Here is a 70,354-nt window from a genome sequence, read left to right on the forward strand (position 1 = left end):
TACAGTTAATGGCCAGAGCAATCCTAGGACAAACTACTACAAGAAGTCTTTTGACTGTACTTGTTACTTTCCCTGTCATCTTGCATAATATACAGAACAAACCTCAGAGAACCAGAAAAAGAAAAAAGCAGAGTGGAACTTGGTAGAAAGAGCTATGAAAAAAAATGAAGCCAAAATTATGGTACCATTCTGTACCACTGATGCTCAGAAATTAATCATTTCCCTCCCAGTTGCTTCAGATAACTGGTTCTCTGTTGCAAAATTATTTTCCTGTACCTAGGTGGTGGTGTTTTTTGAGGCCATGGATTAAAAAAATCTGTTGGTAATTATCAGTTTACAGCTTGCTCCCTCTCTTTCTCTTTTTCTTTTCTTTCTCATTCTGTCTCCTTCCCTCCCTTCCTTCCTTTTTCCCTCCTCCTTTCCCTCCCTTTTTTCCTCCCACCCTCTCTGTTACTCTTGTCTGCACATTGATTCCTCTTTGTATATGGTGCCTGAATGGAGAATTCAGTGTTGGAGCAGTGTCTCATTATGGAAGATGCTGTGTAATTGGACTTGCTGTAGAAGCAAGCCTTTACTCATTTATTATTCTTTTTTTGGTGTGTGGTGGGGGCATTCCTGGGCCTTGAACTCAGGGCCTGAGCAGTCCCTGGCCTCTTTTTTTGTTGTTTTGCTCAAGGCTACCACTCTGCCACTAGAGCCACAGCGCCACTTCTAGCCGTTTTCTATATATGTGGTGCTGAGGAATCAAACCCAGGGCTTTCATGTATACGAGGCAAGCACTCTTACCACTAGTCATTTATTGTTCTTTATTAATTTTTTTCTTCATGGTTGTTTCTCAAGAACTATTTGGGAGAGTGCTAAGCATTTCTGGGCAGTGGGTCCAAAACGCTTATTTTATTTATTTTTTTTTTTAGTGGTTTGAACTCACACAGTTTGTTTGGTAGGCTATTGCTCTACCACTTGAGCCATGCCTCCAGCCTTTCTCTGGGACATTGCTTTTCTAGTTTATTACTGAAAATGGATCACAGTTCTTCGATCCTCTTGCTGCTACTTGACAGTAGTAGGCTAGAAGAACCAATTGTTCAGTCTTTCCACACTGGAGGGTATGGGAAAACAAGTTTAACCCCTTGCTTTAGAACTGCTGTCTTTATAACATTCAGTCTTGCTGCCATTAGCTGTCACAGATTTGCTCTTTTTTTTGGTCGGTTGTGGGGTTTGAACTCAGGATCTGGGCATGCTGTCCCTGAGCTTTTTCCCTTAAGGCTAACACACTACTGCTGAGCCACAGTGCCACTTCCTGTTTTCCGATGGTTATTTGGAGATAAAAGTCTCACAGACTTTCTTGCCCAAGCTGGCTTTCAAACTGGGATCCTTGGATCTCAGCCTCCTGAGTAACTAGAATTACAGGTGTGAGCCACCAGTGCCTGCCTAGATTTTTTCATTTCTGAGCTTGACTATTGGCTGAAGAAAGCCTTAGCAAAATAGACCAATGGATAATAATCACTGTTACACATGCATTACTATCTCCTAATAAAATCATCTTATTCTCATAATATCCCAGTTACATATTTAAGGGGAAAAGAATAAAGTTACTAAGTAACCTGCTTTAATTTGTATAGCTGTGTGGTTTCAGTTATGGAATCAAAATGGAAACCAGAGCGAAGCAATGGGACACACACACACACACACACACACACACACAATTTTGGTCTATCATGGGGTTTGAACTCTGAGCCTAGGTCCTGTCCCTGAACCCTTGCTCAAAGCTCCCACTTTGGCCATGACTCCCCTTCCATTTTTCTGGTGGTTAATTGAAGATAAGAATTTCACAAACTTTCCTGCCCTGGCTGGCTTTTAACCTCAATCTTTAGATGTCAGCCTCCTGAGTAGCTGGGATTACAGATGTGAATCACCAGCGCTTGGCCACATTTGTAATCTTAACTCCTCAGGAAGCTGAGATTTGGAGGATCAAGATTGGAAGCTATTCCAGGCAGAAAAGTCAATGAGACTGTGTCCAAAATAATAAGCAAAACTCCTGGCTGGAAGTGTGACTCAAGTGATAAGTAAGCAAGCCAATCAAGCATAGGCCCTGATTCAGACCCCAGCATCTGGTGGAAAAAATAAAACCAGGACTCTTATCTTCTAAACAAATGCCCTCTTTGCAAACTCCAAAAAAGCGTTCTGTTTTAAAGTAAAATTTTCTATACTTGCATTTGTATAGACATTATATGGCTTTGAAAATCTAGTAGCCAGACAGGGTAATAGTTTGGGGGAGGGGGCTTTGTTTTTAGCAGTGCTGGTGTTTGAACTCAGGGCCCCACACTTGCTAGATAGGCATTCTACCATATGAGCCACATCTCCAGGCAGAAAAGAAATAAGATCATTTTTTAATTTATGGTTATTTTTAAATTTTATCATCCTTAAGTAGTTCCACAGCTGTGAACTATCAGTCTTTTCTTTCTGTCTTTTCATGTTTTTTTGAGACAGGTTCTTGATAGGTATTCCAAACTGGCCTTGAACTCTTGAGCTTCCTGTCTCAAGCCTCCTACCTCCTGCCTGGGGAGCTGGGATCATAAGTGTATACCAACACAACCAACTAAAATAGTGTGTCATCCCCTCCCAGAGATGAAAAACATGAGGCTTAAAAAGATGATGACCCAGTATTTTGTTAAGTGTAAGTGAGAGCTGTGAGTGACACTTAACCCTTCTTTGGTGTTTTCCTTCGAAACTAGGCTGTCAACAGTGTCTTTAGACACCAGGAAATGTACATTGAATAGGACTCCATCTCTTCCTGAGTTTCCAACCCTGTTATCAATAAGAATAAACTTTAGGTGACTTTCTTTCCACATCCAGATTATAGACCCATCCAAGTTACACTTGTCCCTTTTGTTGTGTGTGGGATTGGGACTAAATACTAAGTCCAGAAAAGATGACTGACCCAGTACAAGCATTTTGGACTGACCACATACCACAAGTTGGACCAAAGCATGAGGTCCATCTGCACATGAAGAAAGTCTCTTATCTCCAATTAACCACCAGAAAACCAGAAATGGAGCTGTGGCTCAAAGTAGTAGGGTACTAGCCTTGAGCACAAAAGCTCAGGCCCCGAGTTCAAGCCTAGAACTTGCAAGCATGCACGCATGCGCGTGCACACACACACACACACGCACAACTTGGTTCTTTATATCAAGTGAAGAAATGACATTGCATCTACACTGAAGGAGGGCAAGGAGTGGCAACCATTCTCAGACTTGACAAGTCAGAATCACCTGGAGAGCTTTTTAAGTAAACATTATGAGGCCTAGTGCTAGGGTTTCAGTGGTGGAGCTGGGGGCCAAGACTTGGCATATTTAACATATTTCAAAATTGGTATTGATGGTCCTGAGATCCCATTTTGAGAACCACAGCCGAGAGGAAGAGGATGAAGAGCTGTTTAGTTCTTCCTAATTGAGAATTTAGTCATTTGTTTAGCTCTGCTCTTAAATCCACTGAAACACAGTATCTTCTTCCTCATTTTCCCCTCAACAACACCCTGATAAAAACCTGCTGAAGTAGTTATTTCTTGAATGACAATTCTTTGTTGTAAGTCAAAGAATAATGTTGGATATACTATTCTGAGTGGGATTGTACTTATTGTAGTGGGCATGTTAAATTCCATGGCCAGCTATTAAGTATTTATTACTCTCCTGGTAGAATTGGAGATTACAAAATATAGATTAGAGCTGGGCACAGATGGTACTCAGGAGGCTTAGATCTGAGGATCATAGTTCAAAGCCAGCCTGGGCAGCAAAGCCTATGAGACTCTTCTCTCTAACTACCAAAAAGCCAGAAGTGGAGCTGTAGTTGTGGCTAAGTGGTAGAACACTAGCCTTGAGCAAAAAAGCTCGGAGACAGCAACCAGGCTCTGAATTCAAGGCCCAAGATAAGCCTGTGCACACACCCACACACCAAATATAGGGCTATAGATCTAGCTCTGCAGTAGAACACCTGTGTAGAATATGCAAAGTCCTGGGTTCAGTCCTTAGCATTGAAATTTTTTTATTAATTTCATAGTAATTATTATACAATAAAGTGTTGAGATACTTTTCCTCATAAAGAACAAAGTGAATGAGAGTTTTACTTTCAGATTAATATATCACAGAAAAATTGAGGGTATATTTATGTATTGCTTGTCCTGGGGCTTGGACTCAGGGCCTGAGCACTGTCCCTGGCTTCTTTTTGCTCAAGGCTAACACTCCGCCTGAGCCACAGTGCCACTTTTCTGTTTATGTGGTGCTGAGGAATCAAACCCAGGGCTTCATGCTTGCTAGGCAAGCACTCTGCCACTTGAGCCACAGCACCCCTTCTGGCTGTTTTCTATATATGTGGTGCTGGGGAATCGAACCCAGGGCTTCATGTATACGAGGCAAACACTCTTGCCACTAGTCCATATCCCCAGCACCCCAGGTTTCTTTTTTACTTACTTTTTGTACTATTTCTGGGGCTTGAACTCAGAGCTTGACCATTGTCCCTGAACTTCTTTTGCTCAAGGAATAGTATTGTACTACTTGAGTCATAGCTCCACTTTTGGCTTTTTCTGAGTAGTTTATTGGAGATAAAAGTCTCCTGGACTTTCCTGTGTGGGCTGGCTTTGAACTGTGATCTTCAGATCTCAGCCTCCTGAGTAGCTAGGATGACAAGTATGAGCCACTGGCACCCAGCAGTTTTTGTTTTCAGAGACAGGTCTTTCTTGGTTTCTTAGACTAGTTCACTCAGTCCTACCTCCATCTCATAAGTGATGGGATTACACAAGTGTATGCCACTACACCCAACTTCCAAGTGACTTTTTTTGTAAATGTTACTGATTTGTTAGCTTGTTTTTATCAACAAATCCAGGCAGATCTGGAATTTGCTGTATTGTTCAGGTTGGTCTCAAATCTCAGTCCTCCTGTCTGAGCCTCCAGAGTACTGGAGGTTGCCAGCACTCTGAACTGGTCCTGCCTCCTACAAACTGGTTATTTGATCCTGTTTTAAAAACAAATAAGGTGAATAAAATGGTGAGCCTCATAATAGTTGGTGCTAAGGCATAACTAAATTCTTGAAAACGTAACCATAAGACTTATTTCAACTGTACAGTTTTCTTTGCTAATGTTTTTGAAAGCTCAGCTTGTTTTCAATGGAGCTTAGTGAAGTTCTTTTGTGTTATTTGATAGAGTCACAGAATTATTTTCTAAGAAAGCAGCGATTCAAGCAGTTGACGGCATTTGGGAAAAATCTGCTATTTGTGAAAATCATCTTTGATCTTGGAATAAAAGGTAAAGCTGGAAAAGGATTTACAAACAAGAAAAAGACAACGTTTGGAATTGGACTCGCAGGATCTGGGCTTGGAAATGCCTCAGGTAAATCATGAGGAGTTGGACAGACTTTTCTATTTTCCATTATAGGAAGCAGATATTGTTGGCTTTGTATGTTTCTGAAACTATTTTTTTGGTACCAGTCTTGGAACTTGAACTCAGGGCCTGGGCACTGTTCCTGAGCTTTTTTTACCTCCATTTCTTCCTTTTGGTGATTAATGGAGATAAGAGTCTCATGGACTTCCTGCCTGAGCTGGCATTAAACCATGATCCTCAGATCTCAGCTTCCTGAGTAGCTAAGGATGACAGTCCTGAGCCACCAGCACCCAGCTGACACATTTCCTTTTTAAAGTCAGCTTATTTCTGATCTCACTCACCTAGTTTGAAGTACATATCCTATCTTCCACTGCCCTCTGTTTCTTCCTTTGCTGCAGCTTTGAAGTATTTTCAGTGAACTTGACCTAGGGAGCCTGGTGGATAAGTAGGTGAGGAGGTGAGAGATTTGCTAGCTTTATTGGGATCCATCTGACAACTCTGAAAATCAGTCTGCCACCAGAGTTCCATTCCATCCTCTGTGACATCCTGCTTCCATTTCTGACAGTTCTAGAAGAATGATTGTTATAACAACTGCTTTTAACTGATCCATGTTGGTACAAGGCAATCATTGACACAACTGGTGAAGCCGTTCTGCTATCCCATCTCCCTCCCTCCCCCCTCCATGGTTAGCATTTGCCTCTCCCTTGTTTGTTCCAGTGTTGGAGAGAAACCTGGAAATAATGAGCGAGCAGGGACTCTTAGTCGGCTTTTTGTGGGCCATACAGAGCTTCTGTGAGCTAGCTGGGACCATCTAGTGAGACAGGGAGGAAAAAAGCAGAAAAGAAGTGGATTAACTAGCTAATGCTAAAATGATCGGAGGCTGCCTCTACTTCAGTCTTGGTGCCAAATGGACCACCCTGGCCCCTTCTGCAGACCTAACCCAAAGAAGATTTAGTTTGCCATTTCTTGAGTATTTGAATTTGGGGCTATAAAACTTACTTCCTCAAGTGGCATTTTTCTAGGCATAAAGGTTCTAAGGCCTGAGGAAAATAAGAGAAAGCAAAGAAACAGATGGGAAGTGCCCAGGAAGAGAAGTGCATGATGAAAGAGTGTATGGGAAACGGGTTCCTGTATGTAGAAGGCACATCTGCATGAAGTATAAACAGATACGTTAACAGCATTTCACACTTTCTGCAGTAGCTTGCAAAAGAAGGACATAAAAGCAAAGGATATTTTAAATTTTCTCTTCTCATCAGAGTTAGCATTCAGAGTGAAGCCTTTGTGTTATTTGAGCCACTTCAGAGGTCTGAACCTGCCTCTTGAAGTGGTTTGGACAGGTGGTGAAATGTACAAAGTGGGCAGAGAGAAACCAACAGAAAGTGACTGTGGGCGCATTCTTCCCCACTGCCTTGTCACAGAATGGACTGTACCCTTTCAAAGATCAGGACTGAGGTCACAGGTCATACCACATTTCTAGTCATGTGTAGATTTTGGAGGCTGTTTCGTTGATCCTATTATTTAGACTAAAAGATGTCCACATTGTCTTTTGTTCTGGGAAAGAAGACATTGAACCTGCTTGGGAGTGACAGAGTGAGACCTACTTGCTACACCTCTAAGACCACAGGGAATAAATAGCCAGGGCAGTCTCTAAGTGGGGATTAGAGCAGAGACTATTGTTAAAGAAAGAATTGAGGAGGTCAGGCACCAGTGGCTCAAGCCTGTAATCCTACTCCTTTTTTTTTTTTTTTGTCAGTTGTGGGGCTTGAACTCGGCCTGAGCACTGTCCCTGAGCTCTTCAGCTCAAGGTTAGCACCCTACCACTTGAGCCACAGTGCCACTTCCTGTAATCCTATTCCTGAGAAGACTGAGATCTGAGGATCATGGTTCAAAGCCAGTCCAGGCAGGAAAGTCTGTGAGACTCTCTTATCTCCAATTAACCACCAGAAAACCGGAAGTGGCACCATGGCTCAAGTGGTAGAGTGCTAGTTTTGAGCAAAATAGCTCAGGGGCAGTGCCCAGGCCCTGAGGTCAAGCCTCAGGACCAGTACAAAAAAAGAAAGGGTTATCAGGGTGCCAGTGGCTCATGCCTGTAATCTTAGCCTCTCAGGAGGCTGAGATAGGAAGATTGGGGCTCTAAGCAGCCCAGGCAGGAATCCAGTCCGTGAGACTCATCTCCAATTAACCACCAGAAAACCGGAAGTGGCCCAGAGTTCAAGCCCCATAACTGACCAAACACAAAAGGATTACAAGTACTCTTTAGGTACACTGACTTTGGTGGCTAAATAAACTTTAAAATTAAAATAGTATTAACAATTGCTATTCTTACATTTTTGTTTGTGTTTTGTGCCAGTATTAAGGGCTTGAACTCAGGACTGAAGGCTTTTTCATTCATAGTTAGCATGCTTACTGCTTGAGTTTTGGCTTTTCACTGGTTAATTAGAGATGAGTCTCTCAGATTTATCTCTACCCAGACTGGCATTGGATTTCAATCCTCAGATTTCTTACTTTCTGAGTGTCTAGGATTGTAGGTGTGAGCACCAGCACCTGGCTCTTTCCTTATTGTTTATAACATCACATACACCCCCAGTTTACTGTTAGTTCGAGCTCTTAAGTATACTACAAAGCAGAAATAAATAAGCAGTTTACTACTGAGTCATTACTAATGAACCAGGAGGGTAAGGGCTTGCATGTAATACATAGGTTTGAAAGTACTCTTTGACTTTCTCAAGTGAACATCACTCTGTTGTAGCCTAGTGTAAGCGGAATGGATCCGCCTTTCGGGGATGCCTTTCGGAGCCACACCTTTTCGGAACAGACTCTAATGAGCACGGATCTCCTGGCAAATAGTTCAGATCCAGATTTCATGTATGAGCTGGTAAGCAACATTTTCTTAGTTTCAGCCTTAATTGATTTGGGGTAAAAATATGGAAGTGGGGTTTAAGGTTTAATCTGTAAAATGTCTGAAAGAGAAGGATATGATTGGACTGAGTTTGATTCTTTTGACATGTGGAAAAATATATGAACCCATTAAAGGGTTTATGGAAAGGCTATTTTAGTATCTTCAAATCCAGTTTTTATTTTATTTATTTTATTTTTTGTTAGTCATGGGGCTTGAACTTGAGACCTGGGTCTTGTCTCTGAGCTCCTTTTGCTCAAGGTTAGTGCTCTACCACTTTGAGCCACAGCTCTACTTCTGGTTTTCTGGTGGTTCATTGGAGATAAGATTCTCATGGACTTTCCTGCCTGGGCTGGCTTACAACTGTGATCCTGAAATCTCAGTTTCCTGAGTAGCTAGGATTACAAGCATGAGCCACCAATGCCCCACTCAAGTCCAATTTTTTATGAGAAAACTATGATTTTTTTTTTTTTGCCAGTCCTGGGGCTTGAACTCAGTACCTGGATTCTGTCCCTGAGCTTTTTTTGATCAAGGATGGTACCCTACCAACTGAGCCACCACTCAACTTCTGGCTTGTCTGGTAATTAATTGGAAATAAGAGTCTCATGAACTTTTTCTGCTCAGGCTGACTTTGAACTGTGATCCTCAGATCTTGAGTGACTAGAATTACAGGCGAAAGCCACCAGAGTCTGGCTCAGTATGCTTTTAAATGGGATGATATGTTTATATAGTATTCTATAACATAATCACTTTAAAATAAAGTCAGTGGTGGATGGTCTTTCATGTTGGATTATTAGAGCTAAGCTTCATTCTTCACTGTGGCCACAGTGTTGCTGACATTTTAAAATCTCATCTCTGTAATTCATATTCCCTGTGCCCAAGAATTGTTTTAAGTCTAGTGTAAAGATTTTATCATGCTGTGGTTGGGTTCCAGCTCTCTCCTTGCCTTTTTAAGTTCCTATTTAAGAACTGAAGGTAAGGTTTTCATTTTTGCTTTTTAATTGCAGCTTATTTCTGAAGAAACCTCCAAATCCTCCTCAGATCAGAAATATCAACTCATTTCAGTCAGAGTGTTCATTGTAAAGCTTCAGAGTCCTTGATCTAGGGTCATATTATTCCCAACCCTCTTGAGAAATGCAGTTCTTTTTCTTTTTTTGCCAGTCCTGGGCTTGAACTCAGTGCCTGGGCACTGTCCCTGTGCTTCTTTTGATCAAGGCTAGCACTCTCTCAATTGAGCCACGGTGCCACTTCCAGCTTTTTGTGTTTATTTGGTACTGAGGAATCAAATCCAGGGCTTCATGCATGAAAGGCAAGCAGTCTACCACCAAGTCACATTCCCAGCCCCCAGTTCTTTTTCTTTGCCAAAGAAATGGGATGGGGATGTGTCTTGTCAGTCAATACCCTTATCTTAAAGCAGACCAGAGAGACATAGAGTACTGATTTGGACTTCATGCATGCTAGGCAAGCATTCTACCACCAAGCTACATTCCCAGTCCCCAGTTCTTCTTTTTCTTTGCCAACAAAATGATGACACAGATAGAATGGGAACATGTCTTGTCAGTCAGTACCCTTATCTTAAAACAGACCAAAGAGACATAGAGTACTGATTTATCAACTTGATCTTTGCCATTGAGCATGGTGGGGTGAGAATTTTCTTCCTAAAACATGGTATGTGATTTTCTTTTTTCAATCAACCTTTCTTAGGATAGAGAGATGAACTACCAACAGAATCCTCGAGATAACTTCCTTCTAGAGGACTGCAAAGACATTGAGAATCTGGAGTCTTTCACTGATGTCCTGGATAGTGAGGGTACTTTAACCTCCAACTGGGAGCAGTGGGATACATACTGTGAAGACTTGACAAAGTACACCAAACTCACCAGCTGTGACATCTGGGGAACAAAAGAAGTCGACTACTTGGGTCTCGACGACTTTTCCAGCCCTTACCAAGATGAAGAGGTCATCAGTAAAACTCCAACATTGGCCCAGCTTAATAGTGAAGACTCTCAGTCTGTCTCTGATTCCCTTTATTATCCCGATTCGCTTTTCAGTGTCAAACAAAACCCCTTGCCCTCTTCTTTCCCTGGCAAAAAGATGACCAGCAGAGCTGCTGCCCCTGTGTGTTCTTCAAAGACTCTTCAGACTGAGGCACCTTTGTCAGACTGTGTCCAAAAAGCAAGCAAGCCTACTTCAAGCACACAAATCATGGTGAAGACCAACATCTATCACAATGAAAAAGTGAACTTTCATGTTGAATGTAAAGACTATGTAAAAAAGGCAAAAGTCAAGATCCACGCCGTACAGCACAGCCGGCCCTTGCTGAGCCAGTCACCTGCAGACGCCGCTAAGGAGAACACCTGCTACTGTGGGGTAGTGGCCAAGAGACCAGAGAGGAAGGGGGTGGAGCCTCTCCAGGGCCATGCCACGCCCACTCTGCCTTTCAAAGAAACCCAGGAGCTCTTACTCAGTCCCTTACCGCAGGAAGGGCCTGGGGCTGCTGCCACAGGAGAGAGTAGCAGCCTTTCTGCCAGCACTTTGGTTTCCGATTCATCCCAGAAAAAAGAAGAGCACAATTATTCACTTTTTGTCTCCGACAGTTTGGGAGAACAGCCAGCCAAATGCAGTCCCGAAGATGATGACGATGAGGAGGAGGATGTTGATGATGAGGACCATGATGAAGGCTTTGGAAGCGAGCACGAATTGTCTGAAAATGAAGAGGAGGAAGAAGAGGAGGAGGACTATGAAGATGACAAGGATGATGATATTAGTGACACATTCTCGGAACCAGGTATTAGAACTCGTGTTTACCAAGCTGGTCCTTTCAGGACTGACTTTTGAAAGGGGAAGTTTTTGTTTGGTTTTCTTTTAGTTGATACTGAATGTGTTGGTGTCTTCACAGGCCTTTGCAACAATGATCACTTGTGCTCACACAGTAGTGCACACACTGATTCTGTGAGGGCATATTCTTATTTGTCTTCTATTAAGTGCCCTGAGTGGTCACCCTCTTAGTGGTTGTGCAAAGATACCAAGAATCTTTGGGTTTAAAATATATTCCTGCCAGGCACTAGTGGCTCATGCCTGTAATCCTAGCTACTCAGAGACTGAGATCTGAGGATTGTGGTTCAAAGCCAGCCTGTGCAGTTAACCCCCAGAAAACTGGAAGTGATGCTGTGGTTCAAAGTGGTAGAGCACTAGCCTTGAGTGATAAGGCTCAGGGATAGCTCCTAGGCCTGAATTCAAGCCTGACAACTAACAAACAAGATAGATAGATAGATATTTGTACAATTTATCTTATAGTTGAGATGGTTAGGAGTACCTAGAAAGGTGAACCAAATGATGATGTTGGTTCATTTTACATTTTACTCATGTCCATAGCCAACAAAACCAACTTAATGATGTAAAGGCAAGCTTTTTCTTTGTGTCTGCTATATCTTCATTTCCACAGTTATTTTCTCAATTTAGAAAACACATGCTGGGTTACAGAAGCTAATAAAATATTCCTTAAATAAATAAAAAAAAGAAAACACATGCTGTAGCCATACTTATAACCTGAGCTATTCAAGAGTGGAGATCATCCTAGCTATTCAGGAGGCTGAGATCTGAGAATCATGGCTCGAAGCCAGCCCAGGCAGGAAAGACCCTGAGACTTTTATATCCAATTAATCACCAAAAAGCCAGAAATGGAGCTGTGGCTCAAGTGGTAGAGTACTAGCCTTGAGCACAGAGGCTCAGGGACAGCCTTGAGTTCAAGCCCCAAAACCCCCCAAAATAATTTAAAAAGAGTCAGAGATAGGGGGATCAGGGTCCAGATCCTCTTAGGCATCTACATGAGACCCTGTTTGAAAGATAACCAGAGCAAAAAGTGGTAGGGGTATGGCTAACATGGTAACGTGCCTGCCAAGCACACATCGTGGAGTCAAATCTGAGTATAAGAGTCTATAGAATAGAGAAGAGGAAAGGCTATGAGGAACTGCTCAAGTTAGTCTTTACATTCTTGGTCTGTTGTTAATGTTGGCTGATGCAGATTTTTTATGAAAATAGTCTTGCCAGGCAACACTGAAGCTGGGGGCCAGTGGCTCATGCTTGTAATCCTAGCAACTCAGGAGGCTGAGATCTGAGGATCTTGGTTCAAAGGCAGCCTAGGCAGGAAAGTCTGTTAGACGCTAATCTCTGGCCACCAAAAAGACAAAAGTGGAGCTGTATGTTGCTCAAATGGTAGAGCTCCAGGCTTGAGCACAAAAGCTCAGTGACAGTACCCAGGTAAATACACACACATGCATGCACACACACATGCATGCACACACACACACACACACACACACACACACACACACAAATGCATGTGAATGCATAAAGAAGACTTTCATATATGAACAAAAGGCCCATGCTTCAAAGGTAATACTAATACTAGCAATTCTGAATAAAGCTTAAGTTACTAAAAAAGAAACAAAATTGCCAGAAAACCCTTTTATTATGCTGATGATTGCCGGAATGCTAGGCAGTATAAACGTAGATATTTAATTTTTAATTTAATTCTTAAGGCATAGTAACTACATTTTAACCAGTGAAGCATTATTATTCTTTTTGGTTGAATTTTTCTGTCACAGATGGTTAGACTCATGCATGTAATATGAACAAGTTGTTTGGTTGGGATAGTTTTAAGTAAGTAAAAGGTACTTTAGGCTGAATGTGAAGGAAAAGAATTCTTTATCTTTGGTTTACATTGGAACGCTGCATCATCTAGAAAAAATAACTGTATTTTCTACTTACCAGGACTGTTTTTCTTGGACCATATTAATAAAATCTGTATTACCATGTTTAAAGAAATAGTGTCTCCCCTGGGAGAATTGTAGTGCTGTCCATAGAGCCTAGATCTATTGTTCAGATCAGTTGTGTAGTTGCCTGTTGAGGATTGAGGTAGGGAGATAGATAATGATTAAGGAAATGGGCAGTATGTTTCCATTTCCTGGAGTTCAAAATGTTCACCTTTTCAAAGGCTAAGTAACAATTCCTATATGTACATTTGAATTTCCTTCATCTGTAAAGCCATTAATGGCCATTGAGGTCAGTTGTATACCTTGGATGATGTTTGAGCAAAGAATATTGTGGTGAACAGGAGAAAGCACACGAAGTAGATTTCATTTCCTTTATCTATATTCCCAGAAGCAGGACTGCTGGATCTGATGGAACTTATTGTGGTTTGTGTTTTTGTAGCCTTGAGGACTAGCGGTGTTGAGTATATTTTAATATAATTGTTGGGCCTGGATGGTTTGTGAGAAATGTCTATTAAGGTTTTGCTTACTTTGCTATGGTTCCAGGCTTTTTTAAAATTTTACTTCTCATGCTTTTTTTTCCCCTTGGCTGTACTTTGAACTCAGGATCTCATGTTTGCTAGGCAAATGCCCTACCACTTGAGTTACACTGCAGTAATGTTTAAAATTTTTATTATTAGAATATGTTCATTATACCATGGGGTTTTGATGTGGTATTTCCATACATGTCTATAATGAACTTTGATCATATTCCCCTTCTCCTTGCTGTGTTGGAGTATGTAGTTGGGTAGTAACTCATTATCAGATATATTATTTGCATATATTTTCTTTCATGTTACCATCTGTTTCTTCATTCTGTTGATTGTGGTTTTTTATTCTTTGTTGTGTGGAAGTTCTTTTTGGTGGTCCAGGACTAGGTCTTAGTACCTGCTGTTTTTCCTCATTAGTCAGTGCTCTACCAACAGAGCCATGCCTTCAGCCCCAGTTCAGGAAGCTTTTGAGTTTCATGTAATCCCATATCTGTGTCTTTTTATATCTTGTGCTTCTAGATTCATCTAGAAACTCACTGTCCTGACCAGTGTCAAGAAGCTTTTCCCATGTGTTTCTTTTTCCCATATGTTACTGTTGTAGGTCTTAATCTATTTTGAGTGTTTTTGGGTTTTTTTTTTTTGCCAGTTCTGGGGCTTGAACTCAGGGCCTGGACATTATCTCTGGCTTCTTTTTGCTCAAAGCACTCTACCACGTGAGCCACAGTGCCACTTCCAGCTTTTTCTGCTTATGTGGTGCTGAGGAATCAAACCCAGTGCTTTGTGAAAGCATGTTAAGTAATCACTCTACTGCTAAGCCACATTGACAGCCCTTTTGACTGTATTTTTATACAATATTGGATAAAAATCTAATTTTATTCTACATAAGGACATTCAGTTTCTTCCCATCACCATTTATTGGACAAACTGTCTTTCTGACAACTTTGTGGAAGATCAGTGGACTATAAATGTATGAGTGAATTCTGGGTTGTATTCCGTTCCATGGGCACCTGTGTTTTTTGTGCCAGTACCATAGTATTTTGTGGGTAGAGCTTTGTAGTATTTTGAAATCGTGCACTATGATTTTACAACTTAAGTGTGTGTGCCAGTACTGAGACGAACTTAAGGTGCTCACTGTCCCATACCCTTTTCTCTCAAGGCTGTCACTCTACCACTTGAGCCACTGCTCCACTTTGGGCTTTTTGGTGGCTAATTAGATATAATGGTCTCATAGACTTTCTTGCCTGGGGTGACTTTGAACCATGATTCTCAGATCTCAGCCTCCCAAGTAGCTAGGATTACAGGAATGAGCCACTGGTACCCAATTGCTTACAGGTTTTTTGTTTTTCTTACTCAAGATTGCTTGGGGGAGGGGCTGGGAATATGACTTAGTGGCAAGAGTGCTTGCTTCGTATACATGAAGCCCTGGGTTTGATTTCTCAGCGCCCACATATATAGAAAATGTCCAGAAGTGGCGCGGTGGCTCAAGTGGGTGGCAGAGTGCTAGCTTTGAGCAAAAAGAAGCCAGAGACAGTGCTCAGGCCTGGAGTCCAAGGTCCAGGACTGGCAAATAAATAAATAAACAAGGGGACCTATGTTAAAAAAAAAAAGATTGCTTTGGCTATTGGTGTTCTTTTGAGTCCATATGAATGTTTCATCTTTTTGTTTTTTCTGTTTCTATGAAAAAGTGTCACTAGAATTTCGATGAGAAGTGAATTGGATTCTATAGATCGCTTTGGGTAGTGTGGACACTTTAACAATGCTCTTCAGACCCAGGGGCACATGCTGCCTTCCATTTCTTTGTGTCATTTACAACTTCTTTTTTTTTTTTTGGCCAGTCCTGGGGCTTGGACTCAGGATCTGAGCACTGTCCCTGGCTTCTTTTTGCTCAAGGTTAGTACTCTGTCACTTAAGCCACAGCATCACTTCTGGCGGTTTTCTATATATGTGGTGCTGGGGAATTGAACCCAGGGTTTCATGTGTATGAGGCAAGCAATTTTGCCACTAGGCCATATCCCCAGCCCCAATTTACAATTTCTTTCATCAGTATTTAGAAAATAGTTTTAAATGAAAAGATCTTTTACTTTATTAGTTAAGTTTATCCTAAGTATTTTTTTTTTTTTGCCAGTCCTGGGGCTTGAACTCAAGGCCTGGACTCTGTCCCTGAGCTTCTTTTTTTTTTTTTTTTTGCCAGTCCTGGGCCTTGGACTCAGGGCCTGAGCACTGTCCCTGGCTTCCTTTTGCTCAAGGCTAGCACCCTGCCACTTGAGCCACAGCGCCACTTCTGGCCATTTTCTGTATATGTGGTGCTGGGGAATCGAACCCAGGGCCTCATGTATACGAGGCAAGCTCTCTTGCCACTAGGCCATATCCCCAGCCCCCCTGAGCTTCTTTTGCTCAAGGCTAGTACTCTACCACTTGAGTGAGCTACAGCACCACTTCTGGCTTTTTCTGTTTATATGGTACTGAGAAATTGAACCAAGGGCTTCATACACGCTAGGGAAGCACTCTACCTCTAAGCCACCTTCCCAGCCATGAAGTAAAATCTTTTGGCTAGTATTACTTGACTGCACACATGATTAACTGGCTTTTGCCATCAATGTAACATAATTTTATGGTATTAGAGTGTTTTTCAGCTTGACTAATGAAAATTTCCTCTTTCCTTGAAAGACAGTTTTAAATGAGCAACTTTGGGGATACAAAAGTGAATTATGGGTGAGAATAATGAATTTTTAAATCAGACAAATAAAGATAGTTTTCTTTGAATACTGGTTGTAGGGTGGGTGGGTGGTTTAATTTGTAGCACTTGTTTTACAAAGGACTTTTTGTGAAGACTTAGATCTCTTGATGCTGGGTCTTGGCAGATAGCTACCCCCAGCGTCTGAGCATACCAAGTTCCAGTAAAGGTGCAGAATGGAGGTTCAGTCTTTCTTACTGTGTGATTGCCAAGTTTTTATAGAGCTTATTCTGTGGACAAGCCACAACTGTTGAGAGTCATGAAATTACATGATTCCAAGACCAAGAATTTGGGTCCTACAATGTAATTTCCACTAAATAATTTCACACTTGACTTTACCAGCTTAATATTAGTGATCTCTACTGACCAGAGATGAGAAGTTGGAATTTATGCACACATGTACACACACATGCATGGGCACACGAATTTGAACTCAGCACCTGGGCGCTATCCCTGAGCTTTTGTACTCAAGGCTGGCACTCTATCATTTGAGCTACAACTTCACTCTGGCTTCTCGCTGGTTTATTGCAGATGAGAGTCTTATGGACTTTCCTGCCTGGGCTGGTTTTGAACTGCTATCCTTAGATCTGAGCCTCCTAAGTAGCTAAGCTAAGTAGCTAGCTAAGTAGCTAGGATTATAGGCATGAGCCACCTGTGCCTGGTGAGAAGTTAGAATTTTAGACAGTGAAGGTGGCCTTTTGACTTTCTTTGATAATAATATCAGGAAGGAACTTCATATTAGGTCTTTATTGTGATAAATCAAAAAAATGAATTATTGGATTTAACAAAACCATTTATTAAAATACTTTAGAGTGCTTGTACTGGTACTAAGGCTTCAACTCAGAGGCCTTGAGCCTCTAGCTTGGTTTTTTAACTCACAACTGGCACTCTGCCACATGAACCACACTTCTGTCCTCAAACACTTTTTTTTTTTTTTTTTTTTTTTTTGGCCAGTCCTGGGCCTTGGACTCAGGGCCTGAGCACTGTCCCTGGCTTCTTTTTGCTCAAGGCTAGCACTCTGCCACTTGAGCCACAGCGCCGCTTCTGGCCGTCAAACACTTTTTTTGAGGTGGTATATGTATTGGGTATTGGCTATACAGAGATGAAAAGGTGTCATCTTTGCCTATATGAAACTCGAGTTGAATGGAAAGCCAGTGGTTCATGCCTGTTATCCGAGCTACTTGGGAGGCTGAGATCTGAGGACCCCAGTTCAAAGCCAACCCATGCAGGAAAATCCATGAGACTCATATCTCCAATGAACCAACAAGAAAGCCAGAAGTGGAGCTGTGGCTCTAGTGGTAAAGCACCCACCTTGAGATAAAAAGCTCAGGGATGGTGCCTAGGTCTTGAATTCAAGCTCTAGTATCAGCATGCATGCACACACATGTGCCTGCACAGACACAACAAATATAAATTACTTCCAGAAAAGGGCTGATTAGAATAGGCATTAAGTTTTAGTTGATAGTTTAAGAACTGTCTTCTCTACTTTTCCAAATAGTATAGAGGAGGAGGTAGGAAGAAAACCACAATGCTAGGACACCATTGTGGAAGCAGACATAGCTTTCTGCTGAGATGTTTTAGATGTATAAATACTAAAAGAAACCTATTTAAAGATAGTGTTTAAGTTGGTAGCTCACACCTGTAATCTCAGCTACTCAGGAGGCTGAGAACTGAGGATCATGGTTCAAATTCAGCCTGGGAAGGAGAGTCAGTAGAGACTGTCTCCAATAAACTACTGAGGAAAAGCTGGAAGTGGCTCTGTGGCTCAAGTGATAGAGCGTTAGCCTTGAGCAAAAGAAGCTCAGAGACAGTGCCCAGGCCTTCAAGCCCCAGGACTGGCAAAAAAAATGAAATAAAGCCAAGTGCCTTTGGCTCTTACCTGCAATCCTAGCTACTCAGAAGGCTGAGATCTGAGGATCGTGATTGGAAGCCAGCCCAGTCAAGAAAACCAGAAAGTGTCACTGTGTGTATATCAAAGTGGTAGAGCACTAGCCTTGAGCTGAGGAGCTCAGGGACAGTACCCAGGCCCAGAGTTCAAGCCCCATGATTGACAAAAAGTAAATAAATAAAATAAAACAATACATTTTAAAAATCATGTTTAAGTACAAGTATCTAAAGTTGCTTTTTGATGTCCCTGTAACTATACTTAGTAGTTCTTTCAATCCCATATGAAGATACAAAGAGAAAATATATTACCTTCGAACTTGTAAAAACAAAAGTCTTCAAGTGAGATTAACAATGTATATTAATCCGAATATTTCATGAGTGGGAGATTACTATATTGCTACCTATATACCTCATTTATTCTCTTTGACATGCCAGTGATGTTTTCAGATGAAAGGAAATGTCTCCAGCCACAAATAGAAGGAACTTCTGGGTTGTCCTGATTGGTGTATTGACATTTCTGGAGCTTACCACACTGGGATGCTTTTTTTTTGGCCAGTCCTGGTGCTTGAACTCAGGGCCTGAGCACTGTCCCTGGCTTCTTTTTGCTCAAGGCTAGCACTCTCCCATTTGAGCCACGGCACCACTTCCAGCTTTTTCTGTTTATGTATTGCTAGGACTTCATGTATACGAGGCAAGCACTTTACCACTAGGCCATATTCCCAGCCCCCCCTTTTTTTTTCTTTAAAGGCTATGAGAATGACTCAGTAGAAGACCTGAAGGAGATGACTTCTGCCTCTTCCCGGAAGAGAGGGAAAAGAAGATACTTCTGGGAGTATAGTGAACAGCTCACTCCGTCCCAGCAAGAGAGGATTCTGAGGCCCTCCGAGTGGAACCGAGATACGCTGCCAAGCAATGTGTATCAGAAAAATGGCTCACATCACGGTAAGAGAGGAGGGATTGGAATTTGAGTACTTAGTAACTTCATTGGGAGAGAGGGGATTTGTTTCATTTTCAACAGTCTTACTGGTAGCTAAAGCTAACCTTGAGCTTTCTAGATAGTCTAGGCTGGCCTTATATTGACAGTCTTCTTGATTCTAGGGTCCCTTTAAATAGAGATGCTGAATTCTTTTTCTTTTTTCTTTTTGCCAGTCCTGCAGCTTAAACTCTGGGCCTGGGCACTGTCCTGGGCTTCTTTTGCTCAGTTCTAGCACTCTTAGCACTCTGAGCAACAGCACCACTTCAAGCTTTTTCTGTAATTAGAGATAAGAGTCTCACAGACTGTCTTGCCCAGACTGGTTTCAAACTGTTATCCTCAGATCTCAGTGCTCTACCACTGAACTTCACACCTAGCCTATGTCTCTTAAAGCCACAAGTGGGAACGCAGGGCTGGCAGACTTCTAGGGTAGGTTGTTAAATGGGCTAAGAAGACTTCTAACATGCGCCAAGACTGAAAAATATAAGGGTGGGAGGTACCTTATGGAAAATCTCTGGATCACTAAAATGACTTCAACTTTTCAACTCTTTGTAGGAAAATATGCAGTAAAGAAGTCACGGAGAACTGACGTAGAAGACCTGACTCCAAATCCTAAAAAATTGCTCCAGATTGGCAGTGAGTTACGGAAGCTAAATAAGGTGATTAGCGACCTCACTCCCGTCAGTGAACTTCCCCTCACAGCTCGGCCAAGGTCACGGAAGGAGAAAAACAAGCTGGCTTCCAGGTAATGCTAATCGTGTTCACTCTGGTGGAAAAAACGTTTGGGGTGTGAAGTTAAACCCTGAGTTTTTGTAAAAGAGGTGACCTTCAGCCCTTAACTGAGACGTAACATTTTTTTCTTTCTTAAATCCCACCATGAGATTATTTTCCTTTGAAAGTAAAAGACAGCATTTCTGCTTTCTACCAAAAAAAAAAAAGATTTCATTTTGTTTTGTTTTAGACAAGGTTTCACTGTGTAGGCCAGGCTTCAAAAATCTCTTGAATTATCCTGCTACAGCCTTCTGAGTGCCAGAATTACAGGTGTTCTGCCTGGAACAAAGTTTTGAAGGGAGAGAGGTTCAGGTATATTTAAGTGCATCCATTATGATAGAAAAATTAAAAAAAAATTATAGCTTCTGTTTTGTTTGCTTTCTTTTTTTTTTTTTTTCTTTTTTTTTGGCCAGTCCTGGGCCTTGGACTCAGGGCCTGAGCACTGTCCCTGGCTTCTTCCCGCTCAAGGCTAGCACTCTGCCACTTGAGCCACAGCGCCGCTTCTGGCCGTTTTCTGCATATGTGGTGCTGGGGAATCGAACCTAGGGCCTCATGTATCCGAGGCAGGCACTCTTGCCACTAGGCTATATACCCAGCCCCTTGTTTGCTTTCTTGGTAAGTCAAGTTTTTTTTTTTTTTAATTGAAGTAAAGGTTACTTAGAGTGAAATTAACCCTTTGGGGGCGGGGGCACATCCTGGGGCTTGATCTCAGGGTCTGGGCATTGTCCCTGTGCTTTTTTTTGCTCAAGGCTAGTACTCTACCACTTGAGTCACAACTCCACTTACAGCTTTTTGCTTGTTCGTTGGAGATAGAGTCTCATAGACTTTTCTGCCTGAGGTGACTTCAAACCATAATCCCTAGACCTTGGGCTCCTGACTAGCTAGAATTACAGGTATAACCCATCTTGAGCAACTGACTTCCCCAGCTTAAAATTCCTCCTTTTAGTGTACATTGTTACATAGTTGTGACAAACATCCCATCATAAAGCTTACCACCATAGTCATGATATTGAACATTTTTTCATTACCTTAAAATTATAAGAGCAGCCAGGTGCTAGAGGCTCACACCTGTAACCCTAGCTAATTCAGGAGGCAGAGATCTGAGGATTGCAGTTCAAAGCCAGTTCAGGCAGGAAAGTCCATGAGACTCTTATCTCCAGTGAATCACCAAAAGCCAGAAGTGGAGCTGTGGCTCAAGTGGTAGAGCACCAGCTTTGAGTAAAAAAGCTCAGGGATAGCGCGCAGGCCCTGAATTCAAGTCCCAGGAGTAGCATAAAAGAAGAAAAGAAAATGTCTTACAGCAAAGGAATATATTTTGAAGGCTCTCTTGTAAGAAAAGTGAACTAATAGCTCCTTTCTTTCACAGAGCTTGTCGGTTAAAGAAAAAAGCCCAGTATGAAGCAAATAAAGTGAAATTATGGGGCCTCAACACTGAATATGGTAAACCTAAACATTGAAGAGTGTCTTAGCTTCCTGTTTCCATTGCTCCTGCACTTCTTGTTTAGCTTTATTCCTTGCTTTTCATTCTGGCCAGCCTTCTTGGGGTTCACCCACCCAGTACCTCCTATACCCATGTTCATCCTTGTCTCTTGGTGTGAGTGTTGGAAGCTGAGCTCCACAGACACATCTTATCACAGCCCACTGGTGACCCTGATCCTTCCTTCCCCTTCATAATTGTGTGCTGCATCAGAGAGTTGATTCTCATTTCATATTTTCTGTAGAAACACTTTAGTATGGGCTGGGTATGTCGCATAGTGGTAGAGTGCTTGCTTAGCATGCATGAAGCCCTGGGTTCAATTCCTCAGTACTACATTCATAGAAAAAGCTGGAAATGGCAATGTGGATCATGTGTGGAATGCTAGTGTTGAGCAAAAGAAGCTCAGAGATCGTGCCCAGGCCCTAAGTTCAAGCCCCAGAACTGGCAAAAAAAGAAAAAGAAACACTTTAGTATTTAAGTTCCCTTGGATCATATTTTGACCTTGGTGAGAATAGTGTAGACATGTGCTTTGAAATGGGGTTGCTCATCAGAATGTGTTTGTACTTGTTAAACCCAACTTCTTAGATCTCTCCCCAGGTCCTCTGCTTTGGAATAGAGTAGTACTCTGACTTTTGTTTATTTGCTTTTGTTTTTTTCTTTTTCTTTTTATCTTTTTAAACTAGGGCTAGAAATCTAGTCCAGGGCCTATGCATATCAGGCATACTCTGCCACTGAGCTATGTGGCAGGTCCTTCCAGTTTGACTTGATTTGGGTTGGTTTTTATTGCTGTTGTAGCCATAATAAGGTTTGGTCTTATGGTTTCATACTACTCTTGATCAGTGCCCAACTGCCCTCCTGATTTTAATTGAGTATCTGAGGTTATTAAATGATTTTTTTTGTTAAAGGACATGTTCCAAGCATTTTTATTCTGTCTTGCAGATAATTTATTGTTTGTAATCAACTCCATCAAGCAAGAGATTGTAAACAGGGTGCAGAATCCAAGAGAGGAGAGAGGACCCAACATGGGACAGAAGCTTGAAATTCTCATTAAAGATACTCTTGGTAAGAATAATGCTAGATAGATCCACAGCCTAAAACTTAGGAGCATGTAGTGTGAGATGTATGATTTCAAGGGACACTAAAAGTTTTTTAAAGCCGGGTGCTGGTGGCTCACATCTGTAATCCTAGCTACTCAAGGAGGCTGAGATCTGGGGATCGCAGTTCAATGCCAGCCCAGGCAGGAAAGTCTTGTGAGACTCTTTTTTTTATTTTTTATTTTTTTGCCAGTCCTGGGCCTTGGACTCAGGGCCTGAGCACTGTCCCTGACTTCTTTTTGCTCAAGGCTAGCACTCTGCCACTTGAGCCACAGCACCACTTCTGGCCATTTTCTATATATGTGGTGCTGAGGAATTGAACCCAGGGCTTTATGTATGGGAGGCAAGTACTCTTGCCACCAGGCCAGATTCCCAGCCCTTGTGAGACTCTTATCTCCATTTAGCCATCAGAAAACTAAAACTGGTAGAGTGCTAGCCTGTAGCAAAAAAGCTCAAGGACAGTGATGAGGCCCTGAGTTCAGGTCCCACAACCAACCAAAAGAAAAACGTTTTAGTTGGGAGCCAGTGGCTCTCACCTATAATTCCAGCCAGTTAGGAGGCTCTTGAAGCCAGCTCCAGCAGAGAAATCCCTGAGACTTATATATCCGGTAAACTAGCAAAAAGCCAGAACTAGAGGTATGGTTGAAGTTGTAGAACATCAGGCATGAACAAAAAAAGTCAGTGAGAGCTCAAGGCCCAGAGTTTAAGTCCCAGTACCCTTACCCCCCTAAAATTGAGGAAACATTCAAATGTGGTTACTGTAATATCGGCACTCTCTCTCTCTCTCTCTCTCTCTCTCTCTCTCTCTCTCTCTCTCTCTCTTCCTCCTCTCCTTCTCTTTCTCTCTTTCTCTCTTCTCTATATCTCTGTCAGAAATCTCTCTTTCCGTTTCTCTCTCACACAAGTTGCTAATACTTTGCAAGATTTTATTTGTGCTCCTGCCCAAATATATTGGGCGATGGTGTGTGTGTGTGTGTGTGTGTATTCAGGTAACTTGTAAGCATCATGATTCTGTATTCCTATTTTGGCATGTATCTCTAGAAAACAAGGACATTCTCTAGCTCAGCTGTGATACCAACACTGTTAGATCCATGTACTTGAGTATTGGCCTAATATCTAATACAGTCTGTTTTTATATTGTTCTAGTCGTTTCATGGATACCCTTGTCTCTGATATATTTGCACATGGATGCCCTTATCTCTGATATATTTGCACATTACTATATATATGCCTGTACACACCTATATAAATACATATATATATATTAGTCTCTCAGAGTTATTATGTTTTTTTTTCAATGAAAAATCCAGTTTTTTATTTTCTAAGTTGTCCCAGTGTTTGGATTTATATGTTCCCTCATGACAAGATATAGTTAAATTTCTTGGCAATAATTCATCACGTATCATTGTATTTCCAGCAATCATCATCTTGTCATTTGCCGGTGCTAAGTGTGATCATGTGGCTACAGTGAAATCAATCATTTTTCTGCATGTGCCGGTCCTGGGGCTTGAACTCAGGGCCTGAGTATTGCCCTTAAGCTTTAGTGCTCAAGGCTAGCACTCTTTATCACCTAAGCCACCGTGCCACTTCTGGCCTTTTTGATGTTTAATTGGAGAGAAGAGACTCACAGACTTTCCTGTTCGAGCTGGCTTCAAAGCATAATCTTCAGCTCTCAGCCTCCTGTGTAGCTAGGATGACAGGTGTGGGCCACATGTGCCCAGCAAATCAGCATTTTCATAGCAATTCTTCTTTATAGAAGTAGTGGCTAAGTCACTGAATGTCTTTGTTGTGAGGATCAGGGAGGACAGTCTTTCCGTGTATGTTCCAGGCTGTTCTCAATCTGCTGGATAGAGTGATTTCTTGGTACCACTATCAAGCTGGGGTGCCACCACTTCTGGCTTTATTTTCCTTATTGATTGTCAGGATTTGATTTATTGATTGTAAAGGTTTATTGATTCAAAGTGTTCTTGACCTTACTGTAAATCCTTCTGTTGTTCCCACTTTGTTGTAGTCATTCCCATTTCCAAAGAACATAAATTGTACACAGTAATTTTTTTTAAATGACTAACCAGAGCCTTCAGATCTAGTTTTGGTTGCAATCAGATCCCACTAGGAGTCATGATGAAGTCAAGGCAGAGGGAAGCGCCTGGCCACGAGAAATGGGGACTCAAGCTCAGCAGGCCTTGTTGGCAGGCTCGGAGCTTGCCATCTTCTCTACTCTAAACTGTGATTAGCTATTCTCCAATGGTTATTCTGCTTTTGTTTTTTAAGACAAAGTCTGTCTTCAAAGATTGACCTCAGCCTCCCAAGTTGATGGGATGACAGGTGTGTACTACCATACCTGGTTATTCTTGGTGTCACTTTTCTGTTACCATCTTAGAGTGAAGTGTGATGGGTAGAAGGATGTTCTGGGCTGCAGTAACAAGTAGGAGAGCACTGTTTTGGGAGCAGTATCATGGAGCTGAGATCCACCTGGGCCTTGGGTATACACTGTTCCTTTCCCTCCCCTCCCTTCCTGGTACACCTTCCCCACTGGTGTGTTCAGGTGTGTGTTTTATTCTCCACAGGCCTCCCAGTTGCTGGGCAAACCTCAGAATTTGTTAACCAAGTGTTAGAGAAGACAGCAGAAGGCAATCCCACCGGTGGCCTGGTAGGACTGCGAATACCAGCATCAAAAGTGTAGCCAGCCCCACTGGACCACTGGTCAGAAGTGTCTGTTCTTTCTCATGTTATCCATTGTATATTTTCATTCTGTTTTGCATGTCAGTTAGCATTATGTAAACATTTACAATTAGGTTATATTGTTTTAAGAACTTGTAGCATAAGTGAAGCATGATCCAAAATACTTGATTATTGCATTTCAGAGCATAAACCTCAGCTAAGCCTGCTCCTGGCAGTAGCAGTGGCACTCACATGCTAAGTAAACCTTGGGGTAGAAGTTGCACATGTGTATTGAAGGGAAAACATTTGGAAGGGTGAATATCTCAGTATAATGCCAAGCATCATGGCAGGTTTATGCTCTGAATCACTCAAAAAAAATATTAAGGAAGCATTTTTTTTAACTGTCCATTTAGATTTTTTTTTTAGAATGATTGCTTTCTGTTCTACTTTTCCACAGCCATTAATCTCACTTGTACATGGCGCACCCGGCACTCGTGTTTGTGTGCCATGGTAGACATTCAATTCCAGAGTTCATTATGATATATAAATATATATATAAATATAAATATATACAGATGTCTGTGCAAGTAAGAAAAAAGCATATTCTTTGTGCCTTGTATTTTGGGAAAACTCTAAAACTGGTAATATTTTGTATGATGAAAACCCTTGAGGAAAAAATTAAGATATATAGATGGAAAACTTATGGGGTTTAAATGGGTTTTTTTGTTCCAACTTTTTCAGATTTTTTGAATGTATATAGGACTATGTTGAAATGTAGATATATGCCACAGAGTCTTTGTATTGTATATAAAAAAAACCAACAAAAAAAAAGATGGCTCTAGAAAACTATTTCGGTACTTGACCGGAAGAAGACAAATACTTGCACATTATTGCGATTGTTTTATTTTTTTGTACCAAAGACAAATGCAACTGATATGGCAGACTGCCAGTCCAAGTAAAGTTTTGCACAGCTTATATGATACTGTATGAATGTATGAAAAAAGGAGCAAAACATAAAAGGTCAGGGTTGGGATCTTACTGAACTGTGAATCTTATTTCTGTTTGGGTCCAATTATCTATAGAAGGAGCATCCGTACATACAAATATATTATTTTGCTGTTCCTCTAGTTGCTTCCATAGTAGGTAAGTTGGTGGCCATTTAGGTGTGTATAAGTCTTTTTATTTCTGCACTTAACTGTAGGAAATTTTAATATATTTCATTTTATTAAGCTATTGATAAAAGTTTTTGACTTTGAAAATGACAGTTTAATTAGTTTATTGTAGTATACTTCCACCAAACAACCAAAATACAGGTTATTTTTATTGTATTATGTATGTGTATATATATATATATATATCTGTAAAGAGAGGAAAAAAGCTAAAACTATCTAATTCTTTAGTTGCCACTTTTCCAATCGATGTATTACTGTGCATGTAATATTTTCAAAGATCAACACAGGCCTACCACAGAAACAGAAACTTTATAGATTTTTATATTTTTGTACAGGTATTTTCAAACTAGCTTCTTCAAACTTACATGTGACTTATTCTTCTATAGTTTCTAGAACTGGGAGATGTTGACACATTTAGTTTTTAGGTGCTCTTTTTTGGCTCACATCGAACAGCTTCTGTAGTCAGTGTAGCCATGTTCGAGCTTTACCTCTTGATGAGAATTTCTTCTATCAAGGCAGCATTATAAACCTATCCCACAGATGTTTCTATCTGTTCCTTTGGTGTACTCTCAAATATTTTTGTTTGCTTTGAAACCTGGTGGTTTTCAAACTGTACTGAAAAGAAAAAAAACATATCTAGTGTGAAACTTACATACACACTCAAACACAGAAAAAACCAGTAAACCAAAAATTTCAGACCTACCTACCGGGAAAACACATATTTCTCCATTCCCTCATGGTAGAATTTACTGTCTTCATTCTAATTTGTACAACATGGCTCCTTTCCTTCTACGTCCTTTCCCTTCCTTCTCTCCATTTGTAAGTGACAGCACATGAAGTTACATAGCACATGAAGGTTCGATTCTAGAACACACAGGAACAACCCAGCAGCCCTCTAGCTTCCTTTACATCTGGAGATACAACCTGAGGCAGACTGTCTTGACACGTTAGCTGAACTGTAACCCACAAGAGTATCCCATGTGTTTGGTGGAAATGTGCCCCTTGGTGCATTCACGCTAAACAGATGAGAAGTGCAAATCCCAATGGCTGACAGAGTTCAAGTTCATCGTCTCACTGTTTCCTTTCTAGGTGGGAAAAGGCAAAGCATAGAGTTTGCAACCTGTGAGGTTCCAACAGTATGTGTGTCTAGGAAATGGAAAGGTGTCCCAAAATATGGCAGTTTTGCAGTCAGGTGAAAATCGCTTTGTGATAGAGATTCAACTGACGAGGTTTATAAAATTGCCCCTTTCTAGCTGCTCTGTTAGGAATTCTGGTTTTTTGATACTTTTTTCTTGTCTGTAAACCAGAATTTGATATTTTTGGTCTTGCATTTCAAAAACAAAACAAAAAACAACAAAAAAAGACTGAATCTGTTTAGTGGATTCCATATCCTTGCATTTCAGTGTTTTCTATGTCTGACTTAAGTTAAATAGTTGAAAGCTTTTAAATAGTTGAGCTTTTTAATGTTGACACTTTATTTTGTACCTATTTATATATGTATGTATATCTTAGAAAAAGCACTTTGTTTAAAAGAAAAGATTGCATTTTATATGATTCCTGCCATTTGCTGCTAAATCTGGGCTGGTCAGAATGCTACACTGATACTTGATCTAATAAAAAACCTGGCAGTAAAATGTAGAGTGGAAGGCGAGTGCTCTTGCTATTTTAACTTTACCTTCAAGATGGCCTAGGCAAGCTGTGCAGCTTTACATTTTAACCAGGGGACTCTGTGGCATTTAAAACCGTCTAGAAATGGTTGTATTTTAATGCCAGTAATAATCTTGCTTCCTCTGTTGTCCTTAAGATATGTATGTTTTGTGTATCTCTCTCTCTCTCTCTCTCTCACACACACACACACACACACACACACACACACACACAGATCTTATAAGGTAATGTAAAAACCCCAACAGTTGTACATGTTCTGTGTTTGAAAACCGTAGCATGTATTTTTGGGTGATGATCAATAGAGAACTCTCTAAAGGGTTTCTGTGTTCATACATGGTATATTAGATCGCTCCTAGTGAAGTCCAGAGCCTTCCTTTTCTATGAGGGCATTGTGAAATTCACCTCAAACAAACCCATTGTTCCAAAAGGCAATGATAAACTTTTGAGTCTAGTACTACTACTATGATTACAGAGGGGGAAAAAAAGCAACAAAAAACTTTCTTCCTAGTTTCAGATACACTGGATTCTTTGTAGTGTTGTCTCCCTTTGAAAGCATGCTGTCCAGTTGCTAAGTCTTGTCAAGATCTTGTCTGATTTCCAATTGGGTGCCACACGTGCACAGTCCACATGATTGCTTGTCCTACTACTGTACCATGTATGACCCTTGTCCCTTCCTGCGGCTCTCATGACAGATGATGACCTGGCTTTATATTGTGCCTTACTTGTACATTTGAAACTACACATAGTCATTCCCTTCCCCGTCCTACAATCTTTCCCTTGGGCCCTTTTGTAAGAGAATCTGAGCTGCCACAAATGCCTCCTGAAGGATTTCCGGTGGGGTGGGTTCACATTCCCTCTCTTTGTAGTTCTTTTATATTTGTACGAAAGGCCAGTTTTTAATGGTCTTTGAATCTGAAGGGGGGACAGATTCACAGTCATTTCACTACATCCCTTCTCTTCTGCCTTTCATGAATTTGTTCTACATCTTTCTGATGCTCGACTTGATTTGCTGCTTAGCAATAGTGTACGGTTAGAGAAAGGTGTGTTCAATTCATCTGCTTAAAATTGACTACTTCATTTTCCATAACTTTTTAGGAGAAGAGTGCCCATTTTTTGTTGGTTTTATACAACAGATGACAAGTCTCTTTCAAAGAAACAGAAGTATAGTACTTTTGAAATACAATGCTGTTAGTATGGATTTCTTTTATATATATAATATTCAGATGATTATCTGATGTTTGCCTTCATTAATAAAGCTGTTAGTTTATTCACCAATATTTCCAGCATGGATGTGCTTTTCTTTACTTCCATACATTAAAAAACATATATATATTTTTTTAGCTGCTAAGATTTAGTTCCTAAGAAATGAATTCAAGTTGCCTTCAGCAGAAATTAACAACAACAACAAAAAAAAAACTTGCGTTCCTTTCCTTTCTAGAGTCTTCCTAAAACTCTTGTCTCAAGTGTTTTCTAGTCAAGTACCTACCAATGTTAGCATCTCTCCAAGTCTTGAAACTTGAATTTCGAGAACACATTGAATGAATGCTTTCAGTGTTAATCGTTCTCATGAAGTCTGTGGTGGAACAGAGCCGCTTCTGCTACTTTGCACAGAACCGCACACTCGTTCTTCCCTCGCATCGTGACAAACGCATCTCCTCCAGTGCCGTAACACTTGTGGATTCTTTTGTAACCCTCGAAATCTTCAGCAGGGCATTTTGAGAAGATGACTTGTGGTGTTGTTGTTCTTTAATATTTCAAATGCGTCTGGATGCACAGTGAATGTCCACTTGTAAGAATGGTGGTTTCGTAATGAGAAACAAGTAAGCACACTGATGGCGAAATGTACTACTGAGAATTGACACGCTTCCCCTGGCAGACAGGATTATGTGTTGAAGCATAGTCCTCCTGCTTAACAAACTGACTGAAAGAGTAGAAATGACACCTAGAAACCAAACTATGCCAAACTGTTCTTTTTGTTTAAGAAACAAGAAGTGTGGAGGTGGCTTGAGGCGTTTGACCCTTGTTAATGGCCGTTGGATCTGAGTCATGGTGGCTGAGCCAAGAGCACTGTGGGTATTTCTGTGTGCCAAGTATGGGTGAACTAGCTTTGCCTCCTTCGTTCAACACAGTGGTGTAGTTGACCCCATTCTGGGTGCCCAAGAGCAAGACTGATGACTGGGTCTTGCCTTTCACCCCTTGTTTCTTTTCGCAGAACCAAATAACAAACAATGTATTGTGTACTGTATCTGCCTCCTCACCACGTATTTTTATGACATTGTATTCCGCTGTTGGCTTTTTTCCTAACCTTCTCTCCCCAGGATCTGCCCTGTAGCTTAGCCTCGGTGCGTAATAGTGACGGCCAGCACAGAAGCCACAAGAGAAGGGTAGAAGGGCAAGAATTCAAAGCATCCTACAATGTGGCAATCTCCTTTGCGTAGTCACCTACGGTTCTATTTGTAATACTGTCATCAATATTCTGTAGTTTTGTTTAATCCTCCCTCCTACTTTCCCCAACTGGAGTTATGACCCTTTTTATTAGATTCAGTCTTGTCTCTTGTCTAGAAAGAGTTTTCTCATTGGCGCATGAGCTGTTTAAAAAACAAGTGACTCTAATGTTGGTTAATAGCTATGCCGGGTTTTTGTTTGTATGTTTGGTTTTGTTTTTGGATTTTTCATTTTCAGCAGAAAAGGCAATTCATTGCACAAAGTTGCCTTGGGGTTCTGTCACCTACAACCCGGAAGCACTTCTAGTCAGATACAGATTCATCAGTGTATGCCACATCCTTTGTAATTTAAAATAAAAAAAAAATAACGAAGATGAAAAAGTTTGACCTCGTTTGCCTTGTGTTTTCCTTCTTCCTTTCTCTTCTGCTGATGCTTCTTGCCTATCCTCGGCAGCCCACCCCCCCACCCCCCACTTCTGAGGATAGCAGGTCCCAAAGGAACCCCTCCCAGCCCCACACAGCGGCCCGCGCTCACTGCGCCCCCTGTCGGTCTTGTTTTGATATGTCAGACTGATTTTTCAATATTTCGATGACATTTAGCTACAACATAGAATTCTTGATGGATATAAAACATTTGTATTCTTCGTAGAGAATAGCTTCTACTTCTTTGTCCTCTTTGAATCTTTGGGCACGTGATATCTCAGAGAAAAAAATAAACCATTTGAGGTTTCTCCTGATTTGAAATAATAGTATGTGTCCGTGTGTTTTCATCATTCTAAGTAAGTCTCCAGGCCTAATCAAAGTGCATACACGGGGCCCCCTAGCAAAGGCCACTGTAAGAGTGCAGTGTGTATTGCTTCAGCCAACAAACATTTGTTGAACACATTCCTCTGTGATTTGTGCTATTGGGGGGACTAAAGACCCCCTCCCCCAGGAACTCAGGCAGAAGGCTTTGGGACTGGCTAACTAAACAATACAAGAAGCTGTGCACTGGTGGCTCACACGTGTCATCCTAGCAGGAAAGTCTATGACACTTTTATCTCCAATGAACCACCAGAAAACTAGAAGTTGCACTGTGGCTCAAAGTGGTACAGTGCTAGTCTTGAGCAGAAGAGCTCAGGGACAGTGTCCAGGCCCAGAGTTCAAACCCCACAGCCAACAAAAGAGAAAGAAAACAAATTAAGTCTTAGCTGGGCACCAGTGGCTCACATCTGTCTTCCTATCTCCTCAGGAGGGCTGAGAACCTAGGGATCACGGTTCAAATCTAGCCTGGCCAGGAAAGTCTGTGGGACTCCTAGCTCCAGTGAACCACCAAAAAAGCCAGTAGAGCTATGGCTTATGTGGTAAAGGACTAGTAGTGAGCAACAAAGTTCAAGGACAGCACCCAGGCCCTGAGTTCAAGCCTCAGGACCTGCACTGAAAATGAAAAAAGTCTTCATGTGGGTAGCAGCAGTTAGAAAAACCATTCCAGGGGCTGGGGATATGGCCTAGTGGCAAGAGTGCTTGCCTCGTACACATGAGGCCCTGGGTTTGATTCCCCAGCACCACATATACAGAAAATGGCCAGAAGTGGCGCTGTGGCTTTAGTGGCAGAGCGCTAGCCTTGAGCAAGAAGAAGCCAGGGACAGTGCTCAGGCCCTGAGTCCAAGCCCCAGGACTGGCCAAAAAAAAAAAAAAGAAAAACCATTCCATTCATCCTCCTTGCCGAGAGTAGGAACCTGGTGAGCCCTCTAGCCACATTGAAATGAAGACCGAGGCAGAACAGTTGAGATGCTGTCATATCCCAGCTGAGAAGGTTCAGAATAGAAGGTATTAAATCCCCTTAGGAGTAGGGAGTGGCATTCCTTTAGTCTCTGCTCACCACTTTCCAGTTAGGGAACTCAGCTGCTACTCAAGGGCCGAGTGGTGAGGCTCATGGTCAAGTGCATGGTACAGAAGAGAGAGGACTAGCCCCAGACCTGGGTTAGGATTCTGAGCCCCAGTGCTTGCCTGCACTCCACAAGACCAATCCATACTCATTTCGGCTGGACCATGCCAAGTCACAGGCAGTGTTTGGAAATACATCCATGTCGGGGAAATAATCAGCTTAGAATCCAAAAACTGTAAGGCCACATGCACGTCCCTGAAGTCTGGATAGCCTAGGAATTCCCCAACAAGGAGCATCATGGGAGAAAGGCCCAAATGCACATGATACAGAGCTAGTGTAGGGTCTGAACTCATACTTTAAATAGCCTTCTATTCAAGGGTATGAAACATGGGACTACCTTGAATGCCAACCTCTTAGTTTAAAAAAATTGCCAATAGATTCCTCTATGCATCACCTCTATAATAACAAAGTCAATGAATAAAAAGAAGATTGCCAGTACTAACAGGGCATATGTTAAAGTCTAGATAAACCTTTAAAAGTGGGATGAAGAATGCAAAAAAAAAAAAGCTTTTGGACAAATGGGAAGGTATGGCAGGATCTCAAAAAGGTACTGATAGGGCTGACCGTGCTAAGCTACATTCAAATGGGATGACTCCCTAATAAAATGTGGTTTCAAATGGAATACAAGTTTTTGTGAGAAAAAAATAATAGCTGGGATTTACTGGGGGAGGGATAAATTGAGTGTTTAGTAGTGGATATTAAAACTCAAAACATTTAGACAATGCTGTTTTGTGTATGAATAGGTGATAGATCAATAAAAGAAAGTCTGGAACTAGAGTCATCTATGACAATTCAGTATGGAAATAGATGACAAGAACCAGGGAGAGGTTGGAAGCCTCTAGGATTGTGGCTCACTCCTGCAATCCTAGCTACTCAGGAGACTGAGATCTGAAGGTACAGTTCAAACCCGGCCCAGACACAGAAGTCCATGCCTGGGGCTCATTTCCAGTGAATCACCAGAAAAGTCAGAAGTGCAGCTGTGGCTCAAGTGGTAGAGTGCTAGCCTTGAGCACAAAAGCTCAAGGACAGCACCCAGACCCTGAGTTCAAGCCCCATGATCCATACAAGAAAGAAATCTGCATGATAGTACATAATGAAAATGAAATGAAAAGGACCACCATTTGTTGAGGATTTGCTCTGGCATTTCTAAGCCAGGGGCTGGTGGCTCACACCATTCTAACTACTTAGGAAGCTGAGATCTGTGGATCACTGTCCAAAACCAGCCCAGGCAGGAATGTCCTAGCTGGACACGGAGCTGTGGCTTGAAAGGTAGAGCACCAGCCTTGAGAGAAAATGCCCAAGGCCCTGAGTTTAAGCCCTAGTACCAGCATTAAAAGAAATGAGTGGGGCTGGAAAGATGGGGGAGAATGAAGAAAGTGTAGGACACTGCTCAGGATACATTGTGCTCATAAATGGATAAGCAGAAATGAAATCTCTCTGTACAGTTATTTTATTGCCAGTCCTGGGGCTTGGACTCGGGGCCTGATCACTGTCCCTGGCTTCCTTTTTGCTCGCACTCTACCATTTGAGCCACAGCAACACTTACGGCTTTTTGTGTTTTATGTGGTGCTGAGGAATCGAACTCAGGGCTTCATGCATGCAGTGAGCACTCTTATCCCTAAGCCACATTCCCAGCCCTGTACAGTAACTTTAAAAGGTTTTTTAGTACCTAGATAAGGAACGGGGTGTGGCCCAAGTGCCAGAACCCTAAGAGGCTCTGAGTTTAAGTCCAAGTACTGGCACCAAAAGAAAAGTATCAAACCCATGCCAGTCAAATAGTTAACCAATTCAACTGTACACAGGAAGAAACTCCAAAGACAGAAGTGACGTAATCCTTGAAGGTAGCTTAACATCTGTGTGTTTTAGACAGATTGCTTAATCCATATGTTGGAATGAGAAAGTACCCTGATGAAGTACTACTTTGAATTTTTTTTTGCCAGTCCTGGGGCTTGAACTGAGGGTCTGAGCACTGTCTCTGGCTTCTTTTTGCTCAAGGCTAGCACAGTACCACTTGAGCCACATCGCCACTTCCGGCTTTTTCTGTTTACATGGTGCTGAGGAATCGAACCCAGGGCTTCAGGCATGCTAGATGAGCACTCTGCCACTAAACCATATTCCCAGCCCCTGCTTTGAATTTCATACACTGAAAATGTTCAAGCCAAGATTTGGTGGCTCATGCCTATAATCCCAGCTGCTCAGGAGACTGACATTGAGGATTGCAGTTCTAGACCAGCTCTGGCAGGAGTGCCAACATACTCTTTTCTCCAGTTAACTACCAAAAAAAAAAAAAAAAAAAGCCAGAAGTGGAGCAGTGGACCAAGTGGGAGAACACCAGCTATAAGCATAAAAACTTGGGGACAGCACTCAAGGCCCTGAGTTCAAGCCTTAGTATGGGCTCACACAGAATTTCATTTTCTCTTTTGTTCTATAATTCAGTCATTGTAGAGCATACTGGAAATTCAGTGTTTAAAAGGAAATAAAAGCCAGGTGCTGGTGGCTCACGCCTGTAACCCTAGCTACTCAGAAGGCTGAGATCTGAGGATTGCAGTTCAAAGCCAGCCTGGGCAGGAGAGTCTGTGAGACTCATCTCCAATGAGCACCAAAAACTGGAAGTGGCGCTGTGGCTCAAGTGGTAGAGTGGGTCGCCTTGAGATGAAGAGCTCAGGGACAACACCCAGGCCCAGAATTCAAGCCCCACAACCAATCAAAAAAAAAGGAAAGACTGGTGAAGCAGCTCAAGTGGTAGAGTGCCTTCCTAGCAAGTACAAGGCCCTGAGTTCAAACCCCAATACCACAACATAAATTATATATATATGTATAACACATACATATATAAATATCACATGTTTATATACTATATTATACATAATATAAATATATTGTATAAATATATGTATGTTGTATATAATATAAAATTGTATATATCATACAATATACATGATATATCATGTTACATACTTACATATTACATATACCATGTATAATATTTATATATAATTTATATATCATATATGTAATATATTGTTTGTATATATCATATATAACATGATAAATACATATAAATTATATCTTATGTACTATATAACATACTACATAACGTGTAATCGAAACATAAATATATGACATATTATAAATTAATATATAGAGATAAATATATCAACTATATATGCTCTTTCCAGAGACAAGCCCACTGGCACTTTCCTTGAGCGCTGCCCTGACCGGTCCCCTGCCCTGTGGGCGTGGCTATGGGCGTGGCCTCCACGCAGCCGAGGGGAGGGGCGGGGCGGAAACGCGTCTGAATCTGGGCTTCGCCGCGACCCGTAGCCGGCGTTCCCAACAACATGGCGGCCCCCCTGGATGTCCACGTCCGTATCTGCAACCAGGAGATCGTCAGGTTCGACCTGGAGGTGAAGGCGCTGATCCAGGTAGGGACCCCCTGCTGCGGCGCGCGCGCCACCGCCCCCCCCGACCCCCTCTCGGCCCTGGCCCGAGGCCTTCGTCCGCACCCGGGCTGGCCTCCCGAGCCCCTGCGATGGCCGGTGGCAGCTTTCATCCTTGGTGTTAAACAGGCTACTTCCGTGTGCCGCGGAAGGTCCTGGAAACCTCAGCTGTGCGTTGCTGGGGAAGCGGAAGCGGAAGCCGGCCCCGGGTGATCGGACTCTGGGGTGCGAGGCTGTGAGATGGATGGAAGCAGCGAGGGAACAGGCCGAGGACGCCATGCAAACATGACTTGACTTTCGCCTCCAGGAGGTGCAGACAACAAAACTTCTGGAGCAGTTGTAGCTCCGTAAACGGAAGATTGGATTCCTATAAATACAGTTGCAGGGGGAGCGGGGCTGGGAGTGCAGCCCAGTGGTAGAGTGCATGTTTAACATGTGCAAATGCACACACGGGAGGGAGGGAGGGAGACAGATACCGAAGGAACTGCTGGGCCGGGCAGGGTGGCACAGCCTGTGATCCTAGCATTCCAGAGGCTGAGGCAGTCGGTTCATGAGCTCAAGGCCAACCGCGCTAGGTAGCAAAAAGCCTATCTTGAAATAAAATTTAAAAAAAAATAAAAATAAAACATTTTTCCAGGTAGGGGTGGCCCTTGCCTGTCATCCTAGCTACTCGGGAGGCTGAGATCTGAGGGGTTCAAAGCCAGGACAGGCAGGAAAAGTGCATGACTTGTCTCCAGTTAACCAGAAGTGGAGCTGTGGCTCAACGTGGTCGAGTGCTACCCTTTAGCAAAACAAAACAAAACAAAACAAAAAAACTCAGGGACAATGTGCAGGCCCTGAGTTCAAGCCCCAGGACTGGCACGAATGAATGATTATACCCAAGCTTAAAAAAAAACAAAACCAACAACAACAAAACGGGGCTGGGAATATGACTTAACGGTAGAGTGCTTGCCTTGCATGCATGAAGCCCTGGGCTCAAGTGGTAGAATGCTAGCTTTGAGCAAAAAGGAAGCCAGGGACAGTGCTCAGTCCCAGAGTCCAAGGCCCAGGACTGGCAAGCAAGCAAGCAATAAATAAATAAATAAATAAACAAACAAAATAAAACAAGCTTACCTTTTCACATCATTTATTTGAGTTGCTCCAGTGCCCTTCTGTATCCTCTTGCCTTTCAACTCTTGTGTCTGCAAGGGGAAAAGAGTGATAAACCAGGTTGTTACACTCTTCCAGTGCTCTGGCTGCTCTGCTAAGTGCCTTTCACAGACATGTTCTTGACCTAGGCCAAGTGGGGAAACTGAGGCACAGAGCACTTAAGCAACTTTCCCAAGGCTGCACAGCAATGAATGGGGCTTCGGCTGAGATCGGAATACATAGGCCAAGTTTTAGAACTGAGTTGGTTTCTAGAAATGCATTTTCAGTCTAGCCCTGTGTCTATAAACATTGTGACTCGTAACAGATGGTTTGTGAAAATCAAACCAAGTGAGTCTGTCTTAGATTGCCAGGAACGGAAGCACCCCAGTTTTCAAGCTGTGGGGACCTAAGTTACATCATTGCATCTTGGATGTCTGTTCTTGCTGGATGTGGGAGCTCCATGAAGTATTCCGTGCTGCCTGGATGACTCCTGGTAAACTTAAGGAACTGATCATTAAAGTAGTTCAAGGCAGACACTGTGTGTCTGTATATGCACACACATGTGTACACACACATAATAAACTTTTTGGTGTACTGGCAATCAAATGCAGGGCTTTGAACATACTAGACAAGCACTCTACTGCTGAGCCATATGACAGTCCCGTTCTGTTCGCTGACATTAAAGAAGGATGAAAGAGCCAGGTGCTGGTGCCTCACGCCCTGTCATCCTAGCTACCCAGGAGGTTGAGATCTGAGGATCACAGTTTAAAGCCAGCCTAGTCAGAAAAGTTCCTGTGAGACTCTCTCCAGTTAACACCAGCAAACCAGAGGTGGAGCTGTGGTTCCAGTGGTAGAGCACTAGACTTGAGGGGAAAAAAAGCTAAGGGACAGTGCCAGGTGAACCCCAATCCTCAGATCCCCGCCTCCTGAGTAGCTAGGCTCAGGTCAGTGTTCTCACAGGATAGATGATATCTTTTTATGTCACTACAGTGGAGACGACACTCCTCTCTCCCATATCCTCTAGGATATTCGTGATTGTTCCGGACCCTTGAGTGCTCTTACTGAACTGAACACAAAAGTCAAAGAGAAGTTCCAGCAGCTACGGCACAGAATACAGGTGAGTGTGGCCATGGGCCTCTGGGGCCAAGGATGCGTAACAGTGAAGGGCACCTGGGGTATCCATCCCGGAAGGAGCTTTGCTGAGGCGGGGGGTGGGGGGGAGGGTGGGAGGGCTTCGGATACCAACTGGACAGAGGGGAAAACATTTAGACAATAAAGGAAGGTGTACACCTGCTCCCAGGTGTTACTCAGGTATTTGAACACAAATTGGATGTTTGTGTGTGTGCGTGCACACGTGCATTTGAACTCAGGGCCTGGGCACTACCCCTGAGCTTTTGTGCTAAAGGCTGGTAGCTTTACCACTTGAGTCATACCTTCATTTTGGGGGTTTTGGGTGGTTTATTCGGAATAAGAATTTTGGCCATGGGCTGGGGATATAGCCTAGTGGCAAGAGTGCCTGCCTCATATACACGAGGCCCTAGGTTCGATTCCCCAGCACCACATATACAGAAAACGGCCAGAAGTGGCGCTGTGGCTCAAGTGGCAGAGTGCTAGCCTTGAGTGGGAAGAAGCCAGGGACAGTTCTCAGGCCCTGAGTCCAAGGCCCAGGACTGGCCAAAAAAAAAAAAAAAAAGGAATTTTGGCCAGTCCATCCATGGTACTCAGGAGGCTGAGATCTGAGGATCATGGTTCTAAGCCAGCCCACGCAGAAAAGTCCCCATGACACTCTTATCTCCAATTAACCACTCAAAAAATTGGTAGTGGAGCTGTGGGTCAAAGTGGTAGAGCATTAACCTTGAGCAAAAGAGCTCAGGAACAGCACCCACACCCTGAGTTCAAGCCCCATGATTGACAAAAAAAGAAAAAAAGAATTTCTTGGATTTTCCTGCATAGGCTGCCTTCAAACCTGTTTCTCAGATTGCAACCTCCTGAGTAATAACTAGTATCATAAATGTAAACTACCAGGCACTGGTTAGATCACCAGCTCAGGTCTATGTGCTGTCTCTGAGCTCTGTGAGGCACAGCACCACTTCTGGATTTTTCTGTGATTAATTGGAGCCTGGGCTGGCTTTGAACTGCAGTCCTCAGATCTCAGCCTCCTGAGTAGCTAGGATGACAGCCATGAGCCACTGGTGTCCAGCTTCGCTTGGAATTGTTAGAGCTTTTTAATACAGAGGGGTCATTTCAATGGTTTTCTTTGCCACTTTCCAGCCCAGGCCCTCGTTCTCTGCTTAGGCATCAAAACCAGGCACCATCTCTTGGGCAAAGTTTTGCACACTGTCTCTTTGCCCAGATTCCTCCTTTCTGTTTCACACGGGTGACTTCAACTAGAATGTTTGTGCCATCTGAAAATACAGAGGCAGCATTTCCACACTATGCCCTTGACAGGTGGTTGGGCACAGGGATCTGTTTTGTGGGTAGGTGGGGTCTCCCAGGCTCCCCGAGTTCTCTGACTGTGACCTCACCCCCACAAGCTGGCCAGTTACTTTGCTGTTGCTTAGAGGTGCAGACAGTCTGTCCCAAAGTTGGTGGAAAAACTGGCCAGTTGCACCACCAAGAAACAGCATGGCTCTTGTCTTTGTCACCTTCCTTTTGCAAGTTTTTTAAGAGCAGTTTTGGAAACACCCAGCTCTTGCTCTAGGCTTCAGGTTCTAGTGCTGTCCTGCACTCCAGTTGATCTTCTGCAGCATTGATTCATTTGTCTTCATTTTTGTTCATTTTTTGGGTGGGGTGCCAGTCCTAGCGCTAGAACTAGGCCTGGGCACTGTCCCTGAGCTGTTTTTTGTTCAAGGCTAGAACTCTACCACTTGAGCCACAGTGCCTCTTCCAGCTTTTTCTGAGTAGTGCCCAGGCTGGCTTTGAACCGCGATCCTCAGATCTCAGCCTCCTGGGTAGCCGGGGCAACAGGCGTGAGCCACTGGCAGCATTCTGATGGTTAATTGGAGATGAGAGTCTCAGAGCCAGACACCAGTGGCTCACGCCTGTCATCCCTGCTACTCAGGAGGCTGAGATCTGAGGATCGAAGTTCAAAGCCGGCTTGGGGAAGGAAAATCTGTAAGACTGTTATCCTCATTTATTTTTATTTATTTATTTATTTATTTATTTATTTATTTATTTATTTATTTTTGCCAGTCCTGGGCCTTGGACTCAGGGCCTGAGCACTGTCCCTGGCTTCTTTTTGCTCAAGGCTAGCACTCTGCCACTTGAGCCACAGCGCCACTTCTGGCCGTTTTCTGTATATGTGGTGCTGGGGAATCGAACCCAGGGCTTCATGTATACGAGGCAAGCACTCTTGCCACTAGGCCATATCCCCAGCCCTGTTCTCTCCATTTAAATCACCCAGTCCCTGAGTTCAAGCTTCAGAACTGGCAAGAAATAAATAAAATAAAACTAAAATCCTCACAACAACCAGCTCTTGTTCCTCCCACCCCTCAAGGAGCTGGAGCAGTCGGCTAAGGAACAAGACAAGGAGTCAGAGAAACATATGCTGCTGCAGGAGGTGGAGAACCACAAAAAGCAGATGCTCAGGTAGGCAGGGCCTGGCCGGCCGCCAGGGCCCCCTAGTTACCCTGCCGCTGCCCCTGAGGCAGTCCCGTTGCCAGTTATACCCAGGCCAGATGGTCTCAGCAGATGAGTGATTCTCTGATGGAGGAATAAGGGAAGAAGAAGCAGGTCACGTGGGCAGTTCAAAAAATATACTTAGCGTTCCACTATATATATATATATTTTTTAATACATATATTTTTTTTAATGTTTTGGGTACTGGGCCTGGGCGCTGTCCCTGAGCGCTTTCACTCAAGGCTCTACCACTTGAGCCACAGCTCCTCCTCTTCCAGCTCTCTTTGGGGATTCATTGGAGATGAGTCTCACAGCCTTTTCCTGATGTGATGTCCACTGTGACCCTCAGATCTCGGCCTCTGAGTAATAACTAGGATTACAGGCGAGAGCTGACATCCCCCTTCCTCAGCTTACACTGTGTTTCTATGAATATTTTCTTCGTTTCTTCCTCGGTACTGTAATTTGAAGGGCTTCCATGTGCTATTGCACCATGCCTTCAGCCCTTGTGCGTCATAAGGTTTTATTTATTTATTTATTTTGGCCAGTCCTAGGCCTTGGACTCAGGGCCTGAGCACTGTCCCTGGCTTCTTTTTGCTCAAGGCTAGCACTCTGCCACTTGAGCCACAGCATCCCTTCTGGCCGTTTTCTATCTATGTGGTGCTGGGGAATTGAATCCAGGGCTTCATGTATACAAGGCAAGCACTCTTGCCACTATGCTATATCCCCAGCCCCTTCATAAGGTTTTAATTTTTTCCGGCCATATCAGGGTTTGAACTCAGGGCCTCATGCTTGCTAAGCAGGTGTTTTTGCACTTCTGCCACTCCACCAGTCTCTTGGTGCATTTGTTATTTTTCAGGCAGGATCTTTTTATTTTTTTTATTTTTTTGGCCAGTTCTGGGGCTTGGACTCAGGGCCTGAGCACTGTCCCTGGCTTCTTTTTGCTCAAGGCTAGCACTCTGCCACTTGAGCCACAGCGCCACTTCTGGCCGTTTTCTGTATATGTGGTGCTGGGGAATTGAACCCAGGGCCTCATGTATACAAGGCAAGCACTCTTGCCACTAGGCCATATCCCCAGCCCTCAGGCAGGATCTTTTTAAAATTTTCTTTGTCCAGCTGGTCTACACTGTGATCCTCCTACTTACGCCCTCCTTGTAGCAGGGATGGCAGGCGCGCACCCCTGTGCCCAGCTGTTTTAGTTGAAATTGGTTCTCACTACCTTTCTTCTGGGGCTGGCCTCAAAAACATGAGCCTCCCATCTCCTGAGTACTGGAAGACAGACATGAGCCACTGCTCCTGGGCCCTGTATCTTGCTTTGTGTATGTGTGTGTGTGTGTGTGGGGGGGGTAATGGGTACGCATGAGCACCTGTGTGCGGGTCCTAGGACTGGAACTCTGGACCTGGGCGCTGTCCCTGAGCTTCCGTGCTCAAAGCTGTCCCTCTACCACTCGAGCCACAGCTCCACTTCTGCCTTTTCTTTGGTGGTTCATTGGAGCTGAGAATCTCCCAGACTTCCCATCTGGGCTGGCTTTGAATTGCCATCCTCAGGTCTCAGCCTCCTGAGTAGATAGGATGACAGGCACGAGCCCTTGACACCTAGCTATTTTAGACTTTGGAACCACAAATAAATAAATAAATAAATAGGATTGTTTTTGTAGCACAGGATCAGTTTTATCTAAAAATTGGTGCAAGAAAAACTCCACTGATAGTGAACGTACTTTAGATGTGGCACAGTTGAGAAGGTTTCAAATGGTCTGTCATCCTGAAACAATGACACAGAAAACTGGATAATCTTCCATGTGCATGTGAGCTATCACAAGTTAAGCCAAGTGCCATCACTGAAGCTGGGGCTTGGGTTCACATTGGCCCATTGTGCGGTGTGGATGTGATCACGTGACCCCTTTGTTCTTCTTCCAGCAATCAGACCTCATGGAGGAAAGCCAATCTCACCTGCAAAATTGCCATCGACAACCTAGAGAAAGCGGAGCTGCTCCAAGGAGGAGATCTGCTGAGGCAAAGGTAGCCATGCTTTTGTGTCTCTTCTGTTTCAGAACCCCAGAACCCCTGCTGGAGCACCTCTCTCTGTGCCTACAGTTGGTACTTAATTCTTTTTTTTTTTTTTTTGCCAGGGCTTGAACTCGGGGCCTGGGCACTGTCCCTGAGCTTCTTTTACTCAAGGCTAGCACTCTACCACTTGAGCCACAGTGCCACTTCCTGCCTTTTGTTTATGTGGTACTGAGGACTCAAACCCAGGGCTTCATACATGCTAGGCAAGCACTCTACCACTAAGCAATATTTCCTTCCCAGTAAGAAATTATTTCAGTTTATTTTATTTTAGCTTTTGTGTGCTGATCCTAGAGCTTGAACTCGGGGCTTGGTGCTGTCTCTGAGCTTTTTCACTCAAGGCTAGCACTCTACCACCTTGAGCCACAGTACCACTTCCGGTTTTGTGGTGGTTTATTGAAGAGAAGTGTCTCACAGACTTTCCTGCCCAGGCTGGCTTCGAACCACAATCCTCTGGTCTCAGCCCTTTGTGTAGCTGACAGACATGAGCCACCAGTGCCCAGACATAGTAAGTTTTAAAGTCTGAGAGAAATCTGTGGCTTATTTGTAGTAAATGGGTAAAATCAAATCCTGAATTACAAAATGAGAAAGCACTGTATCTAATCTTATTGTTCATGAACATTTTGTCATATCCTCTCTCCCACTACTTACTTTCCATATTGTTTATAGAGTGAAAACATGCCACATGTGGACTCCATTGTCCTCTGTTCCTTTAGTATTAAAACAAGGGCGCTCTCTTGCTTTAGCACTCTTAAACATGATTTCAGTATGTGCTTTTCATTGTATTAACCAGCCCTGTTACATACCATGGCAGGCTTAAACATGCAGCTGCATCCACATTTTGGGGAGTTCTGTTGGGGAGTGCTCTCTAAGGCTATTGGCTTATTATTTTTTTGAGATTATGAATACTTTTTTTTCCTTGTCAGTCCTGGGGCTTGAGCTCAAGGCCTGGGTGCTGTCCCTGAGCTTATTTTGCTCAAAACTAACACTCTACCAGTTGAGTCACAGTACCACTTCTGGCTTTTTCATCAAGAAAAAAATTAGCCAGGTGCCAGTGGCTCACGCCTGTAATCCTAGTGACTCAGGAGGCTGAGATCTGAGGATCTTGGTTTGAAGTCAGCCTGGGCAGGAAAGTCCATGAGACTCTTACCTCCAGTGAACCACCAAAAAGCTAGAAGTGAACTTGTGGCTTAAGTGGTAGTGTGGTAAAAACCCCCAGTGCACAGGCCCTGAGTTCAAGCCCCCAGCCCAGCAAAAAAACAATGTAAAACTATTGCAAAAATAAGAGTAGAGGGGCTGGGGATATAGCCTAGTGGCAAGAGTGCCTGCCTCGGATACACGAGGCCCTGGGTTCGATTCCCCAGCACCACATATACAGAAAACGGCCAGAAGCGGCGCTGTGGCTCAAGTGGCAGAGTGCTAGCCTTGAGCGGGAAGAAGCCAGGGACAGTGCTCAGGCCCTGAGTCCAAGGCCCAGGACTGGGGCTGGGGATATAGCCTAGTGGCAAGAGTGCCTGCCTCGGATACACGAGGCCCTAGGTTCGATTCCCCAGCACCACATATACAGAAAATGGCCAGAAGTGGCGCTGTGGCTCAAGTGGCGGAGTGCTAGCCTTGAGCGGGAAGAAGCCAGGGACAGTGCTCATGCCCTGAGTCCAAGGCCCAGGACTGGCCAAAAAAATAAAAAATAAAAAATAAGAGTAGAGCAACTGGGGCTGGGAATATGGCCTAGTTGCAAGAGTGCTTGCCTCGTATACATGAAGCCCTGGGTTCAATTCCCCAGCACCACATATATAGAAAATGGCCAGAAGTGGTGCTTTGGCTCAAGTGGTAGAGTGCTAGCCTTGAGCAAAAAGAAGCCAGGGACCGTGCTTAGGCCCTGAGTTCAAGGCCCAGGACTGGCCAGAAACAAAACAAAACAAACAAAAAAAACTGTAGAGCAACTACCACAACAGAGCACTAATGCGATAGGTGAAAACATGAAATGCCATTGAATGGTGAGCTGTGTGAAGGTAATTTTTTGTTTTAGTTCTTAACTACATAGATAGATAGATAGACAGACATGAATGAAATGGTAAACTCTTCTGTGTGTCTATAAAATATACATATATACTTACATATACATCATATATACAGAAGAGTTACCATTTCATAAGTCAGATGAGTTTTCTTTTGGGCTGTCATGGAGCTTGAACTTAAGGACTCCTGCGCTGTCGCTGAGCTTCATGTTCAAAGCTAGCACTCTACCATTTGAGCCACAGCTCCACTTCCGATTTTCTGGTGGTTCATTGGAGATAAGAACAGATTTTCCTATCCAGGCTGGCTTTGAAGTGCCATCCTTAAATCTCAGCCTCCTGAATAGCTAGGATTATAGGCGTGAGCTGCGGGGACCAGCTAAGTAATTTTATTTTTCTGGACAATGTCACCCCTTCCTTTGCTCTCCTCCAGTTTCCCCTCCCACCCCTGCCCACAGGTCACAGAAGGTCATTTGCCACATAGTGTTTACTAAATAGCATTTGCCTCACCCCTCCATTTCTCTATTCTCCTTTGTCCCCCCTAAAAAGACAAACAGGGCTGGGAATGTGGCTCAGTGGTAAAGTGCTTGTCTAGCCTACATAAAGCCTTGGGTTCGAGTCCTCAGTACTACATACACAGAAAAAGCCAGAAGTGGCGCTGTGGCTCAAGTGGTAGAGTGCTACCCTTGAGCAAAAAGAAGCCAGGGACAGTGCTCAGGCCCTGAGTTCGAGCCCCAGGACTGGCAGAGAGAGAGAGAGAGAGAAAGAGAGAGAGAGAGAAACAAAAACAAAAAATTCAAATACCACTACCACCAACATAACATAAACAATAAAAACATGTTTGCATTTCCTGGAGTTGTTTGGCTGTAGGGTGTCTCTGATGTAGAGAGGAGTGGCTCCTCCTCTCCACACAGCCTCCTTTAGTCTGTGTGTGATTGCCTAGAGTCCTGTGTAGCTCTCATGCCTGGCCCTGCTTCAGATCTAGCTTCCACGTGTGAGAGAATGCAAGCGCCATTTTGTCTCTCTGAGCTTGGCTCGCCCCACTGAGCGTGATCAGTTCTGGCTCCATCCATTTCCCCAAGGGCAGCTGTCACTGACATTGCTTCTCCCTTCTCTGGATCTTCAGGAAAACCACCAAAGAGAGCCTGGCCCAGACTTCCAGCACCATCACTGAGAGCCTCATGGGTATCAGTAGGATGATGTCACAGCAGGTGCAGCAGAGCGAGGAGGCCGTGCACACGCTGGGTAAGGCCAGCCCGGAGTGGGGTATCTCCCAGAGGCGCAGGAGCCTCATGGCTCACCCTGGGGCTGGGGCCCAGCTCCTCCACACCTCTGCTGCCCCCAGTGTCCTGGCTTCTGTGACATAGCCAATGGGACCCCGTCATCAATGGGGGTGACACCATCATGGCGGTGGCGTCATCAGTGGGAGTCACGTTGCAGCTGGGTTCTGCCTGGGATGGGGCGCGCTGCTCTGATGTCTGCTTTGGGTTGTTGGAGCTATGCTGTGGACCATGCACTCCATCCAGGTTCCCCAGAAAAGCCATCCCCGGGGTGGCAGGGGATCCCATGAGAAGCAGATACCCACCCACCCCATCCCCCCAGGGAGTCAGAAGCACTGGTAACCTCACTAGGCCCCATAGGATCTGACAGGTTTGGAGCCACAGCTGCCAGAAAAGGCTGCTGGGATCTCAGTTAAAAGAAAAGCCATGGGGCTAGGAAGGTGGCTTAGCGGTACAATGCTTGCCTAGCATGCATGAAGCCCGGGGTTCGATTCCTCAGCACCACATACACAGAAAAAGCCCAAAGTGGTATTGTGGCTCAAGTGGTAGAGGCTAGCTTTGAGCAAAAGAAGCTCAGGGACAGCACCCAGGCTCTGAGTTCAAGCCCCAGGACTGGCAAAAAAACAAGCCAGCACTGGTGGCGCATACTTGTAATCTTAGCCATTCAGAAGACTGAGATCCAAGTATCATTGTTTGAAGCCAGCCCAGGCAGGAAGTCCATGAGACTCATCTCCAATGAACCACCAGAAACACAGAAGTGGAGTCATGGTTCAAGTAGTAAAGCCCCAGTTTGGAGCAAAAAATCTGAAGAGACAGCACTCAGGTCCTGAGTCTAAGCCCTAGGATTGACACAAAATATAAAAATAAGCCTATGGCTCACACCTGTAATCCTAGCTATTCAGGAGGCTGAGATGGAAGGATTGAAGTTCAAAGCCAGCCCAGTCAGAAAAGTTCATGAGAGTCTTATCTCTAACTACCAGAAAACTAGAAATGGAGCTGTCCCTCAAAGTGGTAGAGCACCAGTCTTGAGCACAAAAGCTCAGGGGTAGCACCCAGGCCCTGACTTCAATCCCCGGACCAGCAAAAATAAAGAAAAGAAAAGAAGCTGGCCATTGCTACCAGAAACTGGAGGCTGAGATCTAAAGATCACAGTTCAAAGCCAGCCAGGACAGGAAAGTCCTCAAGACTCGTATCTCCAGTTAATCACCTCCCCCCAAAAGCTAGCAGTGGCGCTGTGGCTCAACTGTTAAGACAGTGCTAGCTTCTTGAACAGAAAAGCTCCGGGCCATTGTCCCCGTGCTGAGTTCCAGACCCAGGAGAGCCCAAAGGAGGGTAGCACTCAGGAGAGGAACTCAGAGGCACCATGCCTGTGTGCCTCTCCTCGTATAATTAAAGAAACAGAGTTCAGGAAGTGGGGGGGGAAAGTAAAATACGGGAGCCCACGTGGGCTGTGAATTTGCAGGCTTCTTTCCGCCTGCCAAGTCCTCATTCTAGGGCTGGCAATCCATACCGTGTGGGCGGGGCCCGGCGGGACTGTGTTGTGTGGGCGGGACCAGGGCGGGACCGCCTAGTGGGTGGAGCTTCTGACAGGACCACCTTGTGGGTGGGGCCTGGGGCAGGGCCACCTTGTGGGTGGGCCCCCTGCAGGATCATCCTGTGGGCGGGGCCATCTTGTGGGTGGAGCGTCCGGCAGGACCACCTTGCGGGCAGGGCGGGGCCGCCTTGTGGGTGGAGCTTCGGGCAGGACCGCCCTGTGGGGGGGGGCCTTATTCTGGGTGCTCATCCCGGGATGGGCCCCCAGCCGCCAAAGCCGACGCCCTGACTTTGGGGGTGCTGGGTCTCTGAGTCTGGGTGCCTTCCCACTTCCTTTCCAGTCAACTCTTCTCGAACCATCCTGGATGCAAATGAAGAATTCAAGTCCATGTCGGGGACCATCCAGCTGGGCCGGAAGCTCATCACCAAATACAACCGCCGCGAACTGACGGACAAACTCCTCATCTTCCTCGCCCTGGCCCTTTTCCTCGCCACGGTCCTGTACATTGTGAAAAAGCGCCTGTTCCCGTTTCTGTGATAGCTCTTGGCCCTTATGCGCCCAGGCGCCCTCGGCTGATCCAGGCCACCCGATGGAGCCCCAGGGAGCCCCAGGCCGTCCCGCCGTGCTCCCAGCGTCACGCGAGATGGGGACCCACGCTCACCCACCTGCAGACCCCTGGGGGGCTGCCCCTTAAACAGGCCCTAAAAAGGCCAGATCTGGGGGCTGGGAACGTGGCTTAGTGGTAGAGTGCTCGCCTACCACGCATGAAGCCCTGGGTTCGATTCCTCAGTGCCACACAGACAGGAAGAGCCAGACGTGGCACCGTGGCTCAAGCGGTAGAGTGCTAGCTAGCCTTGAGCAAAAAGCTCAGGGACAGTGCCCAGACCCTGAGTTCAAGCCCCAGGACTGGCAAAAAAAACGAAAGCCAGATCTGGTGAAGAGAGAAGAGAAGAGGTGAATGAAGGATGATGTGAATTCATGGTCAGTCTGCGAATAAACTTGATTTTATTTCATAGAAAGACTTGTGTTTGCTTTAACAAGACATCCCTCTGGGGTTGCATGCCTCTGTCGTGTGTGTGCGTGCGCCAGCCCTGGGGCTTTAACTCAAGGGTTGATGAGCTTCGCTTAGCTTTTATGCTCAAGGCTGGCAGCTCTGCCAAGTAGCCTTCATCCCGTGTGCCAGGCACCCTGAGCACTTTGCGCATGCCTTGGTGAACCTAGAGAGAGACACCAGCGGGAAACTCAGGTGGGCCCAGGTGGGCCTGAGTTCTGGCCAGCCATGCGCTAAGATCTGATCTGAGGATCACAGTTCAAAGCCAGCCCAGGCAGGAAAGTCTATGAGGCTCTTACCTCCACTGAACCACCAGAAAACCGGAAGTGGCGCTGTGGCTCAAGTGGTAGAGTGCTAGCCTTGAGCAAAAAAATCAGGGACAGCACCAAGGCCCACAGTACAAGCCCCATGACCTATTTAAAACAAAGCAAAACAAAACAAAACTGATCCTTCTCGATCTAGAGAACCACAGAGCCATGTCCCATGCCTCAACTTCCCCATCTGTAAAATGGAAGAGCAGAAATTAGAGTCTGTTTGAGAATCCAATCTGTAGGCTGAGATCTGAGGCTTGCAGTTCGAAGCCAGCCCTTGCAGACAAATCCCTGTGACTGAACTCCTGTTAACTTGTACAATGTAGGAAGTGGAGCTGTGGCTCAAGAGCAAAAAGCTAAGCAAGCAAGCTAAGCAAGAGCGCCAGGCTCAGCTGAATGCTGGTGCCTCGCACCTGTCAGCCTAGCTTCTCAGGAGTCTGAGATCAAGGTTCGAAGCCTGCCTGGGCAGAAAAGTCTAAGGACAGGCAAACAAACAAACAGATCAAAGGGGAAGACTATACATACACATAAATCTCACTCACACACACACACACGTCTTTTTTTTTGGCCAGTCCTAGGTCTTGAACTCAGAGCCTGAGCTCTGTCCCTGAGCTCCTTTTGCTCAAGGCTAACACTCTACCACTTGAGCCACAGCGCCACTACTTTTGGCTTTTTCTGTGATTAAATGAAGGTAAGAATTTCCTGGCCTTTCCTGCTTGGGCTGGCTTGGAACCCCTATCCTCAGATCTCAGCCTTCTGAGTAGCTAGGATGACAGGCGGGAGCCACCGGCACCCAGCTATCTATGTCATCCTTAAACCATTCCTGGCCCCAGAAGACACGCGCTGCAAATTGCACACACATGCGTCTTATTTATAGTCGACTTAAAGCTGAGCAGCAGGTCCAGATGGGAAATTTCCCCCGCAGATTCCAGCTGTGCGCGGCAGATGGCACTTATCAAATGGCCTTTTCTTGTCCTAACATTTCTCTTCTCTACTTCCCACTAATTGTCAACATCCTGCGCCCAATCTGGAAACGCGTGGGCCCTGTGCTCCCTCAAAAAAAAATCTCCTGTGACACTTGGCTCTTTTTTTTTTTTGGCCTATTTTAAAATGCCATGAGTGATGTCTTTCAGCACAAGGCTGACTGCCTGCCGTCGCTGCCTTCTCCAGCCATTAGGGGGCAGTGTTCACACGCTTGGTCGTTGTGATATCTGACCATTTGTTTTTGTTTTTGTTTTTTATTATATTTTTTATTATCTTTAGTTGTACAGAGGGGTTACCACTCAAATCAGCTGATAAGTACAATGCATCTTAAATGTCTCACCCCTTTTATCTTTGTCCCCAGCCCTCCCAACCCCACTCTTCCTCTCAATTTTCCTAGTTTCATAGGATATGCACTCAATATGAGTGCTATTTCTCTATTCATCTGCTCACCTGTGTGTGTGTGTGTGTGTGTGTGTGTGTGTGCGCGCGCGCACGTGCGCACACACCAGTACTAGGGCTCAAACTTAAGCCTGGTTACTGTCGGCTTTTTTGGCTTAAGGCTGGTACTCTACCTCTTGAGCTACACTGCCACTTCTGGCTTTTGGGGGGGGGGGGTTCGTTGGAGTCTCGTAGACACTCCTGTCTGGGCTGGCTTCAAACTGAGGTCCTCCGATCTCAGCCCCCTCGGTGGCTAGGATCACAGGTGTGAGCCACCAGTGCCTAACATTTTTGTTTGTGTCACTCCTGGGGCTTGAACTCAGCACCTGAGCACTGTCCCTGAGCTTTTCTAGCTCAGTGCTGGCTGCTTTACCACTGAGCCACTGCTCCACTTTTAGGTTTTTTGGTGCTTCATTGGAGATAAGGGTCTCCCAAACAGTTCTGCCCCGGCTGCCCTCAGATCCCCTGAGAAGCTGGGCTTTGGGGTCCTTTTCTGGTCAGCCATGAACACAAGCTTCCATCTCTTCCCTGTGTGCCTGGTGTCCCACATCTCCTCATGCAGAGTCCCTGATCACCCCTCCACCCTGCACCAGCCTCTCCTCCCAACCTCCCCGCCCTTCCTACACACTCCTTTCCCGGCTCCTGAAATGCAGCTCAAATACACCAGAATATACCACCCTACCCGTACTTCTCTGGCTTTTTGATTGGTCATGGGACTTGAACTCAGGGCCTGGGCACTGTCCCTGAGTTTTTGTGCTCAAGGCTAGCACTCTACCACTGGAACCACAGTGCCACTTCTGGTTTTCTGGTGATTCGTTGGAGAGAAGAGTCTCACGGACTTTCCTTCCCCAGGCTGGCTTTGAACCGCGATCCTCAGATCTCAGCCTCCTGTGTAGCTGGGATGGCAGGTGTGAGCCACCAGTGAAAGCCATTTTTTCCACGCTCATTTCCTAAAGTCTTGTCACCACCCCCACCCCCACCCACCTGAAACCAGGGGAGGAAAATTCTCATACACACTGCTCTGAAAGATGCCAGAAATGACCTGGGGAGATGACTTTTCAGGGACCTTCTAGATGCTTCCAAGAAAAGAAGCTAAATAAGAAGTTTGTGTTTGTTTGTTTAAGACACTAAAACAAGTTGCTTTTTCTTGCTGGGTTAATGGTGGGCTTCGCTGGGCCCTTGCCCTGGGGTTCGCCCCAACTCTGCTATTTTCCTAGGCCAGGCAGAATAAAAATAGCTGCGAGTAATCTAAGAGATAGGAGAGTGGAGTCTCCGCCGTACTGTCAGGGCTGGGGGGGGGCGTGTTATCACCCCCCCCCAATGTCTCTGCAGACCCCCAACAGCCGTCTCGGGTCCCACACCATACCAGAAGCCCAGGGCCATGGCGTTGGCCTTGCTATGGGTCAGCTTGCTGCTTTTGTGTGGGTGTGGGTGTGCCAGTACTAGGATTTGAACTCAGGACCTGGCCTCTGTCCTTTTGCTTTTTTCACTCAAGGCTGGTGCTCTAGCACTAGAGCTACACATCCATTTCCAGCTTTTTTTTTTTTTCTTTTTGCCAGTTCTGGGCTTTGGACTCAGGGCCTGAGCACTGTCCCTGGCTTCTTTTTGCTCAAGGCTAGCACTCTGCCACTTGAGCCACAGTGCCACTTCTGGCCATTTTCTATATATGTGGTGCTGAGGAATCGAACCCAGGGCTTTATGTATACGAGGCAAGCACTCTACCACTAGGCCACATTCCCAGCCCCCTCCATTGCCAGCTTTTTGTTTGTTTGGTTGGTTCATGTCTGCCTGGGCTGGCTTTGAACTGTGATCCTCAGATTTCAGCTTCCTGAGTGGCTAGGATGACAGGAGTTGAGCCTTCAGTTCCCAGCTGATTTTGTTTTGATGGGAAGGCACATTATTTTTTTTTTCTGATGATAAAGGAATGATACGCTCTTATTTGATATGCTCTTATTTAATAATGAAATATTCCACAAGAAAATACACTCTCCAGAGAGAAGGACTAGTTCCTAGTAGGTGCTCAGTAAATAAAGCCCCCTGCTCTTAGAAGCTTTTCTTTTCTTCCTTTCTTTCTCCCCACCCCCAACTCCTGGGACTTGAACTCAGGGACTGAGCACTGTCCCTGAGCTTCTTCTGCTCAGGCTAGCACTCTACCACTTGAGCTACGGTGCCACTTCTGGCTTTTTCTGTGTATGTGGTGCTGAGCACTTGAACCCAGGGCTTCATGCATGAGAGGCAAGCACTCTACTGCTAAGCCACATTCCCAGCCCTTAGAAGCTTTTCTGAATGGCAGATTATGATTTCCCCAGTTCGTTCTGTCAAACAAGGTTAAGAGATGGAAAAGCAGGTTGAAGTGAGGGAAGCCACCTTAAGGAAGTTGGAGGGACCGGGGTGTTGGCGATCCCCAGGGAGTGAAGCATTCCATCACATGCCCCAACACTCCTCCCTCCCCAGCCCCCCAACTTGGAGCAGTGACATTCCCACAGGACACTGAAGATCCAAAAAAGCGATGGCAAACGTCTTTGCTTTGCAAAAACCAATTTCCATAGGAAGGTAATATTTCCATCCATCTTTCAGTGTTGCCACTCCAGTTACTCAGCGTCTGGGACTTCAAACATTTGTGGCCGGAAGTGGAGCAATGGCTGTCTGCAGACAGGAGCCATCGCAGTCAAGTGATCCCGGACACACTTGGGGGGTGGGGTGGGGGGAGTCCTAAGAATTAACTGCTTTCTCAGTCAGAACCCCCGCATAGGCCCCAGCACACCCAGGCTCTAGGAGTTAACAGCGGTCCAGAATCTGGGTGACACCCCAAGTCACATCCAGTCCTTCTGACCTACAGGTGTCACTGGAACAGTTGGTGTCTTTTTTTTTCTTTCCTGTGCCAGTCCTGGGGCTTGAGCTCAGGGCCTGAGCACTGTCCCTGAGCTTCTTTTGCTCAAGGCTAACACTCTACCACTTGAGCTACAGCACCACTTCCAGCCTTTTCTGTATATGTAGTGCTGAGGAATCGAACCCAGGGCTTCATGCATGCTAGGCAAACACTGTACCACTAGGCCACATTCCCAGCCCTCTGAGAGACTCTTACCTCCAATGAATTACTCAAAAAAAAAAATCCAGAGGCTGGGAATGTGTCTTAGTGGTAGAGTGCTTGCCTAGCATGCATGAAGCCCTGGGTTTGACTCTTCAGTTCCACATAAAAAGAAAAAGCCAAACATGGTACTATGGTTCAAGTGGTAGAGCACAGAGAGGCCCAGAGACAGTGTGTCCAGGCCCTGAGTTCCAGCCCTAGGACCAGCAAAAAAAGAGTCACAAACTCTCCTGCCCCAGCTGGCCTTGAACCACGATCCTCAGATCTCAGCCTCCTGAGAAGCTAGGATGACAGGCGTGAGCCACTCGCTCCTGGCTAGGGTTTCCTTTCTGCATTTGAACACATTCAGAATTGGAACCAGATCTAGGTGCTGGTGGCCCATGCCTGTCATCCCAGCTACTCAGAGGCTGAGATCTGAGCATCATGGTTCAAAGTCAGCCTGAACAGGAAAGTCCCTGAGACTCTCATCTCCAATGAGCCACCAAAAAGCCAGAGGTGGAGCTGTGGCTCAAGTGGTAGAGTGCCAGCCTTGAGCACAAACGCTCAGGGGCAGTGCCCAGACTCTGACTTTGCAACCCAAGACCAGAAATTAAAAATAAAATAAGAATCAATCCCCTGTGCAAGCAAACTTTCCCCCCTCCAGGCCCTGGGGGAGGACGGGCCAGGCCATTCCCCTCTCCCCCATCAAGCAGTAGAGCAGCGCAAGCTGTGGCCTGCAAAGTGGATCCACTCGGGGCGATGTCAGAGAGACACCCCAACCTCCAGACTCCACCAGAGACCCGGCCTCTGAGACGGGGACCTTAGACACTCTGACCTTAAGACTGACTGAGAGACTTGACCTTACACATATGACCTTTTCTGACCTTGAGTCTCTGATCATAAAGACTGTGACCTCAGAGACCTGACCTTAGAGGCTGTGACCTAAGACCCTGACCTTAGAGACCCTGACCCTAGACACTGTGACTTTAGAGACCCTCACCTTAGATACCTTGCTTGACCTTGAGACCAGACTCTGACCTTAGACACCTGGACCTTCGACACTCTGACCTTAGACACCTTGACCTTAAACCCCTGACCTTGAGGCTCTGACCTGAGGTACCTTGACCTTGAGGTCCTCAGACACTCTGACCTTGAGGCCCTCAGACACTCTGACCTTGAGACCTTGATCTGAGGCCCTGGCTGTGGCATTGTGGGCAGAGCAGGCACACATCATGGGGGGCCTCGAGAGATTTAGGGGGCCCTGGGGCAAAACCCCTGCACCAGGCCAATGGTTGTCCAACCTGATGGCTCTGGGGGAGCCCGGATACCCCCGAGGTTCCCCCAGCAGCAGGGTGGCCATACCGGGAGCGTGCTGGGGGCGGGCGTTGCTGGCCTGGGAGTCTGGGAAGGGGACTGGAGGTCCGGTTGGGTCCCCGATCTCGGCTCCCCACACGCAGCAGGTGTGGTGAGGGCCCACGGCGGGGGGAGTTGGGGGGGGGGACGGCTGGGCATCTTTTCCTCCTGTTTTGGGGTTTTTTGTTGTTATTTTTTGCTAAGCTGATGTCCAGTGATTTGATTCGCGTTGTTGTTTCATTGGTCAAAAGCGTACTTGACTTCAGCTTTGGGCGCATGCGCGTTTGTCTCCAGGTCCTGACCAGAGCTTAAGGCCAGCCCAGTGCCAGTGGCTCACGCCTGTCATCCTAGCTCCTCAGGAGACTGAGAGCTGAGGATCGTGGTTCAAAGCCAGCCTGGAAAATATTGGTATTCACAGCCAAAGCAATTCTAGGCAAAAAAAAGCACTGCAGGAGGTATCACAATACCAGACTTCAAGCTCTACTACAGGGCCATCATAACAAAAACAGCATGGTATTGGTATAAAAACAGATCGGAAGACCAATGGATTAGAATTGAAGATCCAGAAATAAAACCGCACTCTTACAGCCAGCTGATATTCGACAAAGGAGCTAAAGACATACAATGGAATAAACATAGCCTCTTCAACTACTGGTGCTGGGAGAACTGGGCAGCCATATGCAGAAAACTCAAAGTAGACCCAAGCCTATCACCATACACCAAGATCAACTCAAAATGGATCAAGGACCTCAATATCAGACCTGAAACCCTGAAACTACTGAAGGACAGAGTAGGAAAGACACTAGAACTTATAGGCACAGGAAGGAACTTCCTGAATAGAGTCCCAGGGGCACAACAAATAGGGGAGAGACTCGACAAATGGGACTACTACAAATTAAAAAGTTTCTGCACAGCTAAGGACATAGCCACCAAAACAGAAAGACAGCCAACGATATGGGAAAGGATATTTACCAGCACAGCAACAGACAAAGGCCTGATATCTGTCATCTACAGAGAACTCAAAAAACTAAGCCCCTCCAAGCCCAATAAACCAATTAGGAAATGGGCAAAGGAGCTAAAGAGAGACTTCACGAGAGAAGAAATAAAAATGGCAAAGAAACATATGAGGAAATGTTCAACATCCCTGCTAGTAAAGGAAATGCAAATAAAAACAACCCTGAGATACCACCTCATCCCAGTTAGAATGGCCTATACTCTGAACTCAGGCAACAACAAATGCTGGAGGGGGTGCAGGGAAAGAAGAACCCTTCTCCATTGTTGTTGGGAGTGCAAATTAGTACAACCACTTTGGAGAACAATATGGAGGTTTCTCAAAAAGCTCAATATAGACCTACCTATGACCCAGCCATACCACTCTTAGGCATCTATCCTAAACAGCAAACCCCAAGATATCAAAAAGACATTTGTACTTCCATGTTTATCGGGGCACAATTCACAATAGCCAAAATATGGAAACAACCCAGATGCCCCTCCACAGACGAATGGATCCAAAAAATATGGTACCTATACACAATGGAATACTACATAGTGATTAGGAATGGTGAAATATTGTTATTTGCAGGGAAATGGTCAGAACTCGAACAAATAATGTTGAGCGAGACAAGCCTAGAACACAGAAAACAAAGGGGCATGATCTCCCTGATATATGACTGTTAAGAAAGGGAGACGGAGAGACAGTAGAGACCAAGTCTGTGAAACCAAAAACTGCTTGTCAAATAGTATTCCCCACAGGATTGGGGCAGCAACCCAACAGTATGTAACTAAAACCAAACAATTACTCAACACATAAAGGTCAAAAATTGACCTCTCAGTGGAATACAATAGCTAAAAATCTATGTATGTACGTTCATATAAGACTACTGTCGACATATTGTCTAATATCGACATTGCATTTAAAGCCCTAGGCGAATTTTCTTGGGCGCGGCCACGTGGCTACTGTATATGTTCTTGATACATTGTATATTGTATATATGTCTACCTGACCTAGAGAAGGGAAAGAAAAACAGGGCGTAAGATATCACAAGAAATGTACACACTCCCCTACTATGTAACTGTACCCTTTTTGCACAACACCCTGTCCAAAAAAATTGTGTTCAATTAATAAATAAATTAAATTAATATATATATAGGTATTCACAAGGAAATGGTCAGAACTTGAACACATAATGTTGAGCGAGACAAGCCTAGAACACAGAGAACAAAGGGGCATGATCTCCTTGATATATGACTGTTAGGGAGGGAGGGAGACAGTAGAGACCAGATCTGCAAAACAACAAACCTCTTTTCAAATGGTATTTCCACAGGTTTGGGTCAGTGACCTTACATTATGTATCTAAAACCAAACAACTACTAAACATAAAAAGGTCTAGAATAGACCTATCAGTGGATCACAATAGCTCAACTGCCATGTACACATGATCATATAAGACAAGGATAAGCAAAAACAACTCCAAGAGAAGGACACAGAAGGATTCTATTGTTGACGTGACATTTAAAGTTGTAGGTGAATTTCCTGTGGCGTACCCTACGTGGTTACTGTATATGATTTTGGTACACTGGATATTGTATATATGCCTACCTGATCTAGGGAAAGGAAAGAAAAATGAGGGTGTAAGATGTCATAAGAAATGTATTCACTGCCTTATTATGTAACTGTACCCCTTTGCACAACACCTTGTCAACAAAATTTAACTAAAAAAATCCAGCCTGGTAGACAAACCCAAGACATTCTTATCTTCAGTGGACCACCAGAAAGCCAGAAGTGGGGCTGTGGCTCAAGTGGTAGAGCACCAGCCTTGAGCAAAGAGCTCAAGGACACCACCTAGGCCCTGAGTTCAAGCCCCACGACTACAAAAAAAAAAAAAATCAACAAGGAAATAAATGTATTCATTACCTAACTTATGCAATTATAACCCCTCTGTACATCACCTTTACAACAATAATTTTAAAAAATAAATACAGCTAGGTGCCAGTGGCTCACACCTGTCATCCTAGCTACTTAGTAGGCTGAGATATGAAGATCATGGTTCCAAGCCAGCCTCGGCAGGGACATCCATGAAACTGTTAGCTCCAATAAACTACTCAGAAAAAGCCAGAAGTGTCACTGTGGCTCAAGTGGCAGAGTGCTAGCCTTGTGCACGAAGAGACTCAGGTACAGCACCCAGACCCTGAGTTCAAGCCTAAGGACCAGCAAAAGAAATAAATAATAAAAAATAAATAGATGAAAAGCATAAAATGGTGGTGGTGGGGTTGTCATAGATCCAGGAGGTCCCAATAGATCCATATGGGATGATTGCACACTGATATTCAGGAGGGGACAAAGCTTTCTGGAAGCTTCTTGAAACCCTATAGAGGGGCAGCAGCCCCCCCCTCCCCAGCTGGTGGGGGACACGCAGCAAGCATTTGACATTTCCTGTGCGGAGCTTCTGAGCTGGGCCCCCCAAGCCGTCTGAGCGTGGTGGGGAGATAAGGCAGGGTGTGCAGCGATAATGGCGCCCCGGGGAGCCGAGCCGGCGCTGGGCAGGGCGAGCTCCAGCCCCTGCCCGGGTAAATATAGAACCGCCGTGTGACAGCTCGGCACGGGGTGACAGGCCAGGCCGCCCCCACTGCCCCCGGAATAGCCGGCGGTCCACCTTTCCTTCTGCTGCCCGGAATAGGGCCCAGGTGCCCAGGGGAGGGATGGAGGAGGGACTCCATCACACTGGCTAGTGTGTGTGTGTGTGTGTGTGTGTGTGTGTGTGTGTGTGTGTGTCCATCTGTCCATCCTGGGGCTTGAACTCAGGGCCTGAGCTTTGTCACTCAATGCTGGCGCTCTACCACTTGAGCCACAGCGCCACTTCTGGTTTTCTGGTGGTTCTTTGGAGATAAGAGGCTCATGGACTTTCCTTCCCCAGGCTGGCTTTGAACCATGATGCTCAGATCTCAGCCTCCTGAGTAGCTGGAATGACAGGTATGAACCACAGAGTCCTGCTGTGTTTATTCTTTTGTTGTTCTGTGCTCTTCCTGTGCTGTGTGCCTGCCCAGCGAATCAGGTCATAGCTTGGCAGTGTTTCTAGGCCATTCTCTAAGAGATGTGGCTGCTTCCTCTGCCCTCTGCCAAGCCAGTGCTTCTAGGTAGCACAGTTCAATGTTTCTGTAAAAAAAAAAAAAAGACCCGATGCTGGTGGCTCACACCTGTAATCCCAGCTACTCAGACGGCTGAGATAGGAGGATCACAGTTCCAAGTGAGACTAAACAGGAAATGCCCACGAGACTTACCTCCAATGACCCAGCAAAAAGCCGATAGTGGAGGTATGGCTCAAGTGGTAGAGCACCAGCTTTGAATGATAAAGCTCAGGGACAGTGCTCAGGCCCTAAGTGCAAGGCCCACGACTGGCACACACACACACACACACGCAATTACACACTTACACCCCCACACACCTCTAGGAAGGAAGCAATGCTAGGTGATCGCTTGCTGTACCCCCTAACGTTTGACTTGCTCTTGACTCTGAACCCCAGGTTGCGGGCTGGAGGCTTGACAGCTGTTTGGATCCAATTTATTTGTTCACAAAGGAGGGACGGGCTGGCCCCACCATCTGGTGGGGGACCCCGATTTGCTGCTCCTAAGTGTGGGTGCTTACAACTCTGGCTTTAAGGATGATTCCTGTAGGGCCTGCTCATTAATTCCCTCCAGGAAAAAACCCCCAAAACTTGCCAGGTTTATTTGTTTTTGTTTTTGTTTTTTGTTGTTGTTGTTGTTTGCCAGTCCTGGGGCTTGAACTCAAGGCCTGAGCACTGTCCCTGGCTTCTTCCCGCTCAAGGCTAGCACTCTGCCACTTGAGCCACAGTGCCATTTCTGGCTTTTTTCTGTATATGTGGTGCTGAGGAATTGAACCCAGGGCTTCATGTATACGAGGCAAGCACTCTACCACTAGGCCATATTTCCAGCCCCCTTGCCAGGTTTAAAAGCTGCTTCTCCTGTGGCTGAGGCCCATCCATTAAACACCACCTGGAGCTGTGAGTGGGACCACAGGGCGGCACTGGGCACAGATGGCGGCTGGGGACACAGACGACCCCCCCCCCGGAGAGCTTGCTGTTGGGACATTTGGATTTCATTTCAACCCATGCACCAGCTGTGCTCTTTCCAGAATCCTTTCCATTGTCAGCCCTGTGGGGGCTCCCATTTTCCTTAGCCCGTTTCCCACTATGGTAACAAAACGCCCAAGGTCAGGAGGCTTGTCAAGACAAAAGGTTTTATTTGATGATAGTTCCGGAAATGGAGAGTCCATGATATGGACTCTGATGAGGGGTTTGGAGGGTCACTGGGGGTGCCTCCCTGTGTTCATCTGGGCCAAGGGCACACCTCCCAGTGACCCCACACCACCCTGTGTCCTGTGGGCTCAGAACAACACGGGTGGCCCTGCAGGTCCCATGTGGCCCTGTGAACCCCTGGGGGACACACATCCAGTGAAGGGGAGCACCACAACAGCGCCAGCCTTCACCATAAGTGCCATCTAGAAAAGGAGACAGAGCTGGCGGCCGCTCATGCCTGTCATCCTAGCTACTCAGGGGGCTGAGAACTGAGGATTGGGGTTCGAGGCCAGCCTGGACAGGAAAGTCTATAAGACTCTCCAATGAACCAACAAAGTTGGAAGTGGAGTTGTGGCTCAAGTAGTAGAGCACTAGCCTTGAGCAAAAAAGCTAAGAGGCAATGCCCAGGCCCTGAATTCAAGCCCCAGGACTGGTACAAAATAAAAACAAAACAGAACTCCCAGGGCTGGGGATATGGCCTAGTGGCAAGAGTGCTTGCCTCGTATACATGAGGCCCTGGGTTCAATTCCCCAGCACCACATATACAGAAAATGGCCAGAAGTGGCGCTGTGGCTCAAGTGGTAGAGTGCTAGCCTTGAGCAAAAGGAAGCCAGGGACAGTGCTCAGGGCCTGAGTCCAAGCCCCAGGACTGGCCAAAACAACAACAAAAAAAAAAAAAAAAAAAAAAAAACAGAACTCCCAGGAAGACCTCTGAATCTAAACACTAAACACAGTCTCTCTCCCCTCACTCCTGGAGTGGCCACAGGTAGGTGACATCCTTAATATTTATTTTTATTTATTTGTTTATTTATTATCAGCCCCAGGTTTGAACTCAGGACCTGGACACTGTCCCTGATGTTTGCAGTTTTTTTCTTTTTAGCTCAAGGCTAGCACTCTACCACTTGAGCCACAGCTCTATTTCCAGTTTTTTCTGAGTAGTTTACTTGAGATCAGAGTCTCACGACTTTCCTGCCCAGGCTGGCTTTGAACCACAATCCTCAGATCTCAGCCCTCTGAGTAGCCAGAATAATAGGCAGCCACTGCACCTGCCTGAATGGGACTTTAGTTTCCCCCTTGGCAAACAGCAGCTTTGAAGGGTCAGTGTGAGCACTGGGCCTGGCATAAATACCAACTCGGATGAGGTAACGACGGCTGGACAGCTGTCTCCCACAGCTGTGGGCTGGGGCAGGGTGGGGGACGGGCAAGGTGACCCGAGTGGCAGGCCTGGCAAGCTTCTCTCCTGCTTGCCACCTTCCAAGAAACAGAACAGGACAAAAGGGACAGGCTGGGCCCGGCCCTGGCAGCTCCCGCCAGTCATCCCAGCTACTCAGGAGACTCAGACCTGAGGATCACAGTTCAAAGCCAGCCCAGGCAGGAAAAGTCCATGAGACTCTTTCTGTTTGTTTTTTGGCCAGTCCTAGGCCGTGAACTCAGGGCCTGAGCACTGTCCCTGGCTTCTTTTTTGCTCAAGGCTAGCACTCTGCCACTTGAGCCACCGCGCCACTTCTGGCCATTTTCTGCATATGTGGTGCTGAGGAGTCAAACCCAGGGCCTCATGTATACGAGGCAAGCAGTCTTGCCACTAGGCCATATTCCCAGCCCCTCCATGAGACTCTTATCTCCAATAAACCACCAGAAAACCGAAAGTGGTGCTGTGGCTCAAGTGGTAAAATGCTAGCCTTGAACATAAGAGTTCAGGGACAGAGCTCAGGCCCAGAGAGAGTTCAAGCCCCATGATGAAAGGAAGGAAGGAAGGAAGGAAGGAAAAGAAAGAATGAGAGAGAGAAAAAGGAAAAGGATAGGAACAGTTCTGATTTGGCAAAACCTGTGCCAAGGAAATAAAGGAGAATGGACTGTGTGCCTGGAGTCTTTTTTAAATTTATATATATATATATATGCATATATATACATATAACATATACATATAGTGTATGTTTATTTACATAAAGATAAATATTTATAATAATATATAATATAAATATATGCCAATCCTGAGGCTTGAACTCAGGTCCTGGGTACTGTTCCTGAGCTTTTTGACTAAGGCTAGCACTCTACCACTTGAGTCACAGCTCCACTTCAGCTTTTTGTTGGCTCACTTGAGATAAGAGACTCACAGATGCAAAACCATATGGTGTAAACCAACTGAACAACTCCTGGGGGGGGAGAGGGAAAGGGGGAGGGGAAGGGGGAATGAGGGAGGAGGTAACAAACAGTACAAGAAATGTACCCAAGGCCTAACGTATGAAACTGTAACCTCTCTGTACATCAATTTGACAGTAAAATAAGTAAAAAAAATAAGAGACTCACAGACTTTCCTGCCTGGGCTGGCTTTGAACTGTGATCCTCAGATCTCAGCCTCCTGAGCAGCTGGGATGACAGGCGTGAGCCACCGGTACTGGGCTCGGCTTCGCTGTTTTGAAATATTAGTAAATCTAAATGGAGTCCCCTTTGTGTCCTTCGAAGCCGCCCCTGCCAGGCCCTGTGTCTCATGGGCTCCCAGCTGCTTTTCACTTCACCCTCCTTTCTTTCCTATGTTTCTGCCTTGGTCAGAATTTCTCACCTCGTCCAAGTCATTTACGTAATAATGATTTTTTTTAATCAATAAAAGGGAGGGATGGTTCAGAATGATGAAAGGGTGACACTGAACAAGATGTATTCATAAACTGCTTGTTAAATGGCAACTCCTTTGTATAATGACTTAAATATTTTTTTAAAGACTGATTTCATCCATAAGGGGGAAAGGAATCACTATGCAAACCCGGGTTAATTAGTTAGTTGGAAATAAGTCTCTTGGACTTTCCTTTGATCCTCTGATCTCAGCCTCCTCTGTAGCTGGGATTACAGGCATGAGCTACTGTAGCTTCCCATCCCCCTCCCCACCTTTTTAACTGAAGAATCTACCCTAAGGGACTCAATAAGACCCTGTTTGTGCCCCCCCCCCCCGTGGACTTGGGGCATTTCTGCAGCTTCTCACAACCACTTGGGTTCCTCTTGGGGATGAAGATCCCTTAGGTGCTGGAACTTTCCTAAAGCTTTTGGTCAGGGGTCCTGGGCTTTGAGCCCCTCTCCACAGACACCAGCCAGCCAGTCCCTCTGTGAAGGTCTAGGGAAAGATGCACATAGATGCACCTGTTCATTGAAGAAGAGGCTAACCAGGAAAGGGAGAGTGAATCAGACAGCTCAGAGTCTGGGGCTGGAGCTCAGAGACACAGCACTTACTTAAGGCAGACTTTGGGTTTGATCCCCAGGACAAAACATTAACAAGGCCAGGTGCTGGTGGCTCAAGTCTATAATCCCAGCTACTCAAGAGGCTGAGATCTGAGGATCAAGGTTCAAAGCCAGCCCAAGCAGGAAAGTCCCTGAGACACTTATCTCCAGTGAACCACCAAAAAGCCGGAAGTGGAGCTATGGTTCAAGTAGCAGAGCACCAGCCTGAGTGAAAAATGTCAGGGACGGTGTGTTTAGGTCTTGTGTTCAAGCCCCAAGACTAGCACGCACGCACACACACACACACACACACACACACACACACCTCACAACAATAGATGAACTCCCAAACAAAAATACATGGGAAATAACATCTTGATCTTGCCTCTAATGTCCCTGCACACAAGTTTAAGATGAAAGAGACCAGCGGGATGCAGGTGGCTCATGCCTGTAATCCCAGCTATGTAGAAGGCTGAGATCTGAGGATCCCGGGTTTGAAGCCAGTCTGGGCAGGAAAGTCCCCATGAGAGCAGGAAGTGGAGCTGTGGCCCAAATAGTAGAGTGTTTCTTCTTATGGAAAGAATAAAACAAAGGGACAGCATCCAGGCCCTAAATTCAATCCCAGGGGCCAGTAAAGAAAGAAAAGAAAAGAGGGAAAAGGAATGAGGGAAAGCGAGAGCGAGAGCGAAAGAGAGAGAGAGAGAGAGAGAGAGAGAGAGAGAGAGAGAGAGAGTGGAAGGGAGGGAAGGGGTAGAGCACTCTACCCCTTGAGCCACACCTCCCTGTCGGGCGTTTTACTAATTCGTTGGAAGTAACAATCTCTCTGATTCACCTGCCAGGCTGGCTTTGAACCCATGTCCTCAGATCTCCTCCTCTGAATAGCCAGGGCGGCGTGGGGTCCGGCGATTTCTGGGTCGGGCCTCCACCCTGGGGAGCAGCGTGGGGAGGGAGCCGGGCCGCTTAGGGCCGAGCCCGTCGGCGCTCCCCGGTCGGCCGGGCCGCGGTGGGCTCCGTACTGGTCTCCAGCGCGGGATGCAGGCGCTGGGCTAGGGAACAGAAAGCCCCCGCCAGCCTGGCCCCGACCCCGCGGTCCAGCCCAGCCCCGCGGGCCTCCCCTCACCCCGCAAGCGCCGGCCTAGGCGGGCCGGACACACTCTCCAGAAGCAGGCGCACAGGGCCGGGGCTGGTGCGGGTCGCGCTGGGTGGGTTTGGTGTGCAGGCAGCCCGGATAAATCCCTTCAGCCTTGAGAGGAACGAGCTACGGGGCAGTGCCCGGGCCCTGAGTTCAAGATCAGAAGTGGGGGGAAGAATAAAAATGAAAAATCAACCATGCAGGCCCGTGCAGAAAACTGCAGCAGACGCTCAGCAGCAACATTTCAGCTGCCCTTTGGGGTCCAGGTGTGCGGGTGGGGAACCCCCGCACCCTGAGACAAAATCTGGGCTCAGAAGGAGGCGTATTTTTGCTCTTCATTTTACATACAAAATAAACAAAAATCAAACGATGAGACGGCCCACATGGGCTCACGAATTTTTTTTCTTTTTATTTTTTGCTGGTGCTGGTGCTTGAACTCTGGACCTAGGTGCTGTCCCTGAGCTTCTTTTTGCTCAATGCTAGTGCTCCACCACTGAGCCACCAGTGCCACTTCTGGCTTTTTTGGTAGTTTCTTCCTGTCCTTGGCTGGCATTGAACCTCGGTCCTCAGATCTCAGCCTCCTGAGTAGCTAGGATGACAGGCGCGAGTTCCTTTAAGTCAGATGCCTTATGTGCTGCTCAATAGCTATAAGGCGATCTGTTTGTCTGGAGCAAGAGGAACCTAACCAAATTCTACCCGTGCTGCCGAAGAATAATCGCGGCTCACAGGAATGTCAGAGCTACACCTTAAAACAGGTGTTCTCTCGGGTGCTGGTGGCTCACACCTGTAATCCCAGCTGCTCAGGAAGCTGAAATCTGAGGATCCCAGTTGAAAGCCAGGGCTGGAAAGTCTGTGAGACTCTTATCTCCTAGGAACCACTGAAAAGCTGGAAGGAGATGGCTCTAGTAGTAGAGGCATGAGCAGAAAACCCAATTGGGAGCTAAGTAAGTCCCTAAATTCAAGCCCAGTACCAGCACACGTACATTCAAACAACACACACACACACACACACACACACACACACACACACACTTAAATTAAAATTAAATAGGAACCTACTGGGAGCTGGGACTCACACCTGCCATCCTAGCTACTCAAGAGGCCCAGATTGTGCTTCAAAGCCAGGCAGAGCAGAAAAGTCCATGAGACTCATCTCCCTCTAGGTAATCATTTAAAATCCTTGATGGAAAAAAACCTCGAGCTGGAGCACCAAGGCCCTGTGTTCAAGTCCCATGTGTGCGCACATACTAAATAAAATACAAATAAAAGAAAAGAAGGTCTCCCTCGACGGTACGGAATCATTCAGACGGTCTGACAAGGGCCTAGGTAGGACGAGACACTTTTTATTATCAACCAATTCCCGGCCTGCCCCGGCTGGCAGAAATGTCCTTTATAACGCGCTGCCAGCTCAAAAAATCGCACAGGCCGGCGGTGTGGGCGCAGTCACTTCAGTGGGGCCGGCTTCTCATTTCCTACAGCAACAAGTAAAACATAAATACGGGCGGGTGGGTGGGACGGGCAGCGGCCAGGGCGCGCAGGGCCCGGGGCTGGGACGCCCGGTGGGTCTCAGGCCAGCGCCCCGTTTCTCAGTTCTCCGTCTGGTCCCGAGAGGTGGGAAGAACCGGCGCGCGGGGACGGCGCCCCGGACCGCAGGCCGCGCTCGCTCCGCCTCTGCTCACCATAGAAAAGCACAGGGGGGAATCGTTCCGGGGTCAACCCTCAGGGTCCCCTTCTGGCGAGATGGGATGAAGGGAGGGATGGGTGGGTGGGTGGGTGGATGGATGGATGGATGGATGGGTGGGTGGGTGGAAAGACGGATGGATGGATGGGTGGAAAGATGGATGGATGCATGGATACATGAGTGGATGCATGGATGGATGGGTGGGTGGGTGGATAGATGGATGGATGGATGGATGGATGGGTGGGTGGGTGGAAAGACGGATGGATGGATGGGTGGAAAGATGGATGGATGCATGGATACATGAGTGGATGCATGGATGGATGGATGGGTGGATGGATGAATACATGAGTGGATGGATGGATGAATGGATGAGTGGATGCGTGGATGGATGGATGGGGGGTTGGGGGGTGGATGGCTGGGTATCTGGGTGGATGGACGAAGGGGCGCCCCCGGACGTGGCGAGGTCCCTTTCCTACCAGGCCCGGATACCGTGCAGCGAGGACACCCCGGGGCTGCCCTGCGCCATCCCAGGGCTGGGCACGGCGGCGTTCAAGTCCCCGATGCCGCCCAAGTTCACGAAGCCGTTGGCGGCGGCGTTGGCGCCGGGCTGGGCGGCGGGCGCGGCGGGGTAGGCGGCGGCGCAGCCGTAGGCGGGCGCGCAGGCCGGGGCGGCGGCGGCGCCGTAGGCGGGGTAAGCGGGGTAGGCGTTGTAGCCGTAGGCGTTGAGGCCCACGCCGTAGGCGGGCGCGTAGGGCGCCGAGTCCGCCAGGCACGGCTTCCCGTCGCGCACCAGCACGGGCACCGCGATCCTCCGGGCGGCCGGCGGTGGAGGCGGCGGCGGCGGCGGCGGCGGGGGCGGCAGCCCCACCAGCTCCAGAGTCTGGTCCTGGCGCTGCCTCTTGCACTTGTACCGACGGTTCTGGAACCAGATCTTGACCTGCGTGGACGTGAGCTTCAGCACGCTGGCCAGCTGGTCGCGCTCCGGGGCGGACAGGTAGCGCTGCTGCTTGAAGCGCCGCTCCAGCTCGTACACCTGCGCCTGCGAGAAGAGCACGCGGGGCCGCCGCCGCCGGCGCGCCCGGGCCCGCTCCGGCTCCGGCTCTGCGGGAAGGGGGTGCGGGGGGGGGGGGGGGACAGAGGGACCCGCGCGGCTGTCAGGGCGGCCCGGGCCGTCGAAGGGGCCGCCCGGCCCTGCCCTGCCCTGCCCAGCCCGGCCGGGCCCGGTCAGGCCCTCACTGCGCCCCACTGCGCGCCCCAACCGTGGAGAGGTCCCTTTCTGTGGGAAGCGCAAGCTCCTTCCCTTCACGCTAGGGAGCCTGGACACCCCCAGCCTTCTCCCCGGGAGGCCGCCTTCCGCAGCTTTCTCCTTTACTCCCGGATGTCTGGTTAACCTCTTTTTGTTATATGAACATTTTAATGATCGCGCGCGCGCGCGTGTGTGCGCGTGTGTGTGTTCACTCCCAGATGTCTGATTAACCCTTTTCTTGTATGAACATTTTAATGATTGTGTGTGTATACTCCCAGATACCTGATTAACCTCTTTTTCTCATATGAACATTTTCATGATCGTGTGTGTGTTTACTCCCGGATGTCTGATTAACCTCTTTTACTCATATGAACATCTTAATGAGTGTGTGTGTGTGTGTGTGTGATCGCGTGTCGGTCCTGAGGCTTGAACTCAGGGCCTGGATACTGTCTCTGTGTTTAGTTCGCCCTGGATTTTGTCCGTGCCCCCCCCTTTACAATTAATTGAAAGACTAAATCATCAGTGAGAGGGCTACCCCCCCCACACACACACTGGACAACAAATTAACAAAAGCCTCCATTCATCAAGGGCAGGAAGCCCGCGTCTGAAGGAGGCTGAGAGGGAGGAGGGTTCAAAGCCAACCAAGGCCGGAAATATGTACAAGAGATCGATTGCCCACGAACCAGGAGAAATAAAAAAGAGGGTCTCTGTCTGTCTGTCTGTCTCTCTCTCTCTCTCTCTCTCTCTGTCTGTCTCTGTCTCTCTCATTACCCCCCACCCCCCACCCGCTTGGAGAGCACCCACACGCTGTTAAGAGCGAGTCTCCTGCTTCCCACTCGGGCTTGTTCGTTGTCTGCTTTGCCTGCTCACTCACTCAGTAAAGCTCCACCCGATTTTCCTTACCATTTAAAAAAGAAAAGGGGGGAAGGCGGCAGAATTGGAGCAGTAGGTCAAGTAGGGGAACGCCAGTCTTGAGCAATAAATAAATAAACAAATAATAAAGTAAGGGACGGGCCCCCAGACCCTGAGTTCAAGCCCCGGGACCTGCACTAAAAGGGGCAAAACAAAACAAAAACAAAAACGAGGGAAGTGTCGGCCCTTGGGCACTTTGAATCCTGTGGGGTGCGATCGATGGATCACACAAGGAGCTTTCTGGTTGCCAAGAAAATCAAAGCAGGTGGCTTCGGGAATTGAACAAATAGACAACTTGGGTTTGGAATTTGAATGAGGGATCAGCATCTCCTCCTCCAGGTGGGCGCCCAGCCTCAAAATGAAAAGACCAAGAGAACCTGTGAGGTGTTTGGAGAGCGATCATCCCCGCCGGCTCGGTGTCTGAAAGGAACCAAAACACCAAAAGGCTACAAGTTTGAGTCCAGTGCTCAAAGCTGCCGAGGCCGAGGAAGGACACCTTCGGTGCCCGGGCTGGTGTGGGCACAGCCAGGACCCAGCCTACCCACTCATTAGGATTTTGCTTCGTATGAAATCTAGTGCCTGTCAAGATTTCCCCCGGCCTTCTTTTTCTGCCCCTAGACAACTTGAGGGGTTCACATTGGCTTTCCACTTCTCAGTGGCGGTTTGCTCCCTGCCCCCTTGGCCTTCTGTGGAATCCTAAAGATTCCAAGTTGGGCCCGGGGTCTCCCCAACCGTGTCCCTTTCTATGAAAAGGACAAGGGCCTCCCTTAGGGCTGGAAAGCCTGGATTCCCCTCCCCAAGAAGACCACCTTCTGTGGCTGTCTCCTTTACTCCCAGATGTCTGTTTAGCTTTTACTATTTTTAATTTGTGTTTAATGTGTGTGTGTGTGAGAGAGAGAGAGAAAGAGAAAGAGAGTGTGTGTGTGTGTGTGTGTGTGTGTGTGTGTGTCCTGGGGCTTGAACTCAGGGCTTGGACACTGTCCCTGTGCTTATTTTGCCCAAAGCTAATGCTCTCCCACCCAAACCCACAGTTCCACTTCTGCCTTTTTCTTTGGCCCGTTCAATGCAGAATGAAGCCTCTCGTGGACTTTTCTTGTCCTGGCTGGTGTTGAACTGTCCATCCTCAGATCTCAGCCTCCTGAGGAGCTAGGGTGACAAGCAAGAGCCACTGGCGCCCAGCAAAGGAGCTGTTTTTATGTTATATATAGCTAACGAAGTTAACAAATTATGTATGATAACAAAATATTTTAATTGTAATATTTTATCTACATTTTGATGACTATTTTAGTACAGCTGAAGACATAACAGTTGCTTAGCTTCAAACAAACAAACAACATGGGCTGGGAGTAGCTCAATGGCAAAGCACTTGCCTAGCAAGTGCAATGACCTGGGTTCCATCCCCAGCACAAAAAAGAAAAGACAAATAATAAATAATTATAGTTACATGTCTCGTGAATGAATCTGGGCCCTGGTTCTGCCTGAAAATATGCTTGAAAAAATAATAAAGTTAAATCAGATTCCTTATGAGTGTGTAGTATTTCATGCTAAAAATTAAGGCCCAACTTTCCCCTTGGCACAAAAGTAGGAGAGGCCCAGACACCCAGACTCAGGGACCATACAAAGTACTCAGCCCTCCTCCAATCGTGGGTCCAGGAGCGTGTGTTACCCAGAGCTTGAATTTCTCTTTCATAGTTCGCCTTGGAAGTTAAAAACAAAAGATTTCCCGAAATTCAACGAGGAATTTTTATTTTAAATCATTCTGCTAAAGAGATCTTCTAATCCCCTTGCTAAGTGTCACAAACGGATCCCTTCCTAACGGATTCAAGAAATGGGGGGCGGGGTGCTGCCTGCCTGAGTCTTTGTTAGGCCAAAATACATTTAAAAATCATTTGTTTTTTGTTTCTGATCCTTTCAATCCCACATTTCCTCTACATTTCCCATTGGATGCAGGGTGGGGAGTTGGGGACCCTGGTGATAAGTCACAGGCTCTCTCTGGCTCTCTCTCTCTCTCTCTCTCTCTCTCCTCTCTCTCGCTCTCGCTCGCTCTCTCTGTCTCTCTCGCTCGCTCGCTCGCTCTCTCTGTCTCTCTGTCTCTGTCTCTCTCTGTCTCTCTCTCCCTCTCCCTCTCCCTCTCTGTCTCTCTGTCTCTCTCTGTCTGTCTCTCTCTCTCTCTCTCTCTCTCTCTCTCTGTTCCCAGCTCCCAGCGGC

General features: G+C 46.0%; 3 protein-coding genes and 1 long non-coding RNA gene across 4 annotated transcripts in view; 2 read left to right on the forward strand and 2 right to left on the reverse strand.

Moving 5' to 3' along the window:
• Positions 1 to 5,196: 5,196 nt before the first annotated feature.
• On the forward strand, positions 5,197 to 28,480 carry Crebrf (CREB3 regulatory factor). The gene is made up of 8 exons (XM_048333997.1): positions 5,197 to 5,378; positions 8,119 to 8,244; positions 9,970 to 11,053; positions 18,936 to 19,130; positions 19,717 to 19,906; positions 21,299 to 21,372; positions 22,349 to 22,471; positions 25,071 to 28,480. The coding sequence occupies exons 1-8, from the start codon at positions 5,370 to 5,372 to the stop codon at positions 25,184 to 25,186; spliced, it is 1,917 nt and encodes a 638-aa protein (XP_048189954.1). The 5' UTR covers positions 5,197 to 5,369; the 3' UTR covers positions 25,187 to 28,480.
• LOC125341880 lies at positions 26,853 to 40,729 on the reverse strand. The gene is made up of 3 exons (XR_007209100.1): positions 40,715 to 40,729; positions 35,198 to 35,229; positions 26,853 to 26,983 (listed from the first exon to the last, which is right to left on the reverse strand). It is a non-coding gene; the product is annotated as an uncharacterized LOC125341880 (long non-coding RNA).
• Positions 35,644 to 48,176, forward strand: Bnip1 (BCL2 interacting protein 1). Its single transcript, XM_048333998.1, has 6 exons — positions 35,644 to 35,800; positions 37,968 to 38,060; positions 40,440 to 40,531; positions 42,476 to 42,577; positions 45,764 to 45,882; positions 47,792 to 48,176. The coding sequence occupies exons 1-6, from the start codon at positions 35,717 to 35,719 to the stop codon at positions 47,986 to 47,988; spliced, it is 687 nt and encodes a 228-aa protein (XP_048189955.1). The 5' UTR covers positions 35,644 to 35,716; the 3' UTR covers positions 47,989 to 48,176.
• Positions 48,177 to 66,460: 18,284 nt separating this feature from the next.
• LOC125341770 (homeobox protein Nkx-2.5-like) overlaps positions 66,461 to 70,354 on the reverse strand; it is a 4,366-nt gene continuing 472 nt past the window's right edge. Inside the window, exon 2 of the mRNA XM_048333864.1 lies at positions 66,461 to 67,089. Within this exon, the coding sequence (XP_048189821.1) occupies positions 66,461 to 67,089 (629 nt within the window). The remainder of the gene's footprint in view (positions 67,090 to 70,354) is intronic.

The sequence above is a fragment of the Perognathus longimembris genome, chromosome 25 (assembly GCF_023159225.1).
Source record: "Perognathus longimembris pacificus isolate PPM17 chromosome 25, ASM2315922v1, whole genome shotgun sequence".
Classification (NCBI taxonomy): domain Eukaryota; kingdom Metazoa; phylum Chordata; class Mammalia; order Rodentia; family Heteromyidae; genus Perognathus; species Perognathus longimembris.

What these genes read in the sequence shown, in the direction of transcription:
- Crebrf (XM_048333997.1), top strand. An exon ending in TGACACATTCTCGGAACCAG is followed by an intron (nt 11,054 to 18,935) that starts GTATTAGAACTC and finishes TTTTCTTTAAAG; the next exon opens with GCTATGAGAATGACTCAGTA. An exon ending in TCTCATTAAAGATACTCTTG is followed by an intron (nt 22,472 to 25,070) that starts GTAAGAATAATG and finishes TATTCTCCACAG; the next exon opens with GCCTCCCAGTTGCTGGGCAA.
- Bnip1 (XM_048333998.1), top strand. Translation starts at nt 35,717, where the DNA reads ATGGCGGCCCCCCTGGATGTCCACGTCCGTATCTGCAACCAGGAGATC. An exon ending in GGAGATCTGCTGAGGCAAAG is followed by an intron (nt 42,578 to 45,763) that starts GTAGCCATGCTT and finishes CTGGATCTTCAG; the next exon opens with GAAAACCACCAAAGAGAGCC. An exon ending in GGAGGCCGTGCACACGCTGG is followed by an intron (nt 45,883 to 47,791) that starts GTAAGGCCAGCC and finishes CTTCCTTTCCAG; the next exon opens with TCAACTCTTCTCGAACCATC.